The sequence below is a fragment of the Canis lupus genome, chromosome 13 (assembly GCF_003254725.2).
Source record: "Canis lupus dingo isolate Sandy chromosome 13, ASM325472v2, whole genome shotgun sequence".
Classification (NCBI taxonomy): domain Eukaryota; kingdom Metazoa; phylum Chordata; class Mammalia; order Carnivora; family Canidae; genus Canis; species Canis lupus.
In genome coordinates, this window is record NC_064255.1 from 45469589 (window position 1) to 45541677 (window position 72089).

Below are 72089 nucleotides of genomic sequence, written 5' to 3' on the forward strand. Positions count from 1 at the left end.
TGCACCATATTCTTGCCAACACTTAGTATAGTCAATCTTTTTTGTTCTAGTTATCCTAGTAGATGTGTAGTGATAGTATGTCATTGTGATTTTAAATTGCATTTTGCTAACGACAAATGAAGCTGAGATTATACTTTTCTTTTTTTTATCATCCATATATCTTCTTTGATGGTGTCTATTTAAATTTTTTGCTCAGTTTCCATTTGTTTGTATTCTTTTTAAAATTTATTTTATTTTTAAATTTAATTTAATTTAATTTTTTTCATTTGTTTGTATTCTTATTGCTTAGTTTCAAGGATCCTTTTTAAACTGTGGACACAAGTTCCTTATCAGATATATAATCTGAAAATATTTTCTCTCAATCTGTGAATTTTCTTTTCGTCCTTTTATGAATGTCTTTCAAAGGACAGACATCTGCAATTTTGATATTGTTATAAATTATAACAAGTTATAAATTTGTGTTCTTTTTAAGGCTCATGCCTTTGATGTTATCTAAGAAATCTCAGTCTAACCCATGATCACAAATATTTTCTCTTCGATATTCTCCTAGAATTTAGGTTTTACATTTAAGCTCTTTAAGCATCAAAAACCTCAATTAGTATTCACTTGTGGTTGCTGATTGCCAGAAGATAATCCTGACTTAAATTTCTCTACATCATACATGTCTTTCCTGGATTCCTGGTCCACAGAAATAGTGTAAGATGATAATATTCACTTTTGTTTCAAGCCACTAAGTTTTAGGGTAATTTTTAATGAGGGAACAGAAACTAAAATGTTAGTTAAGTTACTTGGTAAGCAGTTTGATCCTTCTGGGGCTTACTTTTAAGCTTTACTATCACTTTACTAAGTGATACCAAAGCAGCAGTTAGTGTAGGGATAATTTTGTCCCATTATTGAGGCAAAGCCCTTCTGCGTACTCTACCTAATGCCCATGAATTATGAGGTTTTGTCCCTCTGGCTGGTAGGAACATGAGCTATGCCTGGTGTGATCTTTGGGGTCTGTTCACTTTAATTCTTTCAAGCGGTTCTTTTCCTGACTTTGAGCAGCTTCCTCACACGTATGTGCTGACTGGTGTTCCCCTGGAGACCCTGGGGGACCCTCTGCAGACCTCCAGACTTCTCACTCCGTGCAGCTCTCTCCTCAGACATTCAACTCTGTCTCAACAGAGAGAGATTACCAAATTGTACCTGGTTTCCCCGTCCCTGCTTTGTGGTCTGGAAACTCCTTCCAGCTAGTAAGCTGGGGAAATTAAAAACCTTGGTTCATTTGTTTCTCATCTCTTAGGGATCATTGTCCTTCATTGCCTGATGTCCAATGTCTTGAAAAATTTTGCTTCATATACTTTGCCTGGTTTTTAAATTGTCCAGACAGGATGGTAAATCTGGTTCTGCTACTCCATTGTTGGCTGGAAGTATCCCCCAGATAGACTTTGAAAGGCTGGTCTTTATGGGGAACCTGTCTCGGATATGACGCTTGGTATTTTACAGGCTAAATCTTAGTTAATCCCCCCAAACAAAACAAAAATGTACAAGAAAAACAAGGAAAGAAGGAGCTATGAAGTAGATACTACTAGAATTCATTTTTTTTTTTATAGATGAAGAGATCAGGATACGGAGACATTAGTTTCTTCAAGATCATAAAGCGAATGAATATACATGCTGGGATTGGGATTTGCATTCAGATCTGTTTGGTTGCCCAAAGTAAGCTTTTAACCAGTCTCTCTGTGGACCTTTTACATCTAACTCTTGCTTCTTGAAGGAAACCGAAAACTGACTTGCTTTTGCCTTTTGCCCACCTTCTGCAGTTACTTATTCTTCTGGACTTTTCATTCTCCCTCTAACGAGTATCACATGGAGAACTCTGCAGTCTCCATAATATTAGACATCGACTTCAGATTTTCCTTCTGTACAGAATAGCTGTTTATTTGGGATCCTAACTTTTTGTTCCCACAAACAAAGAAGCAAATTTAGGCCGAGAATTTACAAAATAATGCATTTCTATCATAAACATATTAGCTTTGACCAAATGATGGCAAATTCTTTGAAATAAGAAGAAGAAAAGAAAAAAAAATTAGCTCTCTTTGAGGACAATGTGAAGATGTCCCTACAGTTTGAATGGAAGGAGAAATGAGGTCCAAATTTCAAATCTGCTTCCAGCCTTTATGTAAAAACTGGCAAGAAGTTTTCTCTACTGGGAGATCTACTGATGCGTGTTTATAGTGGTTCCAGGAATCCTCAACAAAACACCACAGAATGGAAAGACACTCAGGCCAGCACAAGTGACACAAAAATAGAGACAAACTTATTAAATACTTGTTTAAGGGGATTATTAACACACAGTTAGGGGTTGATTCCAGGGGAAACTTTGAGTCTGTTATAATTCTGACATTCTCATCAAGTAACACTCATAAGATTTTGACTGAGTTTTCTCAATAGGGGAGACTCATGAGCCTTAACCTCGTACTACTTCTGTGTAAACCTGAAGCTTTCAGTTTTAAAATTTGAACATTTTCGCAGCAATTTTCTTTCTTTCTTTCTCACGCTTGTTGGATTTTAATTACACAAATAAAATCTGTTTATTGTTGAAAAAATAGGAAATGTAAGTAAGCAGAAAGAAAAAAAACCTATAATCTTACCACTAATCAATAATCTCAGTGAACATACAGATGACTATCCTGATGGCCTTTGCCTTCTCCCTATACAAATAAAGTATATATGTGCATTTATGTGAGCATAATGTGACTTGTGTTCATGTGTGGATGATGTGATCTGTGAGTGGGTGTGGGTGGGTGTGCACACGTGTGATGTATAATTCTAGAATAGTTTATAATGCCATAAGATAGATTCCTACTACATTTGCAATCATGGCACAGTTGGGGAAACCCTAATAACTTTATTGAATCTGGGTTGGAGGGGCCCCTACCAAGACACGGTATGCTCTTATAAATTGTTTTTTCTTCTGGAGCTAAGTCTCCAGCTTTTCACCTTTGTGAAATCCCTAGAGACCAGATCCTGGACCTGTGATTGGAGAGTGATCCTTTGCATAATAGTCCCAAAGGTGACTCAAGCTTAAGACCTGGGTTGGAAACAATCAGAACAATATTTCCCAGACCCACAGCTGTGTGGGTTATAATCCCCAGAGGCCCCCTAACTGTGGCTGTGATTATTGAGAACAGTTTGCTCTCTCTGGAACATGTGAGTGCTAGAAAGGCCAGGTTTTTCATAAATTGAGAGTAAGGATCCTAGGGAGAGGCAGCTAGCAGAAGGGGAGGATATACTATTTTTTACTGAAGTCTAGTCCACATACAACGTTATTATTAATTTCAGGTGTGCGACATAGTGATCCGACATTTCAACACATTATACTATCCTCTCCGCAATAAGTGTAGTTGCTGTATAGAGTTACTACAGTATTATTGACCAGATTCCTTATGCTGTGCTTTTCATCCCCATGATTTACTTATTTTAAAAACTAGAAGTTTGCACCTTTTAATCCTCTTCACCTATATTGCCAATTCCTACGAGCCCATCCCTTTGGCAACCACCAGCGTGTTCCCTGTATTTATGGTTCTGTTTGTTTGTTCATTTGTTTTGTTTTTTATATTCCACATGTACGTGAAATATTATAACATTTGTCTTTCTCTGACTTCTTTCACTTAGCCTGATACCCAGTAGTTCCAACCATGTTGTCAAAAAATGCAAGAACTAATTCTTTTTTAAAGTTGAGGATTATTTTCCATTGTACATATATCTGTATGTCACATCTTCTTTTTTTATTGGGGTTCAATTTGCCAACATATAGCATAACACCCAGTGCTCATCCACCAAGTGCCCCTCAGTGATCATCATCCAGTCACCCCAACCCCCCGCCCACTTCCCCTTCCACTACCCCTTGTTCATTTCCCAGAGTTAGGAGTCTCTCATGTTCTGTCTCCCTTTCTGATATTTTCCACTCATTTTTTCCCCTTTCCCTTTATTCCCTTTCACTAACTTTTATATTCCCCAAATGAATGAGACCATATAATGTTTGTCCTTTTCTGATTGACTTACTTCACTCAGCATAATACCCTCCAGGTCCCTCTACGTCAAAGCAAATGGTGGGTATTTGTAGTTTCTAATGGCTGAGGAATATTCCATTGTATACATAGACCACAGCTTCTTTATCCATTCATCTTTCTTTTTTTTTAATAAATTTTTTTAATTTATTTTTTATTGGTGTTCAATTTACTAACATACAGAATAACCCCCAGTGCCCGTCACCCATTCACTCCCACCCCCCGCCCTCCTCCCCTTCTACCACCCCTAGTTCGTTTCCCAGAGTTAGCAGTCTTTACGTTCTGTCTCCCTTTCTGATATTTCCTGCACATTTCTTCTCCCTTCCCTTATATTCCCTTTCACTATTATTTATATTCCCCAAATAAATGAGACCATATAATGTTTGTCCTTCTCCGACTGACTTACTTCACTCAGCATAATACCCTCCAGTTCCATCCACGTTGAAGCAAATGGTGGGTATTTGTCATTTCTAATAGCTGAGGAATATTCCATTGTATACATAAACCACATCTTCTTTATCCCTTCAGCTTTCGTTGGACTCCATTCATCTTTCGATGGACACCGAGGTTCCTTCCACAGTTTGGCTATTGTGGCCATTGCTGCTAGAAACATCGGGGTGCAGGTGTCCCGGCATTTCACTGCATCTGTATCTTTGGGGTAAATCCTCAGCAGTGCAATTGCTAGGTCATAGGGCAGGTCTATTTTTAACTCTTTGAGGAACCTCCACACAGTTTTCCAGAGTGGCTGCACCAGTTCACACTCCCACCAACAGTGCAAGTGGGTTCTCTTTTCTCCACATCCTCTCCAACATTCGTTGTTTCCTACCTTGTTAATTTTCCCCATTCTCACTGGTGTGAGGTGGGATCTCATTGTGGTTTTGATTTGTATTTCCCTGATGTCCAGTGATGCAGAGCATTTTCTCATGTGCTTGTTGGCCAGGTCTATGTCTTCCTCTGTCACATCTTCTTTATCCATTCATCTATGGACAGACACTTAGGTTGGTCCATAACTTGGCTGTTGTAAATAGCTGGGGGTACATGAACATAGGGGTACATGTATCTTTTCAAACTAATGTTTTCATTTCCTTTGAATTGATCATATGGCATTTCCATTTCTAATTTTTTGAGGAACCTCCATACTGTTTTTCCAAAGTGGTTGCACCAATTTACCTTCCCATCAGCAGTGCACGAGGGTTCCCTTTTCTTCACATCTTTGCCAATACTTAGTATTTGTTGTCTTTTTGGTCCTAGCCATTCTGACAGGTGTGAAGTGGTATCTCATTGTGGTTTTCATTGGCATTTCCCTGATGATGAGTAATGTTGAGCATCTTTTCATATGTCTGTTGGTCATCTGTGTGTCTCCTTTGGAAAAATGACTATTTGGGTCCTCTGCTCATCTTAAAATTAGATTATTTGTTAGGAGGGTCTACTTTAGATAGTTCATGCCATTCAGCTAATTTTCAGGCCACTGAAAAAACTTTTTTCTTCATTTGGTGTGCTTAGTTGCATTCAACAAACTGATGAAAGCAAAAAAAAAAATACTGACAAAAGCATTACTAAAAGACAATGTCTGGCAAGTTGAGAGAATAAGATTCAGAAGATAGGCAGCAAAGAAGACAGGTAGAGAACGTTAGCAAAACCATGCCCTAGGAACAATCTGGTTCCTCTGATTTGCCCTACCTCTGGTGACAAAGGCCAAGCCTTTCCTTAAGAGTTGCAGGACCCGTGGCAAGAATATAGATGGAGGCCCAGTACTATATGTCTAAATATTTAAAAATTATAAATAAGTTATAAATCAAATGAATAATCTGTTAAATGAAATATGTTAAATCCTCCTTCTTTGACAAATATACATTCATAGTCAACTGAAAAGTCAGCCTCATAATTAGAATTCTTGACTCCTTAGAATTCCGTGGGTTGAAATCCAGCCCTTGGCTCCTGTCCCCCACACCCTAGCACATCCTTCTTTTCTCCCCCTACTTCAGCCTGAACATATAAGCACCATCCACATCTCCTGCAAAAGTCCTCTCTTGACCACTCTTTGAGTCTAGAAGTGTGACTGGTCTCCTTTCAGGGGGATGGATACAGGGAAGAGGACCACACAGGTTCTGGAAATATCCTTGGAGTCATTTAGGCAGAGAATTCTAGGGACCTGTGTATTTGGAGTGTAGTCGAAAATCAGGGATGGAGTTTAGGCTCTGAGTGGGTGTATCCTATTGGACTTGTAGATTCCTTGCATGGGAGAAGGACAGCAAGAAGATAGCCAGAATGGGGTCCCTTAAACTGGGGCCTAGGGTAGAGTTTCATCTGCCTGAATCTGAGGGCACTACTCCCCAGTGCCAGGTATGCTATTGCTGCTTTGTGAGCTGGATATGGCTACCAACAGCACAAAGTCACCTCTACCTATGCTGTAGTGTCCCAAAAGGGGTGTATTAATGGCTGAGCCAAGATTATACAACCAGCCAATCCCCCACCCTGGGGATAAGGTGCAGGTGGGGAGCAATGGAAAACAATCTGATAAAAAATGGACAGATGTTCACTACCCCAAGATTGAAGAAGCCATTTTTAAACATGTTCTACTCCAAGTCCTCAATCCAGAATTTGCACAATTATTTGAGAAAAAAATATATAAATGTAAAAAATACCTTCAATGTTGAAGGTAGCCAAAAAAGAAAGGAAGCATAGAATTATCTTCCACCAGAAACCAATGAGGAAGTTTGTTGTTCCTGTTCATTTTATTTCTCTGTCTAGGCCTGTACTACCTTCTCACGGACTGAGGAGTGAGACTGTACGCAACTTACTCACCAGTCAGTGTAGTAGATGCTTGTTGCTTCCCTCCTTCCAACATCCATTTCCTCTTCCTCTATTCCATTACTTCTGTTCTTCTGGAAATAGCTTCTAGTTGGTTTGGGTGTTGTTGACAAACTCCTGGTTCCAATGATTGGCATGTGCTCCCTGAGTCTGAGCAACCAGAAGATCACATACTCCTGGTTCCTAGACATTAGAATACCTTCTGGAATACAGCTACAGTCATTCCTAACCTGTAGATATTTAAGGAGATATTCAAGAAGAAGGAACTTTTGGATGGAAGAAGTGGGCCATGAGAGGTGGATCATTAGAAGACCCTCCCAAGAACCCAGAACCTGCATGGGCAGGTCCCTCAGCTTCATCCCTACAGCAGAGTCAAGCTGCTGGATGTCACCTTCTGTTGGCCAGAGTGCTGCTGCTTCTGTGTGCTCAAATCTATTTGGAGGGTGTTCTCAGGTCAGAGGACATGACCTAGTGGCCCTCCTTCCTCGGTCCTCTGCTCTATGCCAGAGGCTCCCTAGTGGTCCGTATAACCCTGGGATCTAACACACTTGAGTTTGAATCCGATTTCATCATGTGGCTACCTGGCCCAGTTTCCTCATTTGTCAAATAGGATGTGCTTTAGCCCGAAAATGGAAATAGGCTGATCTTTAAGCCCAAGGTTGTTGAAGAGGGTTCTTGATGTTCTCAGGCATTTTTATCTTCAAATGAGGCCCCCAGTTCTTGCAACAAAACAAAGCTTGGTGTGGATTAAGCATGAAATGGAACCATAAGACACTGACGGCACTAGGAAGTCTGCCTCTTTGCTTCGTAGTTGTACCTTGTACACACCTTGCCAAGTTCATCATGCGTGGTGTGTGCTCAGATAATGTTAGTGATTTCTTTTTGTCCACCTGAGTTATTGGGCTCAATTAGACTCACACAACAAATGTGTGTGGTTACGCTTGGTGCTGCAAGGCATAGTGATGAGACATCCTTCCCCTGTGAAGTGAGCTGGAGTGAGTGGGATGTTTCTGAATGAACCAAGGCAGCACTGCTACCACCATCTTCTCATTAGGAAAAATAGATCTGCTTACTCGTGTGGATTTATTTTAACACAAGCCTATAATCCTTTCTTGTTTTTTCTTTGGCTGGCATCCGGGTTGCTCCTGATGACATCCCTGCTGAGATTTTTCCTTTGATTTCTGAGTGAGCCTCACTCTTGGTTTGACCTGTTTTGTTTCTCATCTAAGGCTTGCCTGAGGTTCATGTTCCCTTTGCTCCTCCACCTCCTCTCCTGGAGTCTGGGGCTGCTCTCCAGGGCCTGGGGTAGAGGAGGGGGTTGAGGGTGTTCCCTCAGCAGGCAGTGAGGTTGCAGAAGGACATCATGTCTCAAAACCCTCTGACTCTTTGACTGGAACATCTCCCCCCCTTTGGTTTCTTTCTAGATGATAAAGTCAGGCTTTCCCCCAAGGATGCAGATTTTATGAGCCAAATAAAGGAAAAGCAAATTCATTTTAAAGGAGACTTGGTTCATATGGATATCCTTCATTCTGGAAGAGAAAATCCCGAATTTATCACCTCAACATGTATTCCTCAACATGTAATCCTTCATGTACTTAGATAATGACAAAGCCAAGAGATATAAGCATCATTGAAAAATATAAAAACGAATCTGTCAACAAGAGACCAAAATTTAAAGGACTGACCAACATATACCACTGATAAAGTTTTAGGTCTTATTATTCCCCCCCTTTATTAAGTGAAACTTAGATTGCAAAGTGATATGTTCCATGTGATCCTATATTATTAAAAATATGTTCATAAAAAAGAATCTTTCTGAAACCATACAGAGTTTATAGATGGCTTTTGCACATTTATTTCTTCAATAAATCTGTAATTTAGGGAGAACAGATAGTATTATTATTTATATTTTGTACACAGGGGAAGAGGAACGCAAAGCTTATCTGTGAGTACGTATCTAACAAATGGCAGAGCTAGAACACAAGCTCGAGTCTTCTGACTACAGATCTTTCTTGATAGTGTCCCGTTGACGCACAGCTAAAAATCACAAGGTTTCATTTGAACCTCATGTGCCACTGTTTGCATAAATGTGACAACACGTATTATGAAATAACGCATGTGCCATAAGTGCGTAACACCAATATCGGTCCTTTCCCACTCACACTTGTTCAACTGCTCTCATACCACCTGCACATTTCACCGTGCCCATCGCCAGTGCCATCTTACATCATTTTGTGCAATAGTTTGATTCATGTGTTTCTCTCTCACTGGACTATAAACCCCCCACCCTTCCCGAGGGGAGAGAGCATACCTGATTTTGCACACACTGAATTCCGAATAGAGTTCTCGACTCATAATAAGTGCTCAGGAAATATTTGTTGAAAGAATAAATGAATGGCAGGTTAAGACAGGGCAGCTAGTGCTTTGATTTGGGGTTCTGTTCTCAACCAGAAATCAGTGGGGCCTATGAGAGACTAAGGTCAAGGGAAAGTATTCATGAAAGTGTTTGCAGGTTGTCCTTGGATTCTGGTGGGAACCAGAGAAGAAAGCAGCGTCCTTTCCAGCTCGTGTGAAGGGAAATGTGTGTGGCTTTCCTCCTGGGGAGGCCCCTCCATGGCTCTTTCCTTTCCTTTCCTTCACCTTGGCTGTTGAGCAACGGCCATGGGTAGTAGGAGAGCCCTGGCAGTGTTGGCTCTTTTGGGCCTGGTGGGGTTGCTTGCTGACAGAGGGTGCGGTCCCCATCCTGGATCCCTGAACCAAGTCCTGAGGCCAAGTCGAGGCCAAAGTCAATGCAGCTGCTACCTTGGGCATGGAAAGGGTTTTTAATGGCAATACCTGAGCCTTTGAGGGCATCGCCATCTATTTCTTTTGGCATCACCAGAAGAAAACTCTTCCACTCTAGATATTGCCACGTCCAATGGTCCTTCTCAAAGGTGAAAAGGAGGAAACACTCTGTGCTTTTGGGAGGCTTACAACCAAGGAGTGAGGAAGTACATCATGCTCTGTCTCAGGTCCGCGTTAACTATTCTTGCCACTGAAAACAGTCCAAATGGCTTTTCATAAACTGCAAATGAAAGAATATTATCCAAAAAGTGGCCAGAACACTCATTTATCTAAGTCCAACCCTGGATCTAATATCATGACAAAATGGAAACTCAGGATCAGCCTACCTCAAAGCTTGGTGTTTCCTGAGCAACGCTTACTCAGAGTGAACTGCGTGAGATGCCCTGCCCTGAGCACAGAGTTTATTTGAAGGACTCTCAGAAGCTTGACTGATGTCATTCCTGCTCTCTGGCTCCCATCACAGGGAGGGCACAGGAGAATCACCTTTTGAGCCTGCCAGGCTGAAGGCCGGGCTCCTTTGCGGTACTGCCCCGGAGGGTCAAGTCTACTTTTAAGACTTTTCTCTTTATTATTGGTTGTAAGTAAATTTCCTTCTTGTGTAGGAGGCTCTTTGAGCTTCACATTGGTGGGTTTATAGTTTTCATCTTGGATAGTGCCTTCCATAACATTTTATGGGAGGTTTAAAGAAAACCCCATAAAATATTAATGGTTATTAATATTTTCTTCTGCAATGTCTAACTGGCTGTTAATCCCATCCAGTCTGTATTCCATCCCAGGCATTTTAGTTTGCACCTGTAGAATTTTGAGTCTCTAAAATTATCTTTTGTGTCTCCACTTAGCGTATCCTGTCTTTCCTCTAGCTTTTGAACATATGGAGTAGGGTCACAATAATTGCTTTCATGTCTTTGTCTGCTAATGCCTTCACCTGTGTCAGTTTTGGTTTTGACTTTTTTTTTCTTCACCCTGGGTCATATTTGCCTGCTTCTTGGTCTGCCTCGTAATTTTAAGAGATGCTGAACATTTTGTATTTTAACTCACCGGGTGCTGCGTGTCTTTACACTCTTATGAACGTTCTTGAACTTTGTTTTGAGATGTAGTTAACGGCAAACGGTTTGAACCTTGCGGGCTTGCTTTTGGGATTTGTTAGGAGGGTGCAGGGCATCGTTTGTTCTAGGGCTCACCTGCTTGATGAATTACTTGGATTCTCAATTTAGTTGACAAGAATGGGCACAACTGCTTCTGTGGGCTCGGAATGCTGTGACCTCAGATTCTTTTGGTGCCTCATTCCTCAGGCTCGGGTCGCTTCCTCAAAGACATCCACTGAGCAGTACTCTTGCCTCCTTGAGGGGATCTTCTACATCTCCTCCAACGTCTTTGTGTACCTCTCTCGTCTAGGTCCTCTGCCTTGTGGACACCAGCTTCCTGGGTCTTTCCTGTCTCCCATCTCTGTCTCCTTAACCCTGGGCTCCACTTGGTTTTCCCCTGGCCCTGCTGCAGTCTGGAAACTCTACCAAGGTTGTTGTAGTTGCCCTCTATCTGAGGCAACTTTCAGGCTCACCTTGCTTATGTCTCGTCCCCCAAGGATCACTGTCCTTTGTCATGTGATGCACAAATGTACAATTGAAAACTATTATGTCCTATATCTGTCCAGGTCTTTAATTGTTTCATGTAGGAGAATATAAACCTGATCTTTGTTACTCCATCCTCGCTGCAAGTGGGGGTCTGGCATCATTCGTTTTAAAGAACTCTTTACGTATTAGAAGTAGTTAACTTTTTTTTCCCATCCCCTATGTTGGATTTTTTTTTCCCTTCTCAGTTTTGTTTTGTTTTATTTGATGGTCTTGTGTATAGGAATCCTGTGTTAAATTTTATATAGTCAAATTTAGCAGTATTTCATTGTTTCTGACATTGATGTCGTACTTTAAAGTCTTTCTCCAACCCAGGATTGTAATTTCAGCTGCCCCTTTTTGTCATATACTAAATTCTTTCCTACTCTTGTGCTTTATATTTTGATCTATGTCTCTGTTCTTTTATTCTACAGGAAGCATGGATATACCTTAATAATTGTAGCTGTTTAGTATATAAGAAGGCAAATGATGCGTTAGACATTGCTAGTGGCTCTTCAAAACCCATTCTCACCTTCTTTTATGCATTTAAAGCTCAGTGTTAAGATGAGCGCTGCTGCCAAGTATAGTGACTACATTTCCAAATCTCCCTGGAAGTGTGGCTATGTGATCGGTGTCTGGCCAACGGATTCTAAGTGGAAGTGGTGTCTCCAACCTCTGGGAGGAGTTCTTTAAGGAAAGGAGCTTGTTCTTGTCCTTTTCCTTTCTTTTCCCCATGTAGACACCATTGTTGGAGCTTGAGCACACAGCGTGGATCAGAGGTGGAAGCCAGGTCTGGAAATGGCAGAGCAAGATGATGAGAGGAGCCAGGTTCTCAGAGAGAAGAGGAACGATTCCAGCCCTTTGCCATCACCTCTGGACTACACTTACTTGAGGGAGAAATAGGCTTTTATATTTTTTTAAATTTTGTTTTTGCCACTATTATTTTGGATTTTTCTATTACTCAGAACTCAACTTAATCCTGACTGACATAAACTACAGAATTATTTTGACAAAAATAAATCCTGTTGAGATTCCAATTGGAAATGACACTGAAGTCATATATTAATTTATGGGGAATTGACTTCTTAGCAATATTGTCTTCCCAACCAGGAACACGCTCGGCGCTTTCACTTATTCGTGCCTTCTTTGATGTTACAATAAGCATTTGAAAAATCCTCAAAGACTGTTTTTATCTTTGTTTTACATATTGTGTGTTTCAAGTATGTGTTACCCTTTGAATTATAAGACAAAAACAACACCAAGGCAATTAAAGTATTACGGAACAATGCAGAAATGTAAACCCAGGGTGAGCCTAAATAAAAGAAAAAAATCTGCTTGTTAAGTTGGACTTTTTTGTTTATTTGAAAATTTCATGAAAACTTCCCCATGGCACATGATTTCCAGAAAGCAAGTTGGTGGCTGTTGAACACTCCAGTGTTGCTCAAAGCAGCCTTTTTTTTTCTTTTTTCAAAGCAGCCTTTTTAAGTATAATTGCTTACCAGAATGGCCTAGAGATTCATTTGTACTACTCCATGCTTCTATTTGGGTTTCATTTCTTCATAGGATCCCATCCTTGCTACCTAAGAATGGTGTGTAATTTTTTTTGGCAGTATGGGCAGAATATGGAATGCATAAGGTTTCACTCGATCTCAGGCTTTGCAGCTAAGAAGACAAGACGTCTTGGTATCAGATGAGCTGGATTTAAGACTTAGAGTAAGCTCCTCATAGACATAAGACTGCAGATGGGTTACTTACCGTTTTAGAATCCCTGTTTCCTTATGTATAACTTGGGCAGGACAAAAATACTAGCTTCGGGTTTTTTTTAAAATTTTTTATTATTATTTATGTATGATAGTCACAGAGAGAGAGAGAGGCAGAGACACAGGCAGAGGGAGAAGCAGGCTCCATGCACCGGGAGCCCGATGTGGGATTCGATCCCGGGTCTCCAGGATCGCGCCCTGGGCCAAAGGCAGGCGCTAAACCGCTGCACCACCCAGGGATCCCCTAGCTTTGGGTTCTTTTAGGTGTAAAAATGCTTTATAAATGAGAAAAGTCTTACAATGTTAACAATGGGTTGGCTTTCTCTAATCATAAAATAGCATATTTCTTATTATCATCAGCCATATAAAACATTTTTTTAGAGTACAAAGATCCTTGTTTAAGATAAAAAATATGCTTGGTGATATTTTTTTATTATCTCTTGATTGATGGAATAAATGGGATAGATAGTATGGATACTTCAATGACTGACTGAATGAATATTGTGAATGAATATTTTGTGAATGAATACTTTTCAATCATGGGAACGGTGGAAACAGTGGAACTTTTGTGGCTAATTGTATTACCCATTCAGTCTATGGAAACTGGTGTTGAGATGCTTTTTTGCTACAAGTAACAGAAAACTTGAAACACACTGGCCTAAATACGAAGAAATACAATATCACACTTATAGCCTGTACAGAAGTAAGAGAGGATTCAGGCTTGGTTGATTCTCATGCTCAATGAGATCAGGATTTAGGCTCTTCTTTTTTCTTCAATTTTAATTGCAGTTGGTTAATATACAGTGTTATATTAGTTTTAGGCTTACAATCGAGTGGTTCTATACCTTACACAGGGCTCATCATGATAAGTGTATTCTTAATCTCCTTCACCTGTTTTGTTTATCCCCCCCACTTCTCTGGTAACCATCTGTTTGTTCTCTATAGCTAAGAGTCTGTTTCTGGGTTTGTTTCTTTTTTCTCTGTTCATTTGTTTTGTTTCTTAAATTCTGCATATGGATGAAATCATATGGTATTTATCTTCCTCTGACTGACTTATTTCACTTAGCATAATACTCTCTCGATCCCTCCATATTGTTGCAAATGGCAAAATTTCATTCTTTTTATGGCTGAATAATATTCCATGGTATATCTACACCACATCTTCTCTACCCTTTCATCTACTGATGGACACTTGCGCTGCTTCCATAATTTAGCTATTGTAAATAATGCTTAAAAAACACAGGAATGTATATATCTTTTTGAATTAGTGTTTTCATCTTCTTTGGGTAAATACCTGGTAATGGAATTAGTGGATCATATGGTAATTCTATTTTTAATTTTTTGAGGAGCTTTCATCCTGTTTTCTACAGTTGCTGCGCCAGTTGCATTCCTACTGACAGAGCAAGAGGGTTCCTTTTTCTCCACAGCTTCTCTAAAACCCATTGTTTGATTTTAGCCCTTCTGACAGGTATGAGGTGATATCTCATTGCTGGTTTGATTTGCCTTTCCCTGATGATGAGTGATATTGAGCATCTTTTCATGTGTCTGTTGGCCATCTGGATGTCTTCTTTAGAACCCAGGTTCCTTACATCTGTCCTCAATGTTGGCTTCCCTTCAGTTATGCAGCAGGATGGCTGAGGGGCACCAGCACTCACTCCAGACATGACAATGTCTGAGGAAAAAGAACAGAATGTATTTTGAACAGTCTGTTTTAGGAGAAGGAAACTTTTCCCAGAATCTTCCTTCTGTCCTAATGACCTCTGACCATACCTACTGGCCAGACTTAAGCTGCATGTCCATTTCTGAAACGCTGTAAATATAAATGAGATTATTTTATATCAATCTGGCTCATCCTTGGAGCTGGAGATGCCTCATTCTCCTGAAGCAAGTTTCTGGGGGAGAAGTAGATACTTGGACAAAACTGAAGTTTGTTTAGTATAACAAAGGCCATTGGTACCTGCCCTTGTCTTCTTGTTATGCACAGTTTCTGTTGCAAGTGTCTGTTTTTCTCTCTTTTTCTTTCTGAGATTTCTCTGGGATTTCCTTTCTCTCAGGGATTTCACAGAAACTTGCTTGGCTTGTGTGTGGGACATCCTGGAAAGTGCTGAGAAGTTTATGATCCTGGAAGTGGCTGTCAATCAATGATGGAGGAGAACTGAATTTGCCCCTTGGTGGGAAAACTTGGAGGTTTTTTACCCCATCTCCTTTAGGCTCCCAATAACACTGAGCTCCAGTTGCCTACAGTGATAATCTGCTCGCATACCTACTCTGTACTGACTTCCTTCCTTTCCTATGTCACTTCCTCAGGTAGTGTCAGTGATGCCTGGTATCATCCTTTGGACAAACAACTTACCCTCAGATCCTTGCCTCAGGGTCTCCTTCTAGGGGAGCTCAGCCTCAGCTGGTAAGAAGGAAGGAGAAAAGAGTTCTGTGTAGGAAACCAACAATATCTACTTCAGGCATGCAGAGATTCTAGAACCATTTGTAAAACTCCCTAAGGTTTATATTCATTGATCTCCAATCATGGTCTCCCTATATGACCTCACAACTAAGATTGTGTCCCAGTATTGCCAAGAATACATTCAAACCTGCAAACTTTCTCACAAAATCCAAAATTGTAGACCATCTGGAAACTTGATGGCTATAATTAGTAGATACAAATTCTTCTTTATGAACTTCTGAGGCTTAATTTAGCCAGTATGCTTCATATTGAAAAAAATTATTTTTTAACATAAATAACACATTTTTTATTTCAAAATACTGTATTTATCAAAACAAAAATTTAGTGGGAAGAATGAAATTGTTTTACATTTTATAAATCTCTTTTTTATTGCTTTAATATATTTTAAATTTCTTCCCTCTTCCACCCCCTACATCTGGCAACCATCAACCTATTCATTGTATCTATGAACTTGCTTCTTTTCTTTTCTTTCTTTCTTTCTTTCTTTCTTTCTTTCTTTCTTTCTTTCTTTCTTTCTTTCTTTCTTTCTTTCTTTCTTTCTTTCTTTCTTCTTTCTTTCTTTCTTTCTTTCTTTCTTTCTTTTTAGATTCTACATATAAAAGAGATCATACAGTATTTGTCTTTTCTCTTATTTCACTTAGCATAATGCTATTGAGGTCCATCTATGTTCTTGCAAATGGCAAGATTTCCTTCATGCACTGATAGACTTAGATTGTTTCTATATCTTGGCTATTGTAAGTAATGCTGCAGTGAACATATATGAAAATTTTTGAATATAGACTTTCTTTCAGATATATCTTTCTCCATCTGGGAAAAAGATGTTTTATTTCTTGAGACTTCGGGATATTTGAGATTGGATCATTTTACTAAATCTGCTTCATAGGGATTTGGGGGATTGTTATTATGTGTGGAATAATATTTTTAAAAGAATTTTATTTTCTCAAATAAATTCTTTGGCTCCTTGGTTTATAATATTCTTGGAATTATTATTTTAAACTGTGAGTTTCAAAAAGGATATGGTCAATGGATGAATAGGAAAAATTGAAAGCTTGATTTTCCTCAACTAAAATTGGAAAGCAGAACTTTATCATTCATATTTTCACAGATGCCATGTGGCTGGAACCTTGGACATCTGGGATGTGGGCGGCTCAGGCTTTCTTCCGCGTCTTACTGGAAATCGAGTAGTTTTCTTGACAGCAGTAATAAATCAAACATCCACAGGAAGCAAAGAGATAACCGAAATGAAACATAAGCTGTGAAATGTTCTCCCTGAGATTATGATGGTTCTTTCCTTGCTGGTTTTTCTCTTTGGAGCTGCTAGAAAAATGAATCTTCAGGAGGCTGCAGGAATTGCAGATGTCAAAAATTATTTGCTTTTGTGGATATTTGCATAGGTTAACTTAGCACATTCCACAAACTCTAGGTAGCCTAACTTATCTTAGGCTATTAAAAAAATCAAGGGTATTTTTTGACTTTCTGAATTTAAAATTTCAAGCTAATTTAATGTAGAAGTCCTTCAACAGCTATAATGAACCTTTTAAAGGGATTTGTTGCATGGGAATATGCAATTACATAGGAAATAAATGCATATTCTGAAAATTTCATTCTGATAAACTGAATAGAGCAGTGAAGCCAGATATAGCTATTGAACCATAACTCTTTCCACAGAAGGCCTCTGAGAAGATTCTAGTGTCACTGCCATCACATTGATAACCAATTTCTGTTCAGTTGAAGGTGTCTAATGTATTTTAATCTGATTCTGCTGCTAACGGTAAGACATTGGTCTTGGCTATAGTTGGACTCAATAATTTGAAAAAAATATTTTTGATCAATTAAATCATATTTTAAAAATAAAGTTAAACAAATAATATGACTTCTTCCCAAATTTTAGAAGCAGCAACTACTTCATGAAAAGGAAAAATTGTCAGTACTCACATAGGATTATTTAGTGTTCATTTTAATTCCTCTAGGAAGATTTATAAAAAATATTTGTTCTTTGTAAATCTAGGAAGATTTGTAAAAATGGTTGAGCCCAGAAATAAATGTTGCATATTTGGTCAAATGACTTTCAGCAAAGGTGCGAAGCCCATTCGGTGGGAGAAAAGGCTTTTTTCTTTCTTTCTTTCTTTCTTTCTTTCTTTCTTTCTTTCTTTCCTTTTCTTTTCTACTTTCTTTCTTTTTAAAGATTTTATTTATTTACTCATGAGAGACACAGAGAGGCAGAGTCATAGGCAGAGGGAGAAGCAGGCTCCCTGCAGGGAACTTGATGTGGGACTCGATCCCAGGACCCCGGGATCACGATCCGAGCCAAAGGCAGATACTCAACCACTGAGCCACCCAGGTGACCTGAAAAGACAGTTTTTTGACAAATGGTACGTGGAAAAGCTGGGTACCCATATGCAAAAGAATAAAGATAGAATCTCACTACAAGAAAAATTAACACAAAATGGATCAACGACTTAAACATAAGAGCTAAAACTATCAACTCTTAGGAGGAAACAACTCTTAGGGAAAAATCTTCATGACATTGGATTTGGCAATAATTTCTTGGGTATGACACCAAAGCACAGACGACAAAAGAAAAAAATAAATTGGACATCATCAAAATTAAAACCTTTCTACATCAAATGACACCATCAAGAATGAAAAAACTGTCTACAGAATGGGAGAAAATGTTTGCAAATCATACATACGATGAGGGGCTAATAGCCAGGACTGTATAGAAACTACAGTTCAACAACAAAAACAAATAATCCACCCAATTTAAAAAGGAGCAAATAGGCTTGAGTAGATATTTTCCCAAAGAAGATATACAAATGGTCAGTAAGTATATAAAAACATACTGCAACATCGCTATAATTTGGGAAATTCAAGTCGAAAACCACAATGAGATAGCACTTCTTACACACAAAGATGCTACTATTAAAAAATAAAATGTAAGTGTTGGAGAGGATATGGAGAAATTAGAACACTTGCACATTGCCTTTGGAAATGTGAAATAGTACAGCTGCTGTGGAAAACACTATGATGGTTCCTCGAAAAGTTAAACAGAATTACCATGATGCAGCAGTTCCATTTCTGGAAAGAACTGAAAAGCAGGGATTTGAACAGATGCTTGCGTACCGCACGTTCATAGCAGCATGATTCGTAATAGCCAAAGAGTGGAAACAACCCAAATGTCCGTTGATGGATGAATGGGTAAACAAAATGTGGTGCAAACATACAATGGAACATTATTCAGCCTCATAAAAAAAATGAAATTCTGATACATGTTACTGCGAAGTAGCTACAGTAGTCAAATTCACAGAGACAGGAAATGGGATAGTGGTTACCAAGGGCTGGGGAAAAGGGGTTGGAATGGGGAGTTTTAGTTAGGAATAATGAAATGTTCTGGAAAAGGAGAGTAGTCATGGTTGTACAATAATGTGAATGTTCCTAATGCCACAGAACGGTAAAATTCAGTTAAATGGTAAATCTTATGTTGCATGCATTTTACTGCCCAAAATCCTCTCCTAATAATAATAATAATAATAATAATAATAATAATCAATAAGGATATGACCAGGTAATGGAAATCTGGAACTTGGAAGCTTCTGTGAGGGCTTTCTGCTATGAAAAAGTGGAGCCTTAGAGCAGGTGATCCTTTGTTTAGAAGAGCGCACATAAGTGAGGGTATTAGAATTGCAAAATCAGACTCAGAGAATGATTGTGCATTTGTATGTGTGCACAGGCATGCACCACAGTAGACAAAGTAATGGCTTTCTGTCAAAAAATAAACACTGTTTAGGAGGGTTAGGCTGGGAGCTAGAGTTGAAGGTAGGTCTCAGACTGGTAAAGGAAGCCAAGAAATTGGTGACAAGCTACAGTCTAAGGGAAAGAACACAACCGGGGGTACCTGGGTGGCTCAGTGGTTGAGCGTCTGCCTTTGGCTCAGATCATGATCCCGGGATCCTGGGATCGAGTCCTGCATCAGCTCCCTGCAGGGAGCCTGCTTCTCCCTCTGCCTGTATCTCTGCCTCTCTCTTTGTGTCTCTCATGAATAAATAAATAAAATCTTAAAAACAAAACCAGAGGCTAGTGGAAGAAGGTGACAGCTGTAGGACTGCATGTGATGGCCAGAAAGAGGGCTGCAGCCAGGACCCGTCCAGAGAATGAGAATCTCCCCTCTGCTCTCCAATAATCCCGGGGGGAGACTGGAGGGAGACTTCCCGCAGCATGGGTGCTGGGGGTTCCAGCCATCTCATTTGCATGTTAAAGTATAATAGCACCAGAAACCACGAGAATGGGGGTGGGGTGGGGCACCAGGGTTACAAATGGAATCGAGTTTATTGTATCATTTCAAACATATATTCGTGTCTTTGCTGGAGTAACTCTATTTGGTTTTGGTCCCTTGGCATCTTCTTCCCCAGCCGATCAAGTTTTGTGGAAGAGATATTTAAACCAATCACTTGCTACAGTCACAGGCTAAGGTTGCTGCCATATGCTGTGTGTCTTAGGAAGCACGAATGATCAAAGTCACACACAACAATTTGGTATTTAGCATATTCCACAGAACTGGCTTGTTATACCTTTTTTTTTTTTTTTCCCATTAGCAGTGGCGAGGAAAACAAACTGACGTCAGCTGTGGCCATGGCCCAAGTAGACATTCGCTTTCTGTTAGGGCTTCCTGCATCCCATGATGGGCTCCCAGAGCGAGGGCTGCTTTCTGTAGGGCTTCCAAGCGATAAGGCCTGGAGAATCCCCAGCTCGGAGCTCAGCCATCCCATCAGAGATCTTGCCCTTCCTCTTGTCCTGGAACATCTGGAAGCCTAGATCAGAGGTCAATGAGCCGGTCCCATCCTGAGACACCAATGTGAGGCACGGCATGTCGCAATACCAAGCAGGCCTGGGCCTACAGCGTCTACATGTTGGAAGAAGCGATTGGTGTGTTCATCTCTGGACGTGGCCCTTCTGTGCTCCCGAGAGGAGACCACAGTCCTCAGTGAATGAAAGTGGAGGAGGGATAGATATAGCCAACGGCCCAGGGAGATCTCTTGGGGTCTTCTCACAAGACCAGCTTCCAAATGGCCAAAGTTGTCTCCTGGCAGTCCTTATGCAGGAAAGGGGAGTAGAATTTATGCGGGTAGGGAGAAAGAGAACATAAAATGATTGCAACTTTGCTAAGGATCCGAGAGATCAATAGGCCTCGGACACAGAAAAAAGGCTCAGAAAGCCCTAGATTACCTAGGTTACTCATGCACGCCACGTGTGTGTGTGTGTGTGTGTGTGTGGTTCTACGGATTCTAGAACCACTGATAGAAGCGTCACAAACTAAAAATAAACTATCACAACATGTGCTGCTGGATAACTACCCAGGGCTAAAAAGAAGTAACATAAAATCTATATTCCCCCCGACAGGGAAGTGTCTTTGAATTTCTGTTTGTCTTTAAAAATCGGAGCTGGGGGGACACCTGGGTGGCTCAGCGGTTTGGCGCCTGCCTTTGGCCCAGGGCGTGATCCTGGAGACCCGGGATCGGGTCCCACGTCAGGCTCCCTGCGTGGAGCCTGCTTCTCCCTCTGCCTGTGTCTCTGCCTCTCTCTCTTTCTGTGTCTCTCATGAATAAATAAATAAAATATTTAAAAATAAATAGATAAAAATTGAAGTTGGGAATAGCAGACAATGCATTATGGGTGCGGCTGACATCAGAAAGATTTCATAGATCACCAACAATCAGCTGACACTGAAAGTAAAGGCCTTGGCCCTACGTGTCCACCAATACATTCCCGATTTATCTACTGATGTACTTTGGTATTTATGTGTCTATGTTTTTATATACTTTAATATATAATGTATAACATATCATACAATTGAAATAGTACAGTTATATGTATTAAGTTGAAGTAAAGCGCCTAAGAATTAGAAAAAAAAAAAAAAGATAAACCATGACAGTCGATAGCTTATGCCCACGCCCCCTTTCCTTCCCAGTTATAGACTGGCTGCTTGAAAACTGGATTGTCTAATGGGGACGTGTTAGGGAGGGAAGAGAGGTGAGAATGGGGAGGTGAGGGTAGAGGTGGGGCAAGTAGGCTCCTTTGATGGGGCCAGAAGCCAGAGCCAGGAAGACGGGACACCCAGCTGTCATACAAGCAGTGAAGTGTTGTCAGACATGCTCAGAGTGGATCCTATCTCAGCGAGGCCTCGGGGTTCTTCCCCTGCAGGGCTGCTTTCATAAGGGAGGGAGCCACAGCTGAAGGTCAAGTGTAGACCCTGTGATGATCAGTGCCGGCTGGGAGAGTGAGGGAGGTGGGACAGCATAGACCACCGGCTATCTCCTTCCCCCACCCCCGTCAAACCTTAACCACGGGGCCACCAACCTTTACATCCAAACTATGTGAAAAGAGAGAGTAAATGTAAAAATGCCTCCCAAGGAATGGATGACTGCCTATTTCCTCGGTGGCAGGTGACCTCTCCTACCTGAGAAAGGCTCACCGGCAGAGAAGACCATGATGAGCTGGTCAGATCTGACTGTGTTATTTTGTCCGTAGCAGCTGTGGGTAATACAGGGGCTCCCCTTATTTATTGGCACCGGGGCCCTGATTTTTTTCTCCTTAGGACCTAAGGAGACTGGTGGATTTCTAGTCCTCTCTAGGTGGAGGCTCAGCTGATGGCCAGCCCTGAACGTCAGCTACCCTGTGTACGGAGAGAAAGTGGACCATCCCTGGTCGGACTGAGGCTCAGGAACTGGAGCTCACTGTGCGCTCCGACCTATTCCAGGCAGTCCTCTGTCTGACTCCAACAAATTCATCATTTCGGTGACACTTGTAAGAAAATACGAGATCCGGCATGTACAAACTGGTAAGACATTCGATTCTGAAGCAGAATTAAGGGAAAGCTCTTGCTTCCCAAGGCCAAACATCATATGAGCCAAATAAAACTTTTAAATCTAGCCTTTAGGTGAAAGGCCATAATTTTTCTTTTCCCTAAATCTTTTTTTTTTTTCCCCTGGACAGGCCTCATCTGCAAGTCACCAGAGTCAAAAGACAAACATCAAGAAGTGTTTATTAAACCATCTGTAATTCTTGAAAACTGAAAATGCCTCTGAGCAAAGCCAGAGAAGATCCCAGTGAAGGTAACTTCTTTGGATTGGTTTACAAGTCTTCACTAGACAAATGAATGGTTGATAGCAGATGGCTTGGTCTAAGAGAACGCATCCTAATTACCACTATGGAGGGTTACGCACAACTTGTCGGAAACCTAAAGTCTTAAGGATTTGCTTGCTTGCTTTTTTTTTTTTTTTTTAAGATTTTATTTTTTTAAGTCATCTCTACACCCAACATAGGGCTCAAACTTACAGCCCTGGGATCAAGAGTCTCCTGCCCTGCCGACTGAGCCAGCCAGGGTTTGCTTTTTGACCTGAGGATAGAAAATGCACTCTTCCTGAGATGTCCTTGCATGTCTATCTGTGTGACGTTTCGCTTGTGGAGTCTGGCTCAAGGAAGGGAGCTGCAGTCCTTTCCAGAATCCCACCCCATGGACAGCCAGTTTGCTTATGGCTGCGAGTGTCCTTGGATTCGCAGAGTCATTTCATATGTAGGAAACAGCAAAGGACCTCCGGTTAGAAGATGTGGCTCAGGATCCTGGCTCTGCCACTGGCAGCTGGGTGACCCTGGATGAGCCACCGAACCTTCTCTGGCCCCTTTGCCTCGTCTGTGAGAAGGGCATCTGCACTTGATAGTCTCCAGGGGCCCCCGCTGGCCCTAACAGTGGGACCATTTGTTTTAGTCCAGGCTTTGGCAGATCTACAGACAGCTGGCTTTAGAGACCCAGTTTATCATTAGCATCTGCTTAATTTACCACTTCCTTAAGTCGCAGTATTTTGCAGATGCTTGCTGCTCTGAGGAATCTACAGTGCCTGCCAGCTGAATGGGTGGGCAGAGGCTTTTTGCCCCTTTCCTTATGGGGCAGAAAATCTGGCCAAAATATTGAAAGTGAGAACTAGTGGTCTGAGACCAGTGTATTAATTTTAGAAAGTTTCCTCTGCTCCCGGCCACAGGCGAGCCTACTCCACTGCCTTCCCTTTGGCCCACATTCTAGACACATTGACCCAGAACGAAGCAATAAAAAGAGCACGATGCTTTTTCTGGCTTCGTGCTGGCTGAGGGAAGCAAAAAGCAGCTCCTTTCCACAACATATTTCCTTGCACCTTCTGACAGTGTCTCTCTCAGCTACTGAAATGGAAGCCTGTGACCCCAAAGGCCATCTCAGCAATTGGAGTTGGAAAGGGAATCCAAAGAGAAGTCCATGTGGAGGCTGTCAGTGAGGAAACCAGGAGCATCTGTGACAAGCAATTGTTTGAGGGGTCTGAGGTCACGGATTGGGGGCTCTCTAGCTGCCAGCTTGACCTTTCTTCAAGGACAGGCCGGGAAGAGAGCTTGCTCGCTGGATGATGGCTGCCTTCCCAGGAGAACACTGCCACTAGGCCAGAGAGGGGAGTTACTGCTTTTTCTTTTCCTGACTACCTACTGGGTTTGCCTGTGGTCCACTCAGGTCGGTGGAGTCTTCTTCTCCTTCCTGTTTTGCCTGGACCGCCTGTATCTTTCTTCCTGTATCCTTCACTTGGGTTGGCTTGTACAACACTTGGACGGACTGGACAATAGAATCTCTCCATTCTCCTTCCCTCTCAGGGGACAAATCTCACTGAGATGTCTTTGTGAGGTCAGAGATGCCTGTCCCAGGCTCTGGGCTCTGGTTTCTGGCCCGGGTTTGCTCTTTGTTTCTCAGCAGAAGCTTCTCCGTCCAGCGAGTGAAAGGAGTGGCTCTGGGAGGGGATAATTTTGTGAAATGATTGAGACTAGTCCAGTGTCTGCAGATACAAGCTTTTTTGGGTTTGGGGTTTTCTTACCATGAGTTTTTAGTGTGCCTTGTAGCTTGTGGCTCTTCTACATTAATTTGTTTTTCGTCTAACAAGAATTCTAATATTTCTGACTCAGTCCTGAGTAGAGACACCTTCAGATTCTTGAAATTTGAAACAGAAAAATCTAATTAGACTAACGCTCAATAAGTTTTTTTTTTTTTTTTTTGTCCCAAGCTAGACTAATCTTAATACTTCTCCAATACTTATTATGGAATCCTTCGAGCTTTTCCTGGGATATACACAGATCTTTGGGAAAATCTGTCCACCTATGATCTCAAGCTTAGGTCAGATCCAAGCACCATTTATTATATTAATATTATTTGGTAGTTTTAGTTCAGATTTTCATGAATAAGGTTTTGAGCTCTCAGAAACCTTTGATAGATCAGCGCTTTTCGGGGGCAACATAGAATACAGATACATCTTGCTTGAAAAAAGTCCGCCTGGCAAAACCACCACAAACAAAATCAGAAGACCAAAGAAGGACTATTTACAACACACATCACAGAGGGCTAATTTCCTTCATACAAAGAGTATTCCTACAAATTGGTACAAGGAAAACCAACCGCCAGTAGAAAATTGGGCAAGAATGCTAGCAGATAATCCGCAGAAAAGAAAATTTAGTATAACTCTTAATTTATGAAAAGATGCAACCTTTACTCATGACAAGAGGAGTGCCACTTATCCACGACAATGAGCTGTCGCTTTCACCAGTCAGATTGGGAGAGATATAAATGTTGAGAGCACACCGCTGTTGGTGCAGAGAAGCAGAGAATTGGACAGCGGGAGTGTAAATTGATATAATCTCCAACAAAATTAGATTAGCAGTATCTATAAATAGCATACACATCCTTTGACTCAACAATCTCCTTTTCCGGGAATTTGTTCTAAGACGCACTTGCACATACGTGAAATAATGTGTGCACAAGTATGTTCATGCAACACTGTTTTAATAGTAAGAGACTGGCAGCGATGTAACTGTTCAGGTAAAAAATAACAGTAATTTCTGTACACATCTACAATTATGGGGCAGCCATTAAAAAGAATGAGGGGGGCGTGTTTGTACTGAAATAGGAAGAGGGACACCTGGGGGGCTCAGCGGTTGAGCGTCTGCCTTTGGCTCAGGGTGTGATCCCAGAGTCCTAGGATCGAGTCCCGCATGGGGCTCCCCGCAGGGAGCCTGCTTCTCCTTCTGCCTGTGTCTCTGCCTCTCTCTGTGTGTCCCTCATGAGTGAATGAATGAATGAATGAATGAATAAATAAATAAATAAATAAATGAAATAGAGAAGTTCTGGGATACATAGTGAAGTAGAAAAAGCAAAGTAGAGAAGAATATGCAGGATTTAACTACATTAAAATTTAAAAAGATATAAAATATGTATTATAGAATGAGATAAAAACATGTATATCTACTTGACCTATATTCCGGCGATGGCCATGCATGTATACGAGTGTGGGCCCGTGTGTGTTTGTGCACATCTAGACTAGCTCTGAATGGACATAAAAGAAATGGGTGGGGGAAGAAGAGAAAATGGGGGAAGGAGGATGGCTTTCTTATTTATTTATTTATTTATTGATTTATCTATTTATTGATTTATTGATTTATTTATTTATTGTCTATCTTAACTTTTGTACCATAAGCAACGTTCCCATTTCAAACTGTTGATGAAATTAATTTTTGAAAGGATAGACTATGACTTTCTCTTTCAATATTCTGAAATTCTTACATTTCTCTTGTGGCTTCTAGAAGCAGGCGCCCCTGTCTCTCAAGCACGATTACTCAACAAGCTGAAGAAGCCTTCCTCTAATTTGTGGGTCCCTGGGCCTTCATTTTCTCTTCCTCAAATAAAGGGCCTTTCAAAGTTCATTTACGCAGGACACTAGAGTGAATCTGGAAAAATCCCTGAGCTGCTTCTCTGCTTCTCTGTGTAATCTTTTGTGCCAGGTTCTCTTCTAGATAGCTGGGTGTCTTCTTCCTTCAGGCAAAAATCCAGACCTCCTTGCTTTCTCTCCTCTCTTCAACTGAAGAATTGTCCTGTGCCAGGTACTGTACAAATCTCTTTGCTCCTATAATTTTTCATGATGACAACAACAACCCCATTCTACCCCCATTATATAGGTGAAGAAATGGAGTCCAAGGAGTTCGAAGTTGCTTGCTCAACATCACACAGCTAGCAAGTGGCTTTTCACTCCCCGCAGAGTTAAAACAAACAAATGAACAAATCTCACTCATTTGGGGAATATAAATAATAGTGAAAGGGAATAGAAAGGAAGGGAGAAGAAATGGGTAGGAAATATCAGAAAGGGAGACAGAACATGAAGACTCCTAACTCTGGGAAACGAACTAGGGGTGGTAGAAGGGGAGGAGGGCGGGGGGGTGCGGGTGGGGGGTGAATGGGTGACGGGCACTGAGTGGGGGCACTTGACGGGATGAGCACTGGGTGTTATTCTGTATTTTGGCAAATTGAACACCAATAAAAAATAAATTTATTATTAAAAAAAAACAAAATAAAACCAAATACACCTTGATAGCACAAGAATAATTAACTTTCTCCACTTGGAGCGAGACCTGGAATGTTTACTACAAGTTGTCAGTTTGGAGATATTGAGAAATCGCTTAGAAATGCTGGGCTCTTAGTGTTCTTATTTCTCCAAGCAGAGAAACACATAAAATGCTTTGCCGAGCACAATCAGCTGGAAAATTAATGTGACCTAAAAACACAGAGCTGCATGTCCCGGGGAAGATCTGGAACCGTCCTCCAGAGTACCGAGTCCGTCAGGGTTCACTCAGAGAAGCAGGCATATACGTGTGAATATGAATATGTATAATTATATATATATATATCTCATATTGTGTATGAGATCTATCTTCAGATCTGTCTGATGCTTGAGCTGCTTTGGGTCTGGCTGTGACCTTGAAGTCCACAGGGCAGGTGGTAGGAACAGGGTAAATAGAAGTCGAGTGGGAAAGAGCAGAAGCAGGCTGCAACTGGTGAAGACCAACTGGAACCCAAGTCATTTCTCATTGGTGCCACCTTCATGATGGAAGAGAAACTAGTGCCCTTCATCAAAAGGCTGAGCACTCACCTGGCCCAGGAGCAGACAAGGCTGAAGGAGGACCCAGGGGAAGGGGGTGCAGCCGCAGAGCCAGGTGATACCTGGCCAGTGAGGGTGTCAGCACAGGGCAGTGTGCTTGATACAACAGCGCCTGTGCTCGACTTCCCAGCGCAGGAACCAATGACCTCCCGCCCTAATCAGACACATACAGGGAAGGCAATTCTGTGCAACGTAATTCGGCCCAGCTGACACATCACGAGGTCACCACGAGTACGTTGCAGGAGGGCGGGCCCCAATCTTTGGGCTGAGGTCTCCAGACATGCAGCTTGAGAGACAGCCTCCATTCTTGGCCTCCTTTAGCCACTGGTTTCTTCTTATATTCTCTCCTTGCTTCTAGGGTAGACCAGAAAGAAAGGGAAAGCTCAGTAGCATTCACTCTCTACCTTCCTCTGCCCAGTCATCATTTTTTGAAAATAGGACACAAAAAGAAAGTGATATATTTTAATAAAATGAAAAAAAAAAAAGCCAAATTTCTGGGCTTTTTTTGTTTGTTTGTGTGTGGGGGGCGGGGGGTGGGTGGGATGGGAATATGGAGGAAGTTGTTTTTCTCCTGTGATAGTCTCTAAAACTCTGAGTAGCTCTGCACCATGGCCTTTGTCACAAGGAGACTGGTGGTGCCCTCTGGTGACACAGTGGCCCTCCTGGTAATGATCAAGCCCACACCTGCAGTCTGGAGAAGGGTCCATTAATTCTTGACTTCAGGGGGATCCTTGGGTGGCGCAGCGGTTTGGCGCCTGCCTTTGGCCCAGGGCGCGATCCTGGAGACCCGGGATCGAATCCCATGTCGGGTTCCCGGCGCATGGAGCCTGCTTCTCCCTCTGCCTGTGTCTCTGCCTCTCTCTCTCTCTCTCTCTCTGTGACTATCATAAATAAATAAATAAAAATTAAAAAAAAATTCTTGACTTCAGGTTCAGGAGTTATTGGCTTGTTCACAGCAGGATGGGAGCTAGGCCTGGTTTTGCTGGCCTATCAGCCTTCCCCATGCTTTGTTGGATCCTAGATTTTTCTTTTATGCTACATGACATCCCTTCTGGAATCTCTCCCATGCCTTCCTTTCCCTTCCTCCACTATAGCTTCTCTGTCTTTTTTATCTCATTGTTCCTTCCTTCACTACCTATAGCTCCTGCCCAAAGTTATCATTTGTTCCCTTCCTCTTGCTGGGAAAAGGGCTTCAGGTCTTCATGTCAGGAACAGAGACAGAGGCAGAGACTCTCAGAGTGGGCTGAGCTCTGGATAGAGCATCTTTTTCTAAAATATTTTTTTCCTTATATACATTTTCTTTTTTTCTTTTAAATTCAGTTTGCCAACATATAGCATAATACCCAGTGCTCATCCCATCAAATGCCCTGCTTAGTGCCTGTCACCCAGTCACCACACCCCGCCCCCCACCTCTCCTCCAGCAACCTTTGTTTGTTTCCCAGAGTCAGGAGTCTCTCATGGTTTGTCTCCCTCTCTAATTTTCCCTGCTCAATTCCCCTCCTTTCTATTATAATCCCTTTCACTGTTTCTTATATTCCCCATATGAGTGAGACCATATGATGTTTGTCCTTCTCCGATTGACTTCCTTCACTCAGCATAATACCCTCCAGTTCCATCCGTGTCAAAGCAAATGGTGGGTACTTGTCCTTTCTGATGGCTGAGGAATATTCCATTGTCTGTATAGACCACATCTTCTCTATCCATTCATCTGTCGAAGGACATCGTGGCTCCTTCCACAGTTTGGCTGTTGCGGACATTGCTCTATGAACATCGAGGTGCAGGTGTCCCGGCGTTTCATTGCATCTGTACCTTTGGGGTAAATCCCCAGCAGTGCAATTGCTGGGTCGTAGGGCAGGTCTATTTTTAACTCTTTGAGGAGCCTTCACACAGTTTTCCAGAGTGGCTGCACCAGTTCACATTCCCACCAACAGTGCAAGAGGGTTCCCCTTTCTCCACATCCTCTCCAACATTTGTGGTTTCCTGTCTTGTTAATATTCCCCATTCTCACTGGTGTGAGGTGGTATCTCATTGTGGTTTTTGATCTATATTTCCCTGATGCGGAGTAATGTTGAACATTTTCTCATGTGCTTGTTGGCCATGGTAGGTCTTCTTTGGAGAAATGTCTGTTCATGCCTTCTGCCCATTTCATGACTGGATTGTTTGCTTCTTGGGTGTTGCATTTGATAAGTTCTTTTTATTTTTTTTATTTTTTTTCATTTGATAAGTTCTTTATAGAATCTCAGATACTAGCCCTTTATCTGATATGTCATTTGCGAGTATCTTCTCCCATCCTGTAGGTCATCTTTTAGTTTTGTTGACTGTTTCCTTCGCTGGGCAGAAGCTTTTTATCTTGATGAAGTCCCAATAGTTCATTTTTGCTTTTGCTTCCCTTAATAGATGTGTCTTGTAAGAAGTTGCCATGGCCAAGTTCAAAAAGGGTGTTGCCATGCACCCGATCTCGTCTGGATAGAGAATCTTGAATTTAGATCCTTTGGATTAGAAGATTAAGCTCCTGCTTAACTAGCTCATGTACCTCTTTTTGCATCTTGGACTTCATTTTAACCACCCCTTTCTATTCCTTTAGCTCCCTTCAGATTCTGAGCTGAAGTGTGGGGAGCCTTATTAACAGCTCACGGTCTGTTACTAGGCTCCGCCCCAACCCTTCTGTCTAAATCTATGGGATCCTAAGTTTCTGTGATTGTTAATTTTATGTATCAACTTGATTATGCCAAGGGATGCCAGGTAGCTAGTTAAACACTATTTCTGGGTGTGTCCGTGAAGTTGTTTCCAGAACAGATTAGCATTTAAATTGATAGGCTGAGTACAGCCGCTGACCTTGTATGATATGGGTGGTTTTCATCCAACCCACTGAGTAGAATAAAAGGTGAAGGAAGGTTGAATTTTCTCTCTGCTTGACTTTTCAAGTTGAAACATTTCTCCTGCCCTTAGAACTCCTTGTTCTCAAGCCTTCAGACTTGGACTGGAATCTACACCATGGTGACTTCTCAGCCTCCATAATAGTGTGAACCAATACCTTATAATAAATCTCTTTACTTATATATCTCTATATCATATTTGTTTTGATTCTCTGGAGAACCCTGGCTAATATAGTGTCTGTCCTACCACCTAATGGTGGATCTGGGCTCTCAGCCCAGTCTTTCTGGGTCTGGCTGTTCACTTGTATGGTCTGGCTGTTTCATTTTCCCTGAACTTCAGTCATCCTCAGCATTGTACTCTAGGTTCATAGGTCAGTCCTGTCCCACCCTGTGCTCCGGCCAATGAACTATAGCCCCAAGTGGGGCCCAAAACTCAACTTTTCCTTTCTAAGAAGAGAGTTTAGACATTAGGCTAGGCCTGGATCTTCTGAAGGACTACAGTAGATTCAGCTTTGGGGCAACAGGAGAGGTGGGTTAGGGGCAGAAGGAAGGTTTTTTTTTTTTTTTTTTAATACTAAGAAGACTCAAAAAAAAAAAATACTAAGAAGACTCTAACATAGGTGTCCTTGATGGAATCTTCCAATTTCAAGAGTCAATAATTATGTAGTAAAGCTAGGAAGAATGGCTGGGTGGTCCGAGTAGGCAGATAGCTGAGATTTTGAGAATAGGCACTAGCCTGATGTCAGAAAAATAAAGGAGATTTTTTTTTCTAGAAAAGTAAGTTATATTTTGTTCTCTTCCCTGGGTTAAGGTGATAGGAAAGAACTTAGGTATATGTAACTCAAACCCAGGAGATGCATTTTAAGAAATAGGGGTGAAGTATTATATCTCTAGCTCACTTTAAAATATTTTACAAAATAATATGTTTATATATCCAGATAAAACAAATATGACAAAACTGTTAATTATTGATTCTAGGAAGCAGGTATAGAGGTGTTTATTTTACTATTCTCTCAACTTTTCACTATGTTTGAAGTACTGAAGTGTTTGGGGGAAAAGTCAGCCTTTTAATAATTCTACCATCAGTCCTTACCAACATGAAACTGGTTTAATCCTCTTTTCTTGTGACACCCTTCCATATGTTGGAGGACATCTTGCACAAAGGGGGCCCTCACCAACTGGAGAAAATACTGATGAGTGGAAACTTCATTGCCTCCGAGCATTCTTTTTTCCTGGCTAACCATCCTGATAATTTCTATGATGAGGGTTTGTCTCACCTGACCATCCTGAAACCTCAGGTCTCTCCCAAGACATCTCTATTGAAATGTGGGGCAATGAAACCTTGGCTGGAATATTGTAAAGAAAGAGCCACAAAGTCTGGGTGACACTTTATAGCAGAAGTTAGTAGAATCTGTGGGCTCTGCAGAAACATGGCAATGAGTAGCTGTAATGGTTGATTGCATGGATTCTGGAATCAGACTGCCTGGGAAGTGTGATTTCCAGATCATTCACTTTTCAGCTTATATGTGCTCATTTCCCTCATCTGAGAACCAGGGGATAGAAGTAGAATCTACCTCCATTGGTGATTGTATAAAATTAACAAATTGATCCACATACTCAGAATACTGCCTGAGACTAGCAGCTCTCAATAAATGTTGTTGTTGTTGTTGTTTTTACTACTATTATTATTATTATTATTATTATTATTTTCTTCTCAACTTATTTGGAGATTTTTATGTTCTTTTTGCCATTAAATTGATTCAACAAATCATTTTTGAACATCTGTATATATATATATGTATACAGATATATATACATAAATATATATATATGTATTTGGAGGTCCCAGAGAAGTGAGATTCTATTACACCCTGAAGGAGGTTACAGGCAATAAACAGGACCCAAAGCCAGTGGCTTCCAGACCAGATGGGAGGGAGGCATCAGATCTCCATTTAGGACAACTTCAACCCTTTGTCTTGATCACAATTTACTGAGAATTGAAGAACTTCTAGATTTAGAAGACTCTGAACTTCCGTTCGAAAACAATAAAGAGCTCCCTTAAACTAAAGATGATGGTTCAGAACGATAATATTTTTGAATTTTTTTTAAGAAAAGGAAAATTAACTCCAGCCTAATCTACCTATAAAACCACAAAAGAATAAGAGTATGATTTGTGTCAGTTTTTTTTTTCAAGTTTTCATATCTTACTGATTGTCAAGGTAAATAAAATTATGACCATTCAGGAGAAGCAGATAAAAGCAAAATTAAGTGAACCGAGGCATATCAAGTTAAGTCTGGTGCAGATAAGGGAATATTAAAGAGAAACAGTGTTTAGTTTTGCAAAATACTGTCTTTTGACCAGTCTTTATGGTTTGCATATGAAATAGTTTAAATCAGAGATCACACCACCCACAAAACATGCCTGAACTGGTTTCATCTATTTCTAATGATCCCTATTTCTGTTTTGTTTTGTTTTTTTCTCCTTCTAGGGGAGCTAAGTGAGTGAGATCAAATCTTTAGAATAAGAAAAGGATTGGAGAGTCTCTCGAGACACATAAGGATCATCACTGTGACTACTGGCATGATGGATTCCCATCTTGGGCAATGAGAAAGCAAAAGGTTTTTGGAGTGGGTGCAAAGATCAGGAGAGGGGCTGCAAGACCACATACCAGGATGTTTTCTACCTTTGGCTTTTTGTTAAGTGTCCAAACTAATTTTTCTGTACTAGTTGATGGTTGTTTCCATTCCTTCACCAGTTGGTGAGTGCCTCCTTTCCGCACTATGCCTTCCAGAATGTAAAGGAGTGCCACAAGAAGTCCTGTTGAGTTCTCCAGGGTTTTGCCCAAAATAAAAAATAGTTGGATTGAATCTAGAAGCAGTTACAGAAACATGCTGGGAGGACGGGCATACATTAACTAGTTATGGTTTTATTTTTTAAGGAAAAGAGATGGCGTACGTTTTTCCACCTTCTTTCTCCCAAAATGCTAACAACTTCTTACTGTGGAATTTCCTGAAAAGGCCTTAGTTCTAAACAAAAGGTCAGGTGAGGTCCTTTATTTTGAAGTTCCAGAGAGTTTCTGCTCACAGGTCAATTCTGGAGCCATTTAACTAGTTTAGGAAGAGCTGTTGACTGCTGACTATTTTTACAGTTTTCTTTCATCGCCTGATTCCTGTGACCCTTGAAGGTATCAGCTTTAGGAATAACATGTAAGAACACTTTAGAGCTTGGGAGGTCATCACCTGTAGATCTTGTGTTTTACATGTTTGAATGTTCAGGAACAGGGAATCCCTTTATGTTGCCATAAATCTCACCCTTATCAAATTAGAAGGAGCATATCCTTCACATAGAAATGCAATATTTTGAGGTCTCCTACAGTAGGCTGAAAGCTTTATCTTATCCCTAACTTCCTGTTTGAGTGCTGTGAATATTTGCAGCATTTGGGTGACAGAATCATGAAGCAACAAAAGTTTAAAAGGCAGGATATGGTGGGGAATCTATTCTGCACCCAAGGAGCTTAAAGTTTTATAAAAAGGGATGTGGACAAACAAAAATCTCTGTTGTGAGCCATTGCAATGGTGGACATTATCCAGGTTTCATTTAGCAGTCAGAGCGTTGATACACATCTATTTAGCAACATCTAACAAATCACATTCCTTGAAGGAATGGACTAGAATGTAACTCAGTTCTTATTGTTCTTGTCCCATTTTATTCATTCAGCTGATAATTACTGGCAACTCCCTGAGTCCCAAGCCCTTTCAAGGCAATTTCATTCTTTTATGGGTTGGCATTCTTTTATGTTTCCCTTCTTTGCCTTTCTGACCTCTGCTTGCTCTGCAAATTCAGTTTAAGCAACATGTCCTCAAGAGACCCTCCCCTGACTCTTTCTATGTGAGTTGCACCGGGCTCCCTAGGCTTCCCTTGAGCTCCATGCATCCCTCTTTCGTCGCCTCCTATCATAGCTGCTGATCTTTTTGTAGCTAGCTGCACTCCCCACCTCCAAAAGACTGCAAGACCTTTGAGGAAGGGTCTGTGCTGTGTTCAGGTTTGTGCCCCCAGCACTTGGCAGAGTGTCTGGTACATGGTAGAAAGAAACCCCATGACTGGTTGGTGAAGGAATGAAGGCAGGCGGCCTGCCTTCCCTACCCTTGGGTGAGTCTGAAGAAAGATGAACTAGATTTGAGATTTTATTGCATAATTAAATTACACTGTCAAAATAATTTTTAAAGCTGAAAGGAAATTCAGAGATCAGCTACAGGAAATTGAGGCCTAGCGAGGTGAAGAGAGCTGGCCAAGGTCATGCAGCTGTTTAGGTCTCCTGCTGGCCAGTCCTAGCCCAAATATGGGGAAGCTTAGTTATTATTTCCTCTTAAAAGTTATCCTGGAATCCAGGCAAAAGGATTTTGCAATCTAAAAATGCTAATGGGGGGGTGGCAAATTACAACTACTTAGATAAATGAATGTAACAGCAATTATAGACACCTCCCACCCCCTCACTTATCTGCAGGGAATACATTCGAAGGCCTCCAGTGGATGGAGGAAACCATGGATAATACCAAACACCATGTATATTATGGGGTTTTTTTCATACCATATGTATTTTTTACAATATCTTAGTATACTGTACTCACTCTTCTTCCTGTGATGATGTGAGATGATATAATGCTTTATAATACCTACCTGATGAGATGAAGTGAGTGGTATAGGCATTGTGGTGTACTGTTAGGCTACTATTGACCTTCTGACAATGTGTCACAAGGAGGATCATCTCTTGGACACTCTTGTCAGTGGTGACCATCAACTGAAACCGTGGAAAGCAAAACTGCAGGTAAGGGGATGCTAATATATTTAAGACCTCTGGGAATACTGAGAAAACAGGTAGCTAAGGCAGGCTCCACTGACCGGGCCATTGGTCTTTCTTTTTTTTTTTTTTTATTGATGAGAGATAGAGAGAGAGAGGAGGGGAGAGAGAAAGAGACAGAGACACAGGCAGAGAGAGAGAAGCAAGCCCCATGCAGGGAGCCCCAGGTGGGACTCGATCCCTGGACCCCAGGATCACACCCTGAGCTGAAGGCAGGTGCTCAACCGCTGAGCCACCCAGGGGTCCTGGAGCCATTGGTCTTAAAGCCAGTGTTAGTCGCTTAAACTCTAACGAGGGTGGACGTATGAACAGGCCAAATTTAGCAACCATTTCTGCAAAACACAAATTTGGATTGAAAGACAAATGCCAAGTTCAAAAAAAGTAAATGTGCTCCTATTCCTAAGTTTAAGGCAAACAGAGGATTTGAAATGTTTCTCACTTTCGATGTTAAGCAATGATGGATGTAAAGAGAAAGATTAGTTTTACTTCCAACTTAGTGATTTCAGAAAGTAATTTAACCTATTTCAAGAATAAGCCCCCTCAAGAATAAAAGTCAGATTTTTGGATGTGTGTTGAAGTTTGAGTTGCCTAATGAATGGTTAAACGTTAGGAAGGCTTTGTGAATATTTAGCAGAAAGATGGCAAACTGGTGCTGGAATTGGCCTGCAGATGTGTTTTGTTTGGATGGTTGAATGTTTTAACATTTCAAAAACTGTCAACATTTAAAAATAAGATTTCATGTGAAAAAATTCTGGATTTCTGACTTATTTGAGAAAGTGGGAAAACCCAGTAACATTAGATAGACTTCTGTATGTGTTTCCTGTGGCTGCCATAACAAATCACCACAAACTTGATGGCTTAATACAACAGAAATTTATTCTTGCACAGTCCTGGAGGCCAGAAATCCAAAATCAAGGTGTTGGCAGGGCCATCCTCTGTCTGAAGGCTGAAGAGGACAATCCATCGTTGCTTCTTCCAGCTTCTGGTGCATCCAGGCCGTTCTTGACTTGTGGCTGCATAACTACATTCTGTTTCTATCCTCACACTCTCTCCTCTTTGTGTCCAGTTTTCCTCTGCCTTGCTGTAATGAGCACACCTGTCATTGGGTTTAGGCCCACCGGTCATCCAGGATGATCTTATTTCAAGATCTTTAATTTCATTGCAAGAGCAAAGACTCTTTTTCTAAATGAGGTCACATACATAGGATCTGGGGACGAGGATGTGGTCCTATTATTTTTGGGGCCAACATTCAACCCAATACAACTTTCCACATGGGCATTCCCTGAAGCAGTGAGCAGCGACGGGGCATGGGTGTTCAGTTGGCCACAGTCCCTACTATTCCCCATTGCCTGGGAATTTTGAATTTATAAATCTTAGTTTAGGATTTGGTGAGAGACTTAATAATCCCTATGTGAGTTCACATGTGATACAACTTTGACACGATGACCACAGTTCCTCAACAGTGGCTGTGCACTAGAGTCACTTCTGGAGGCTTAAAGTGGGGGTGTCTAATTTTGCTTCTGGAGGATCAGATTCAATAGGTTTTCAAGGTAGCACTGGAATTGGCCCATTTTAAGCACTCCTCAGGCAAAGCTGGGCTTGAAGCCATGGTGGAGCTTCATACCTGGGTTATGTTCCTGGGACACATGAAGCCATGGAATTTGCCAAACTCCAAGGATGAGAAACTGGAGACATTTGACAAAGGTGTTCCTTGTCAAAGGTCCAGTGCTCTTGACCTAGCTTGGCTTCCTCTGCCATTTTAGCTATTGTCCTTGTTCCTTTTCTTTCATGGTACAGAAGACACAATTCTATAATTAACAATCAGTTCTGAACAAAGTAAAAACATAATACAAATTGCATAGGATCAATACAAATCATATAATTGCATACTGCTCAGCTGCACTGTTTATTTTCTTTTTATTTTTTTAAATTTTTAAATTTTTTGTTTATTTTCTTTTTAAATATATCCTGTATCATTGCAGAAAGATTTTAAGTTGCTTTGCTTTCATTTTTTTTCAGGGCGATAAGTGGTAACATTGGGCAGGATGAGGTTGGAGTTGTTTAGGGCATTAAAGAAAGAACAGTCTGTGAATGGACAAGCATAAGAAAGCAGCACTTGTGAAGGTAAATACAACTAGGTCAGAATTATTGAGCATAAACTGGGAGGTGTTGGTGGTGAGAGATGAGCAGACACCAAGCCCATGTCATGAGGGGCCTCGAATGCCGATCTGAGGAGTAGGCTTTATTCTTGAGGCAGTAGGCATTACTGAATGCTTCAAGTCCATTTGGGTCCTGGAGCAAGGAAGTCACGTGATCCTGCTGGGCAGCCATTCTTGGGAAGGGCGTTGGCTGTGTTGAGGGAGGTGCTGATTCTGAGAACAGGGAGACCAGTTAGGGGGCCATCATAAGAAAACAGGAGAAAGATGTTAAAGATCTGAATGAGAGGTGGAGCAGGGCTGTGGAGGAAGAGTAGGGAACCCAATCTATAAGGACAGTGATTGACTGGATATGGATATGGGCTATCCAGTGATAACCCCGGATGTGGAAGATAGGAAATTTGTTGGAAAAAAAATACAGACCATGGGAAGAAAACTCAGTCTGAAAGAGAGATAATGCCTTTAGTTTTAGATGCATTGAATGAAAGACGTTGGTCTTTTTATTCATAGAGTTATGGTTGATCTTGACGTAAGAGTTAAGCAAATAAAAACTAAAATATCCATCTTATTACAGATGAATTGGAGGACATGAAATGACATGACATGACTTCAGAACTGTGGTCACAATGACCTGTGAGCAGCCAGTTGTAGCCCTTCTCAAGGGAGGGAGGGTTTTGTTTTTTTTTTTAAGATTTTATTTATTGATTTATTCATGAAAGACAGAGAGAGAGAGAGAGGAGAGAGAGGCAGAGACACAGGCAGAGGGAAGAGCAGGCTCCATGCAGGGAGCCCGATGCGGGACTCAATCCTGGATCTCCAGGACCATGCCCTGGGCCAAAGGCAGGCACTAAACCAACTGAGCCTCCCAGGGATCCCAGAAGGGAGGTTTTCCCATAAAATTTAGAGTATCAAGCTTCCTTGAGTCCCTCCTGTAGTAGAAAGTTTTCCAGAAAGAAGGAAGGTACAAACATCTTGCTTCCAAACTCTGTGACAGGCAGAGAAATGACCCCCACGGGTATCCACAACCTAAGCTCCAGAACCTGCGAATATGAGAGCTTTACAGAAGGGATCTTGCAAATGTGATTAAGGTTAAGGACGTGTTGAGATTATCCTAGGTTATCTGGGTGGGCCCCTTCTAATCACACGAGTCCTTAAAAGCAGAGAATCTTTCCTGGAGCTGTGGTCAGAGAGAGATGTGAGGACGTAAGGAGAGTCCGAGAGGAGCAGCGTTGCCAGCCTTGAAGCTGGAAGAAGAGGGTCATGAGGAGGGAAAGCGGGTGGCCTCTGGAAACTTAAAAGGCAAGGAAAGGGATGTTCCCCTGAAGCCCCCAGAAGGAAACGTGGCCCCACTGCCCCTTTGACCTTAGCTCAGGGAAACTCACGTCGGACCTCTGACCTCCAGAAGGAGCAAATAAGACATTTATATTGTTTAAGCCACTGCGTTTGTGGCAGTTTGCTACTTCAGCAATAGAAATAGAAAATCGATACACTCATCAAGTCGATTACTTTGTCCTTAGCCTGCTGAAGGGTTGTGTCCTGGACAGGGCCTTAGGCTCACCATGCCTATTCCTGCCCTTTCTCTAGAAAGATACATAGTTTGCTTCCTGATTCAGACTCAGGTCTCTGTCCAAATGTCACCTTATCAGCAAATCCCCAGGATACCCCTTAACTTTGAAACAAAACAAAACAGAGACAGCAAACCAATTCCCATCAGTCTCTTTAGCACTTGTCACCTGACTGACGTATTACAGATTTCGTTGTGTGAGTTGTCTGTCTTCCTTCTAGAACTGAAGTTTTATGGGGACAGGGTCTTTTCTATTTTGTTCCTAGCTGGATCTCCAATGCTTGACATGCAATAGGTCATCAATAAATATTGAATGAATGAATGAATGAATGGGTGAATAAGTGAAAACTTTTCATGTCCCCCGGGGCCTGTTGTATTCATGTACTTCTCTTTGAGGAGATTTCCTGAAATTCTTCCCGTCAGTTCTCTTCTACCTTGAGGGGTGAGGGTGCCCTGCCTAAGCCACCAACCACGCAGAGGGTGTCCAGTTAAAATCTTGTGTCCAACTGTTTTCCCGCTGTCCCTCTTTCCAGTGAGAATATGCCTGTGGTCTCTGTACTTCTCACTCCTATTTCCTGGGTACTGTCTCTGTCTCCTTTCCTTCCCTGATGGTGCTTTTGTTTTTCATTTTTAAAAGACTGTCCCTTTAAAAAAATTTTTTATTTATTCATTTATGAGAGACAGAGAGAGAGAGAGGCAGAGACACAGGCAGAGGGAGAAGCAGGCTCCATGCAGGGAGCCCGATGTAGGACTCGATCCTGGGACTGTGGGATCTCGCCCTGAGCCGAAGGCAGATGCTCAACTACTGAGCCACCCAGGCATCCCATTAAAAGACTGTCTAATTTGAGTTTCCCCAAAAGTAGACCCAGAAGCAAGGACTAGAGTACAGGCAGGTTATTCGGGAAAGTCATCCCAAGAAGTATAAGTGAGGAAGCAGGGAAACTGAGGCGGGAAAGGGAGCAAAGGTAATAATAGTACGAGGTGCAGTGATGAGTGAGTTACCAATGGGGGTAAGGACTCCCCTTTCTTCTTTCTGTTGTTTCTTTTCATGGAATCCCAATGTACCCTTAAATTTTACAGACAGTTTTCTCTCAGAGAAGCTTCTGTGTGTGTGTGTGTGAGTGGAAAATAAATACACCCTAGTATTAAAAATGGCTATATCTGCATGATCAGATTATAGGTGACTCCTTTCTTATTTTGATTTTGGATACATTTATAATCTTTAACCATAAAATATATTACTTTTATAATCGGAAGTAAACAATTACATTAAAAATTTGGGAAAATCCACCGTTTCAGATAAAAATTTGAACCATTTTGTCCTAAGTTTGCCCAATGTTTTCAGTTGCCTGAAAAGTGGGGATTTATTGACATAAAACAAAGCTTTTCAAGTAAACATGAGAAATGGATGGAGGATTACTGAACCCGCTGCCATGCCAGAAGACAGCCAGTAGGTCACGTTATTAATCACAGTCTGATACCACGTTGTTTTTCTAGAGTAGATTTCAGAGTGAAGGGAGATATACTGTTGTTGCATTATTAGAGTATTTATTGTGAATAAATCTGGGAGGTCCTATGAGTTTAAAATGGAATTACTCAAAAATTTCTGCAGGAGAAGATGGCTGTTCCAAGTGAACTGAAACAAAGGCTTAATGTTTTGTGTCTCTTTATTTTTGATGGAATCTAAACATGCTTTTAGTCCTTGAGTGAAAAAATACATTTATTCTATATATATACACCCATACTATATTATGCATATTAGATGTATTTTATCTCTTGATGTAAATACCTATATTTTATTTTAAATTCAAAATTTGAGGGCCCCTGAGTGGCTCAGTTGGTTAAGTGTCTGACTCTTGATTTCAGCTCAGGTCATGATCTCAGGGTTGTGAGATCCAGTCCTGCATTGGGCTCTGTGCTGGGCATGGAGCCCTAAGATTCTGTCTCCCTCTCCCTCTGCCTTTCCCTCACTTCATTTTTTTTTTCTTCAAAATTTGATTGTCCTGCACTTCTGAACATTTTATAGCATACCTTACAAATTTAGAGAGCCAGTCAACTCAAATTCAAAAAAATTAGAATTAATACTTGACACTCTGTTATACTTTTGGATTTAATACCACAGAAGTTAAGAATAAACGATTGCCTGATTTAACAAATTGACAAAATAATTTGTAAGTAAATGACATATTTTGTGGATGTAAACAGATCATGCTATTTAACTTGAAAATGTTTAGAGTCAGTGTTTAAGGTAAATTAAAAAACAACTCTGGCTTGTGTGCATTATTAATTTGGCGAAAAAGGAAGTGCAAAAGTTTTCATAGAGACAGAGAGCTAGAGTGGACTTGAGAGGAAAACACCACCTCTGTTTTATAGCTGACGTAGGTGTCTAGAGGTTGAGGGATCTGTCCAGGCTCACAGTTAATGGATAACAGGTCTATAATTAGCTCTGTTACTAGAGTGGAATGCTAGCATCATTTCATTTCAGGCAAAGTGAAAAGAAAAAGAAACACTTATTGAGCATCTACTATGGTCTCTTACATAAGATTGCCAAGATAATCCTCACAGAAATCTTCTGAAGTAGAAACCAAGACTTAGGAAGGCAGTGTCTTGCCCAAGGTCACGTGGCTGACTAGTATTAGAGCCATATTACAAAATCAGGACTATCTCAATCAAGGATACTTGAGAGATTATTAAGTGGAAGAGAGAAGTATTTTCAGAAGGGCAAAATAAAGACCTCCATAAATCTACTTCTCAATAAAAAGCAACAAAATCAATAGCAAAAAATTTCAAAATTAACTTTTTCAAAACACTGGAAATTAATCAAAAATTAATTAAACACATCTAAGGAGTGTTTACTTAAAGAAGAAAGGCTGAATCTTGATAAGGATAGCAAGTTTTGTGGAGTTTTAACTATCCCTAGTCTTACCTTCCTCTCCACAGCTCCATGGTAGCCTTGAAGACCAGCAGCACAGCAGCTGTGAAAACAAGCAGCTTAGTACCTTTTGAAGAGGGCAGATGAGTGCAGATGAGTGTGTAGGGCCCCCGCCCCCCCTCCCAGAGCCTCACATCCAGAGATTTCTCGTGATTTGAGTCTGAAGACCTCATTTAAAGAGTTTGTCTTAACTTGACTAAGACCTTGCTCAATGGGAAATTCCTTTCCCCAGGATGTTTACTGAAAATAATCAGTGGTAATTGTTTAGCATCAGAACCACTGCAGGCAGTGATGTTAGGTGGGACTTTCCAAAATAAAAATCTAAAGAATGAGAGGTCAATAGAGGATTTTGGAAAGCTCCAACATATGACTGGGAGTCTAAAAGGCCACTTATATGTGCATGCCTGGAAAACGGAAGGCTTTAATCTCTAGCCTTTGGCTAATTTTGTGACTCTGCATAAACAAGTAGTAAAGGCTATTAAACTGTTAACAGTGTTGAAACCATGCCACAACATACATACAGAAGCCCTCAGAAAAGTGTCAGAAAACTCGTCGGTTTAAGGCATTTAAGGAAACCTCTGTCCAATCATTAGCTGACCACTGGGCTGAACAAGAAGGTGCATCAGTGGCTACAAATAAAAAGAATATAGATTTTAGAGAATTAATTAGGAAAGTGACCAAGCAAACAAGTGGCAACAATAAGAATAAACAGCAACAACAGACCCAGTGGAGGAGAGGAGTCTTATTTGGGGAATTTTCATATCCTAGTATTTAAAAACTATAAAACATGCAAAGAAACAGGAAAGTATGGTTCATACACAGGAGAAAAGGAAGTCAATAGAATCTGTCCTTGAGGAAGTCCAACTGTTGGACTTCCTAGACAAAGACTTTTTAAGTCAACTATTATAAATATGTGCAAAGAACTAAAGGGACTAAGTCTAAGGAATGAAAGGAAAATCTGAAGTAATGAATACACTAGAGAGAATTACAGTAAGAGATAAAAATTATTAAGAAGAACCAAATATAAATTCTAAGTTGAAAAGTTCAATAATTGAAAAAAAATTACTGGAGAAGCTTAGCAGTAGATTTAAGCTGGCAGAAAGCAAATACACAAACTTGAAAATAAGTCATTGAAATAATCCAGTTTAAGAAGCAAGGAAAAAAAAGAATAAAAACCACCAACAACAAAAATAGAGCTTCAGTGAACTGTGGGTCACAATCAAGTACACTGACATATGTGTAATGGGAATTTCAGAAGATTTTTTTCCTTTCTTTCAGAAGTAGAAAAATGGAAAGGGGCTGAAAGAATATTTGGAGGAAGCACGGACAAAGGAGCCCCACATTTGACAGAAACATTAATCTACACATCCAAGGAGCTCAATGAACTGCATGTATGAAGTGTCAGAGAACCACACCTGGAAATATCATAGTCAACTGGTAAAGCCAAACTGGTAAAGCAGCAAAGAGAAAAATGGCTCATCACACACACGGGATCCGTAGTAAGTTAACAGCTGAAATGTTGTCAAAAGCCATGGAGGCCAGAAGGCAGTAGATGACATCCTCAAAGTGCTGAAGGAATGAAGAATGTAACCAAGAATTCTACATCCAACAAAAGTACCCTATGAAAACAAAGATGAGATACAGCTACTTTGGAAGAGAGTTTGGTGATTTCAAAGCTAAGCAAAGTCCTAACACACATCGATGTATGCAAATTTTAAAAATGATTTAGGAGGTCAGGGGATCCAATAAAGGAATGTAGACTGTGATAAGAGAATATAACTATATTATAAATGTCTTAAACAACCTCTGGGGAGAGTTTAGAGGAAAAAGATGCTAAGTAACTTTGGAAATGGGTAGACTTGTAAGACTAAAGGCAAAAGAAACTGTACGTGATCACAGGACTCTGATTAATAAAGTCCTTTCCCATGGGGGTACAGGTTAACAATTCTAATGCCCCTGTACCTATATATATATTCTGGATTTGAACGCTTAAATAATTGGAGGGTGAATAGTGCAAGTCACATTTTTCACTGTTCAGAGAATTTACAGCTAAGCAAGTGGAGGTGGCTAGAATGGACCATGTGGGAATGGGTTAGATATATATTTGTATGAACTCAGGTTGACTCAATATAGATACATGTACATACACAGGTTAGAATACACCACATATTTTCTCACTTCCTCAGCTGAGAGGACCTAGAAGCAACAACACCCCAGTAGCAATGAGTATCCCTAGCATCCAGATCTTGGTTTCTAATATCATTCTCCACTAGAAGGAGCCAGGGCTCCTTGGAGACATAGCAAATTCCAGGACTTAGCAGAAAAGAGACAAGAAGAATATCTTATAATGCCAGAAAAAGGAAGTGTTGAAAACAAAAACCCAAACTCCACCACCTACATTGATCAGGGCATGCCAATGAGATAGAAGAGCCAATTGAAAGATTTCGAATAGCCAAAGCAGAATAATTTAAACAATAATATAAATAAAGTAATATTGGGTTATAATTCGAAGTATAAAATAAATATTCAAGTCCATACTGGTATAAGTGAATAATTGAATAAATAAATAAGTGGGAAGAAAATGATAAACTTCCTTTGTAAAGGAATTCCAAATAATTTTTGTGGATATTTTGCTCTCAAGGAGAGAGAGGGTAAATCCCTGTTCCTTAAGTGTGGATTGCACATAGAACTTCCTTCCAAAGAGTGTAGTATGAAAAGGGTGGTTCTAAGCCAAAGTAGGCTATTTTTAAAGCTAAAATATTAATTTTAACCTTCAGGACAACTAATAAGGAAAAATCTAAAAAACTAAAATATATATATAGGAAAATAAACAATAAGGGAATTAAAACAGTATAATAGAAAATGTTTAATTACAAAGAAGGCAGCTTTACAGAGATAAAGGAACAGCAACAAAAAGATAACATATAGATAACATATAGCAAAATCATGCTACAACTTGGATGAACCCCGAAAATGTGATGCTAAATTAAAGAAGCCTGACACAAAAGATGACATATTATATGACTTAATTTATATCAAATGTCCAAGTCCAGCAAATCCGTAAGGATGGAAAGTAGATTAGTGGTTGCTAGGGTTTGGGAAAGGGGGAAGGGGCAGTGACTGCTAATGGGTCTGGGTTTCTTTTGGGGATGATGAAAATGTTCCTATAATTAGATAATGGTGATGGTCATAGACTTCTGTGAATATACTAAAAACCACTGACTTGTATACTTTATTTTTTTTTAATTTTTTAAAATTTATTTATGATAGTCACAGAGAGAGAGAGAGAGAGGCAGAGATATAGGCAGAGGGAGAAGCAGGCTCCATGCACCGGGAGCCTGATGTGGGATTCGATCCTGGGTCTCCAGGATCGCGCCCTGGGCCAAAGGCAGGCGCCAAAGCGCTGTGCCACCCAGGGATCCCTGACTTGTATACTTTAAAAGGACGAATTTTATCTTACATGCCAAAACCATGTAATTTGCCATCTAATTGTTGAGCTGTCAAGTCGAACGTGTAAGATCATTGGAGCATATGAGATAAATGCTACCGAGGAATCGAAGCTTTCCAAAGCATATTTTTAAAATGTGTCAATTTCCTCCACTCTGTCTTGCTTTATATCTGATCTCTTCACTTTCTAAACACATTTGCTTGTATTTTTGAAATTTATGAGGATTCTCTTCTGCTTCCTATCTACATAATATTTAGTTGTGCCTTTTCAGGCAAATTCTTCAGGCAAAGTGATCTTTCCCCCTTCCTCATGCTCACAATTCTATGGCCCCTTAGTAGTTGGCACCATCCCGATTCAGCATTTCTCAGCAGTTTCTGAGTTCATAAATTGACATTTGGGTCTAGAGTAAGCTTGAAGAGACGCCAAAGGTGCTTGGTCCAATTAAAATCATGGCATTAACAAGATGGGATTTTCCTAAGGACTTCAGACTTGACTACAGAGCATCCAGACTTATAAGGGAGATTTTTTTTTTGCTCTAGGAAATGACTGTGTGGTGATAAACCAACATGAGACTTGCATGATTAAGAAAATTTAAAGACAAGTTTAGGTTTAAATGACCTATACATTTTTCTCTCCCCACTCCTGATCCTGGAAAATTATATGGAAATTAAATGCAGTCTAGTACACATTAAACACTTTATAAGGAAAACAGATTTTTCAGACAGAAAGTAAGACCATCTACAGTTTTATAAAAACATTATCAATCGAATTCTACTCAATTGCTACAGTCCTAAGAAAGTTTCAAAATGTGCCACTAGATTGAAATAGAATTGTACTTGTAAAACATGGAATACCAACTTTGCGGACTAAATTCTTATACATATCCACTGAGGTTTTCTGGAGGGAAAAGGAATGTAATCTCCCATGATCACACACACTGAGGGGTGAACAAACAATGGAAGGGGGTCAGATTCTAAAATGCTAAGAACCCCAGATAGTGATCACCACGTGGGATGCACACCTGTTGGAAAATAGAATGATGCTGGGGTCAAGCCCATCCATCCTGGGCACAGCTGGACTTTCCAACATGACATAGCTTGAGGTTGAACTCATGCGTGGCCAAACGACCATGGAAACTCATGGTGTGGGCGTGTCTTCTTAGGAGCTCATCAAGTTTTGGAGAAAAAGTTTTTTCTCTTTGCTTTGAGTTACCAGTCGTATTGCTGAGTATCACGTGTTTTGTTTAACTTGGGGGATAATGGTTTATGGACTTGTAATAATATCTCAAGAAAGTCTTCGATGTCAAACAGACTTCGTGGAACCTTGAAACATGACCCGAGGAAGAATAGTCAATAGTATGAGCAGGTTTATGTGTTAAAAATATTTATACGTTAACATATTTCACACGCTGTGTTAATGATGATGGTGATATATCTACAGAGAGTGTCTTAGAATTTACAAAGAGTTTTTAAAGACACAATTTTACTTTTTCACACGATTGATAAGCCTATGAGGTATTCCGGGTGGGTATTTTTTATCTTTGTTTTACACATGGGATAACTGAAGCTCAGAAGAGTTAAATTCTATTTGTCATTAATGGATTGAAGCCTGGATCCAGGGCTCTTGACCCCACTTTCAGAACATTTTGCACAACTGTGTTCTCAATCTGGGCTGCACGTCAGAATCACCTGGATTAAAAAATCCCAATGCGCTGCCTGAAACCCAGGCCGGTGAAGTCAGAACTAGTTGGCATGAGATCCTGGCAACTGTTTGACACAGCTCCTCAGATCACACCAATGAGAACCATGTTTCCTCCTTAAGGCATAAGTGGCATTTAGAAGCTTTAATCTAAATATCATACTACAAAGATTTTAAGATAGTCATTGTTTTATTCAACAATTATTTATGGGGAATCTTCTAAGTGCCTGGAAGCACACTTCTAGAAGATCCCATAGTGAACATGACAAAGTTCCCGGCAGGTTGGTTACCCCACTGGCATGATTATCACCTTGGTGAGACGAGTGACCTTCTCTCTTGGTGCTGAGTCTTTCCCACTCTTATACCACTTCTTAATTTGACCCCTGATGCTCATCACTTTCTTTCTATGTGAGAGCAGTGGGGTATGTGAAAAGGTAACGGTGTAAAGGTGCATGTGAAAAATGCTCTCAGAGCTCAGTGTAAAGAAAAATATCTTCTGCTACCTGACAGGCTTCCTTCCATTATGAAAAGGGGAGCCACACAATCCATCATGCTCTACTTTTTGACTTGACTGCGAGGAGGCTAGGAACTGGGTAAGTTAATGAAGATCTAGGGGGAATTAAGGGGAACCAACAAGCTATGGTGGAATGTTCTGGGGCTAGCTGCGGCTGGGGCTAGGGGCTAGCCTTATCTAGGGGCTAGCAAGCCCTTCCAGACTGAGCCTGGAGAAGAAATGAGAGGCAGAAGTTGTTGGAACACAGAAGGAGCTTGTAACTGTAGGAGAGGGCTGCTGGCCAGAGCGGTGGTCTCTTGGTGGAGGACTGCAGCCACCACCAATCCAAGGCCCTGCAGGGAAGGAGCCTGGAGCAACTGTACCAACACCTTTCTCTTTCTGCCCTTCAGTCCTTTGCCAGGGATGGTCATTGGCCAAAACAGCCCGAAACCAGAGGGCAAAGGAGTCCAACGGATAAAGTCTATGGAGGCCGGTGTCCCAGGACATAGAGCGGGGTGAGAGGGGCGCTCTGGAAGGGTGAGCAGTGATGATCTGTGGCCTGTCTTCACTAGAAATGAGCCTCACATTAGTGGCTTTTATGACAACAGTGCCTTTTATTGTTTGAAACTTATTATCTTATGTTATTTTTTTTCTAATTTAAAACTAGGTTAGGTATAAAAAAATAATGGATAGAAGTTTAGAAATGGGAGTAAAACCCTAAAATAACACCATTTGTTGTGATTGAAGACACACAAAGGGAATATAAAACCATCACCATCTTTTTACATGTCCATATTCCAACTTTGGGAATTCTTGAGGGAAATAAACCGACACCATCATCTTTATGATTGAATCATCTTTCTTTGTATGTCTCACGGTTGAAGCTCCATCCATATATCTTACAATAAAGCAGAGGGTTGATTATTTTCCAACAGATTTGTATATTTCTCTTTAGGGATTTGACTGGAATAAACTCTCTTGTCATGTTTTTTTTTTAACTCATTACAAAAGTCTAGGATTCCAAGTGCCATTTCTTATCTCTTCTTCCTTTTCTGTTCTCACATGTTTTTTTGTTTTTGTTTTTATTTTTGTTTAACGTTTTGAAAACAACTGAAAGTGTAAGAAGAAAATGATTCTACAACTCGTCCACCTAGAGGTAAGCTCTATAAAGACTTGGGCTTATTTTCTTTATTTATGGGTTTCTTTTACCACCACCACCATCACCATGACAGCCCTTTTTAAGGACTTGGCACTACTCTGATCACTTTACCAAGTGAAGTAGGAACTTTTATGATCTTTATTTCACAGATAAGGAAACTGAGACATTCAAAGTTTATAAAATTTACCCAGTCACATGACAAGTACGTGGTGAGACTGGGATTTGAACCAGAACCGTGTGGCTTAGGGACTCACACTCTAGTCACAAAATGCAGTGATAGGACACCAGCAATAAACAGGAGCAGTAGAAGGAAAAACCAGGGTAAGACCATAAAATGGGATCAGGAATTTACTAAAAACTCTAAGCCACAAAAACCTTTATCCTTGCCTCTGGTACCTCACAAACTTTTCTCTAAGTTTGTAAGCTACCAAATCCAAAAAGGGGGCCTGAGCAATTACAATATTCTTAGTGTTCAAAAGATTAAAAACAGATAAAATCATCAACAGAAATACTGCTATCATTGACGTTATGACCAGGTAAAAGTAATTTTATGAATACTCGGCCATTGTATAATGTGACTAATGATGCCAGTTTGTTCATTTTTCATTTTCTTCTTATTAAGCACCTTCTCAAGGTCAGATATTGCTCTGGGTGCTACCAATACAGTGGTCAATAAGTTTTTGTGTTAAAGATCTTATATTGTAGTGGAAGAGACAGTAAGCAAGTAAATATAGGAAAAATATATCATTTTAAGTAGAGAGAGAGGATGGAGGGCAGCAGAGTGAAGAAGGGAAAGCCCACTTCAGCAACATCCCAATTGGGGCAAATGATGAAGCTTGTGGTCTACGTCTTGTAGCACCCCTCAATAAAGACCATCATGTGGGGGGATCAGCACAATCTCTGATCAATCTATAGAGGCAGGTCATAGATTTTAAGGGAAAATATATGAACTTCTTATCTGTAACTATCTTGTAAATATAGTTTTAAAATGTTCATCCAGGGGTTGGTACGTATTGGGTAGTAGTGAGGTCTACCACTAATGAGCACCTGGAGTTAAATATGGACCAGCGGTTCTCAAACGTGAACTTACATCAGAATCTCAAGAAGGCTTATTAAACCTAGATTAGCAGGCCCCCCAAAAGTCATAAGTTGAGAGGGTCTGGGATGATGTACACCCAAGTTCCCAGGCATGAACCACTGATACAGACCCATGGGTCTTAAGAGACAGTTCAGATGACAACCATGGTGGTGACTGTGGGAGTAGGGGTAAAATATGAGGGTAGGGTTGAAATCCTCTTCAAAGAACTGTGTGGCCTAACTATGGGGGGCCTAGGTGGTTCAGTTGGTTAAGTGCCTGCCTTTGGCTCAGGTCATGATCTCAGGGTCCTGGGATTGAGCCCCTCATTAGAGCTCCCTGCTCAGCTCCCTCTCCCTCGGCCCCTTCCCTCCCTCCCTAGTGTTCTCTGTCTCTCTTAAAAAACAAAACAAAAAAAAGAACCGAGTGTTCTAACCTAACTTGCCTTTGTAGAAAGCCATTCGACCACTCACATAGAAGTGAGCTGAAGAAGTGCTTGTTCCCACACAGGGCCAGGATCTTTCCTGCGGAAATTGTTTTCAAAGGACAAGTCACAGACAAATGGGCACTTGAAACTCCTAGTTCTCTTCCATTAGCCTGGCCCAAACTGTTTTAGCAGGGAAAACATTCAAGAAGATGCAAACAGAACACCTGTGTCCTACATATATTTTTATCCTGATAAAAATACATCACAGTCATAAAATTATATTTTCTGCATTAAAAAACCCATAAAATATACATGAAACTATTCCAAATTAATAAAATGCTTTTGTAAACATCATTGTAATAGATATACAACATATCATCATGGGATTATATGTAATTTACTGGACCATTTACCTTTTGGAGATTTCTGCTGGTATTTGCTCCTCAAAATAGTGGTATAATGACTACCTGTGCACAGAGATCTTTGTCCACATTTCTAATTATCTTCGATTACTCTAAGTGGAGTTGCTGAGTCAAAATGAACATTTCTAATTTGCTTGAAGCATATTTCCATTTGTCGTTTCTCATTAAGAGGTATTTAAATGTGAATAATGTTGTAAGGACAGCGTGACTGGCTTTCTTCTTTGCTATTTGAATAAGACTAAGTCTTCTTGTTCTAAAAACAACAAAAACAAAAGCATGTGATTCATCTAGAAGGAAAAGAAATGTCACATCAAAGTCTTGAAAGAAAATTCATGAAACTTTCTTTGAAGAGGCAGCAAACGGAAAACTGCTACACAATACACAGCTTAATTTCCTAAACACCGTCTTGAAACATCTCTCTTGCCTCAGAGTTGCATCTTTATAGCAGCTGCTTCCCCCTCAAAATCCCTGGTCTCTCTCTCTCTCTCTCTCTCTCTCTCTCTCCAACCCTAGTTGATCTCTCTCACCCTATGTTTCCGCCTTCCAGACCCAGATTCAGTCCTCTTTCATGTAAATAAATGTAAACTCCGATTTTTCTAGGGTCAATTTCTAACCATAACCCTGATGAGTGAAATGAAGGCTCAGAAACTGATGGAAAAAAAGAATTCTCTTTATAAAGAAGTCTTTGCCATAGGAACACAGCAGAAACGCACTGCAGGTTGGCTCTGACCAAGAACCCCCACTTAACTTCGACACTGGGCTCCACCTTGGAAGGCTGAACAGCCAAATCCTTCTTCAGTATCATTTCTGGCCTTTCTGAACTTGGGTAGCCTCAATAATTGTGTGATCGGGTTAAGTTCCAATCACATCTATCATATCTAATCATTGTAACAAAAGTCAACAATGGGAACAAAGCATGTCAGTCAAATTTATTAACATTTGAATACTCACTTTTCAATGTAGGGAAGTATTGTTGATGTAACAGAGTGAAAAATCTCTTTATGTGTTTTATATGTTGAAATTCTATTATTTCTTTGAAGCATGTATATCCTTACTAATTTCAAGAGTGTAATATTGCAGTAATTACTAATTATTGTAAAAGCTGTTAACTTTATGCATGAGAACAATAAGAATTTCCAAACAGTTAAATAGGTAAATTGATTCGCTGACAGTGTGAACATAGAGGGAATGTATTAGCTAGACAACTTTAGGAGGAACTTTACATCTTTTTCTAGCCAACAAGTGCCTAAAAAATTAAAACATTTTTACAAGGTCAAATGATAGAACTCATTTTTACTCATGATTAAAATTTTGTGGAATCGTTTGGTATGCTAGCATGCCCAACAATAAACAAGACATTAAATAAATTATTTAATTTTGAGTCATTTAACCTGACTGTCTTTCAAGAAAAATATCTTTTTAAGAGTTTCTGTGGATGAATTAACTGCAGAATGCCAACTTCTCCATCTCAAAATTTCATAAAGGGGAGAACTTTTGCAATCAAATAGAGCAGCATCTATGGTAAATTATAGTGGATCTGACTATAAGAAATATAAATTATAATGAAAACAAGAAAGTGCTAGAGAAAAATGAGGTATCTAGAACACTTCTCACTCTTCTGCTCTCCATCTAGAATGAATGATGATTTAGCACAGAAAATGTGAAGACAAGCAATCCCAGGAACAGTCAAGCAACTGATGAAGCTAAAAGATTATTGCTCCAAATCTTAATGGTAAATTTGTGAAATTTAGTTAAGAAAGGTTAAATAATTATAATAATAATAATGTAGGCTTCTTGTGGTTATCCCAGAAGCATGTTCTCTGATTAGGCTTGTTGGCTTTGGATAAATATCGGTTTTGCTTTTTTCCATCCAGACATTTGCAATTCAGTCAACACGTGCATTTGGCATATCTCTAATTTATTTTAATATTTCTAATCCTGTCAAAGCTCATTAGCAAAAACTTCTGTTGACTGCAGCAGCAGGAGATTGGGCCGAAATTGCCTTGTTGAAACATTGCTGTCTGGATGTGAGCTTTGCAGCTTTCCCCAGTGAAGCATTCAACTGGCAAAAGCAGAGATTTTCCTATTATCGGGAAAGCTTTCTCTTCTTGAACATGCTGCTCTTCCAAATGTTCAAATACTTATTGTTTCTAATTTAGACATGGCATTTGCTTACTAGACACCAAGATGATTCATGTCCCTATTTTCTGCTGAAAAATGCCTGTTGATGTTCAGAATGGCAAGGAATTTTAGAGGACATCTTAATGGAGAACCTTCACTTTGCAGATGAGGAAACAAACCTGAGGAAGTGAAGGAATTTGCCCATAGAAGGAACTGGGTATTGGATTCAGTCTCCCAATATGCCATCCTGCATTCGGTCCAGAGAAGCAACCTCTTTCTCCTTCCTAGTGCCATACTCATGACCAGAGTTAGTATCATTTTTCCTTCCCAAATCTATTCATATTTCAACTTTCAAGCACCAATGGGACAGAGCCTCTTTGATCTCTTTCTAAGTATTTCAACCTGCTGCCTTGTGGGTTTAATGAGCATCACAGATGATCCATTGATGTTTCCGGCTCAGTGAACCATTCATTATTACAGTGATTATTACGAAATGCATTCTGGCAAGTGCTCTCCTTCCTCTTAATTTTGAAACCCATGTGTATTCGGCAGGAAATCTAGTCCATGTGTTTTTGACTCATTTGCACCTAGGTCATTAGAATGTGGTTGGTCAGAGCTAACTGGACTCTAAGTAGTGTTCTGAGCTTTTCCATAACACATTGATGATCTTAGCTTCTGCAAGATGTCACCAACCAGATTCTGTGCAGTAGTGTTCCAACTCCAGCTACTCTAGGTTGACTCTATGATATACTCCCATGAACCTTTTCTTAATTAACTCCATATTTGTGGTGTTTTCCTTGGATGACTATGTGAGGCAAGTTTGAGGACATTATTCTCTTTCTAGAAAGGATCTGGAAATATATAATAATATGTATAATCTGGTAATAATACCTTATGTTTATTGAAGATTTACTGTGTGCCAGGCATTGTTCTATGCACTTTATTTGTATTCAATTCTCACAATAACACAATGAGATAAGTAGGATTATTATTTTTATTTTAAAGAATAGAAAACAGAATCCCAAGATCACAACTAATAGACATTGAAGTCACAGGTTGAACCCAGTCAGTCCAGCTCCAGAGCCAGTGCTTCTGATCATTAAGTAGTCCTCGTATGAGATTGTGACTTGGGTCTATGATAAACTGCATTTCCTTTTTTTTTTTTTTTTAAACTGCATTTCCTTATCCTGGCTGTGAGATACTTCAGTGACTAGGCCTGGCAACATTAGCTTCCTTGGACAACTAGCTCAGTGACTCATATATGTTAAGATTTGTGATCATTAGATATATGGCTATTGTAAAAATGTCCATACAGACTCCTCTGGCCAAGAAGAGAGCAGTTGAAGTTGGACCCATATGCTCAGGGTGGAGATCTTTCTGTGTAATCTGATCCCAAAGGATATCTCAAGCCTATACACAATTCAAAGTAAGAAATGTTGCTCTCTTCCAAGAGACCTGTCTATATGCTATTTACATGGCCAAATGGTCCAAGCAGTTCCAATGCCAGGCACCTGGGAAACTCACGCTTTTGACACATTGAATTAAATGTTGAAAACCAGAGACCTACTTGGAAGATGTCAGGATAAACCAGATTGTGCCTTTATAGGAAGTTGGTGGGAAGGGCTAGCTTACCTTCAAGTTAGGACAAAGGTCTGTCTTCACAGCACCTGCCTGTAGTCATTTGCACCTTAAAGTACTTTGGGAGAATCTGGGTCAGGGAGACACTTATATTTGTTGTGCATCAGCTCACCTGTATCTCTGGCCTTTTTCTGAATATCAGTCAAATCAAAACACTTTTGGGGAAGAGGGACCCAGAGAACCAGGAGACAGCCACTGTCTTCGAAACTATATAAAACCAGTGGATTCTTCTTCGTTTAAGATTGATTGATTGATTTAAGAGAGAGAGAGAGAGCATGAGTGGGGGTAGGGGCAGAGGGAAAGAGAGACACAGACTTCCTACTAAGCTGGGAGCCCGAGATAGGGCTGAGCCACCCAGGCGTCCCAAGATCATCTACCATCTATGTGTTACTCCCAGTCTCGGCCCGTGTCTCTTTACTGTAGTTAAGAACAGTACATTTGGGACCCCTGGATTGCTCAGTTGGTTGAGTGTCTGCCTTTGGCCTTGAGCCCTGGGTCCTAGGATCAAGCTCTACATTGGGCTCCCTGCTCAGTGGGGAGCCTACTTCTCCCTCCCCCTCTGCCTGCTGCTCTGCCTACTTTTGCTCTCTCTCTCTCTCTTTCTCTTTGTCAAATAAATAAAATCTTAAAAACAAACAAACAAACAAACAAAAGAATGGCACATCCATTTTTGCCTGCTAGACATCCCTATTTTGGAGATTCCATAGGATTGCAAGCTAAATGTGTAAAATCCGAACTCATTTTCCATTCTTCCCAGTTCCTACAATGGGCTCTTTACCTTGTATTCCTATCTCAGGAAAAGACGCCATTTCTTTTCCTTCCTCACCTTCTTTATATCCAGTCTATCAAGTTTTGTCAGTTCTCCTCCTTTAAAATGTGTTCAGTCAGCACCCCTGGTTTAACTGCTCCTCTTCCATGACTCCTCCCCTGCAATCCCTTCCAACAGGTACAAAAGTCTCACCTGCACTGATGCCACATCTCTCTGCCTCCAATCCATTCTCTACACTGCATGCATGTATGATCATCTTTTCAATGGCTTCTTATTGCCCTTAGGACAAAATCCTAACCCCTTACTGATCTGCCTTTTTCCCAAGACTGTGAGCTCTTTGGGAGAAGGGACTGTAGTCACAATTCATAATTAAATATTCACCAAGTGATATTTATTGAATGAATGAGTGAATGTGTCTATACTGGTTCTAAAATGGCAAAATCTGTATCTTTTTTTCTTCCAAAGCTGATGAGAGAAGGGTGGAATGGGAGAGCAATCAGGGATGATGATGTCTGCCCCCCTAGACCCAAATTTCAAATGAGAAGAAATTACCACTCAGCTAGCTATGTTCCAGTTATGTACCACCAGATATTTTAAAGAGGTAAGGTCATTGTATCCCAATGGGTACCCTGTGAGTGTTACAACTTCATTTTACAGATGATAAAACTGAGATTCAGTAAAGACTATGATCAAGCTCATAAGGTGAATAACTAACCAAGCCTAGTAATTGGCAAGCCCGTAATTCAAACCTTAGTCAAGCTAACTTCAAAGCTAGGACTCCTTATGTCCATCAACCACCTGAAACTTGATTCCAAAGCTAAGGCCAATAACTTTGTACATAAACCACATCTGATCCAGGCCTCCTGTGTACTGTCCCTCAAATGTCTTTTGCTAACACACCCATCCAGTCCTCCATTCTACCCACCCACAGCTCCCCAACCGTAGTCCATGGGCTTCTGCGGAGCTCAGAGTTTGCCAATCTAACTTAGAGATGAGGAGTATCTCATAGGGAATTTTACTTATAATTTGTATCTGTAACTGCTTAGTTAAAAGGCATATTTTTCCCTCTTCCTCCAGCTGTGATACTAAAAAGAGAAGTAAAAATAACCAACATGCAAAGAGAAAGTGGATTTCCTGGAAGCAGAGTTGGAAGCTGTCAAAACTTTGGACCTGATTGCTCAGGCAAGTGAGGCAACTCGAACATTGTAAGACTTAACACAATTCCTTAAAGAACAAAAGTATCTGAGTGAGGGAAACTATAGCAGGAAGGCAGAAGTTCAGGGAAAACCGGTATAAGATGCGAGCTATTATCCAACTCAGTTCATTTTAGAATCTGATCGCATTCATAAGCTTAGTACGCACCCAGCACTGAATCCAGAAGTAAATAGGACATGATTCTTGCTGGAGACCTTACAGTCTAGTCAGGGAGACAGATGTGAAAACAAATCTGTTATGATAATTATGCTAAGTACCTACTTAAGACAGGAGAAAGGGCAGGGAGTTTGTTTTGGGGATCTTAGGGAATTTAGATTTTAGGGTTGTCAGAGGAGGTGACAGCTAAGTGGAGTTTTGGAGGACAGCTTGGAGTTCATTAGACTGAAAGGTGGAGAAAAATGCTTTGGACAGAGGGGAAAGCATGTGCAAAGTCACGAAGCATAAACGAACACACACACAAACAAAGCCCACCTTGTTTGTTTGGGGTGGGGGGAGCTGGCCAGAGTTGCTTAAAGACCAACTGAACATGCATATGGAGTGTGTGCACATCTGTGAAGAATCAGTGTCTTCTTCCATCCTATAATGACAGAGAGTTGTGTAGGGTTGATTACCAGCAATGCTCTCCCCTTTGCATCTTTTAATATGATTCTTAAAGAATGAGTCAAGTCTACTCTGCACAGATGAATATATTTTGAGGAAAGAATAACACAGGAGGGAAAGGGTCTTAAAATGTCACAGAACTGTCCATTTTTATTTGATATATGCAATGACATAACTCTATTGCTCTCATAAATTTAGAGAGAAGTCTGACTTCAGGGCTTGTTTACGAGGGCTCTTTGACTTTGTGAACAAAGCATTCTCATTTGCTCTGGGGGCCCTTTGATAACTGCATGATTAGGTTCTTATGGAATGGATTTGGTGGTCTAAGTCCTTGGTGGGTTGGGATATGCAACAGAACTTGAATGCCTGCATGTGTGATTTGCCTGGGATGTCCGTCAGGGCTGTCCCTGGTGGCCCCTGGAGAAAGTTGGCATCATCCTGCTGCATATTTCACTTCTAACAAGCTAGTTCTCCTGCATTAAGTTTTCCATGAGCCTCAACATAACATGGAGATGCTGGTGGATTCGGCTCAATTTTGCCAGCTTTCCTGAGGTTATAAGGATGCCAAATTCAACATTAGATGCCGCTTGTAGGAGGTAAGCTCTTTGTGTGATGATAAACTTCCTGGGCTGGAGTCCAGAAGACTGAGGTCTCTTCTCAATTTTGCAACTATGAGCTAGTGAGTTGGACACATGGAAGCTTGCTCATTAATGTCTTGTCAGAGCACATCTGCATTTGTGGCAAGACCTGAGAGCTGCTCCCTAATCTTCCCTCCTTCCTTAGGAACACCCCCTTGAAGACTGTATTCCCAGTTCCCTTCATCCAGAGTGGCCAGTGAGACGTAAGCAAAACTGATAGGATGGGGCTTCAAGAGTTGGCTCTGTTGAGAAAACTACCCTGTTCTCTCTTCCCCAAATCTTCCTGTTTTCTGCCTGTGATCATAACCTGATGGCTGGCACTATAGCAGCCATTTTGGGTGGTGAAGCAACCTTGATGGTGGAAACCATGCCCTAAGGATGGAGGAGAAGAAAGATAGAAAGCCTGCAACCCTGATGACACTGAAAGCCTGCATTCTAGCCATGAGCTGCCTACTTCTGCACTTCATATTATATGAGAAAAATAAACCCCTAAATCTTGTTTAAGCCCATGTTATTTGGGTTTTCTATTATATGCAGCTGAAAACAATTCCTAATGGGAAAGTTTATTTTCTTCTACCATATATCAGCTTCCCCCAAGCAGCAGGAAAAGCAGCTGTCAGCAATCCCAGAGAAAATAGACAATTATGGTTCAGAGCTGGGGTTCAGGAGTCAGACTGCTTCAGACAGCATCCTGGCTCTACCATTCATGCAGTCGTGACTTTGAGCAAATTTCTTAACAGTCTGGTGCCTCAGTTTCCTCTTTTTATAATAGGGATAGTAATAGAACTTGCCTTACAGGGTGGTTGTAAAGATCAAACTAAAAGATAAGCTATGTAAAGTGCTTTTGAGTACGCCCGGCAACTAATAATCACTCAGTACATATTAGTCATTATTATTGTTGTTGTTGTTGTTATTCTATCCCAGAGAAAAGCCAGGGTTGTTCCAGCTTGGTTGGTCCATGTGGCCAGGAATTTGGGACACTAGGATTGGGTTGGCCTGGATCACACACCTGCCTTTGTGGTGGTGTTGGTGGGAGAGATTGTCAAAAGATCACTGGTGGGCGAGGGAGTGGATTGGGTGTGGTACCAGAAAGGGGCAAGGAGGAAGGTGCTGGAAAAAAAGAGGCCAAAGATCTCACATGTCTCTAATTTGCCTCTTGAAAATACTGAGAGAATATGTCTGCCAAGCTCCTTGAAACTTTTTGTACCAATGATATAAGGAACTGCTATCACCAGCATTGCCATCTGTCTTTGGGGCCTTTTCTCTTTCCTATCAGACTTACCCTCAATTTAGATCTCACTTTTCTTTTAGTGCTGAGGCAGCTTCTGGAAGGCCCTGCAGACCTAAAACCCCAGTGGGCCTCCCCTCCTCCTACTACACTGGTGATAGAAACAATATGTGCTACAGAGAGAAGGCAGGAGTGGCCACTACCAGCCAGTCACTTTCAGGGGAAAAAAAGCATCCACGTCTAACCTGCCAACAAAGGGTCTACAGAAGAAACACAAAACAACCCTGAAACTAACAGCTGCCTGCTATGTGGTGTTGGGCTGTGAAATTTCCCAGCTCTGTGTGTGTGCGTGCACATGTGTGTATTAATCGTGTCTTTATTTTCTCTATTCTGATGATTTGACATGTGGGGGCCTTGCTGACCCTAGAGGGACTGTCCATCCCAACCCAGAAGTTATCTTTCTAATAAAACACATATTAGTTTCTCATTTTGTGAGGTTAACTACCTGTCCCAGGAATATATTTTGTGTTCAAAGGAGATAATATTAAAAATATGGTCTAAGCCCATTTTGTTGCTATATCTTAATAACTAAAAGGTTTCTCGGAGCACAGCTTTTTCTGATGATTTTGGCATCTTAGAGATCTACGAGAAGAGGACTGTGATTGGTGGCTGGTTAATGCCACCTACGGGGCCAGGAGGTGGGAAGGGTGATGGGACTCCTCCTGGGAACCAATGAAGCTAACCCTCCACCAAGTCGAAAGGTGCTGGCACTGGTTTTGTTTCAAATACATGAGTGAAAGAGGAATATTTGAAATGAGATGATGCTTCCCCTTTAAAGAAGAAAAGTAATGATCCAATCATTTTTTTTTTCAAACTCTTTTCTTGCTCCTTACAAACCACCCAGGCTTTTGCAGCCACAGATGCTTTCAAAGTTATCTCCCCATCGCTGTTCCCAGGAGAATAGAGCTGCTGACCCTAGCATGATCCTCCTAGGATGGAACTGCTGTCCAGGTTCCCGGGAGGCCTGAACCCACGATCACACCCAATGCAATTAATTCTGTGGTGAAGTTTTGCAAACCACTGGCTTGTCCATCACATGATTATTGAGGGCAAAGCTCAAAGTACAACATAGCTGATGTGCTGAAAGAACAAGGAAGCTATCATTTCTGTAGCCAGAGCTTTGAGTTCTAGATCTAATGAGCTACGAAAGTTCCTGACTCAGGTCGGGAGCTCGGAGCCCGTGGCCGCCCTCCAGAAAGCACTGATCTTGAGCTGCTGCTTCTGTCCAGCGCGCAGATTGGTGAGGAGAAAGAAACCCGAGTTTACTCGGGGGCCCACATTTTGCTTCGTGCTTTGCATGTATTATCTTACCTAAATCCTTCACCTCGACTAATAGGATAGGGTTCATTGTCATTATCCAGATGTGAAATTGCAGAGGCTGGGAATTCTGCTCAAGATTGCACAGCTGGCAAGTGACACGGCCAGATACAAAGCCAGGCCTGACTCCAATGCGCGTGCCGACTGCGCTGTGCCATGAGTCTCAAAGCAGGACCGACACCACCTGGAACATGTTCGAGATGCAAATTCCGAGGCTGCACCCTAGACCCACTGAATCAGAAACATCTGGATGGTAACAAGCCCTCCCGGTGATGCTGATGCACGCTAGAGTGTGAGAAGCACTGTGCTGGGCCGCGCACTGTCTGCTTGACTCTTCCCAAGCACAGGGTTTGAGGCTAGGCAGACAGGAAATGCCACTTTCCACTTAGGTGACCATGGTCAGGGTGATGTCTTTGAGTATCTCTTAGTAAGTCAGGCATAATGATTATATCTCAGGGTTGCTGCTGGGATTGATGGAGTTAGTGTACATAGACCCCTTAGAACTGCTAGATAAACACTCAACAAACAGTTAAAAAGAAGGCACTCAAACAGTTGGTGTGACTATTATTACCTTTTCCTGCCTGTCTGGTTGCCACGTGAATGTCGAATCCAGCCACCAGAAGGACGAAGAATATTATCTGGTTCTGTGAACTTAGGCAACTCATGCAAATTCTGGGCCTCAGTTTCATTCTCTGCCAAATGTAGATACTAGTTCTTGCCTCATTGCCTTGTTATGAGGGTTAAATGGGTCACTGTAAGTAAAGCATCTTAGGTCTCTACCTGGGACACGGTAAGTGCGCAGTTAACTTTGGCAATGATGAGGATTTGTCCACTTTTTGTGAAGCTCTGGCCTGATTGTCAGGGAAGTGGTGGAAAGAGAGAGATGCTTGGATAGACAGCATCTTCAGCAGGAGGACCGCCTTGTCCCACCCACGCTGAGTGAATGGTTCCATCCCCTTTGCAAAGACCTGATAAGCATGTTGCTTATCATATTGCCTTCTCCGCTCATGTCAGCTGTTAATGTCCCGGGTGCAAATTAGTGGACAATAAATGTTTGTTTCATAAAGGGCTGCTTGAATCCCAATTGTGATTTATACATGCCATCTGTGGTAGGCTGACTAATGGCTTCCCAAAGAGGTCTACCTCTCGATCCCTGGGACCGGTCGATATGTTAGGTTACATGCCGAGCAGGGGAGTTAAGATTGCAGATGGAATTAAGGGGACTAATCATCTGACTTTAAAGTAGAAATTTTAGCCTGGGTTATCTGGGAGGCCAAATACATCATAAAGGTCCTTAAATGTGGAAGAGGGAACCAGAAGGCGGAATCAGAGAGATACTGTATGAGAATGACTCACTTCACTGTTGCTGGTTTTGAAGATAGAGGAAGGGAGTTCTAAACCAAAGAATGTAGGAAGTTTCTAGAACCTGGGAAAGGAACATGGCCCTGCTAACACTTTGATTCTCCCCCAGAGGCACCAAAGGAACATGGTCCCGCTAACACCTTGATTCTCCCCCAGAGGCACCAAAGGAACATGGCCCTGCTAACGCCTTGATTTTAGCCCAGTGAGACCCACTTTGAAATTCTGACCTCCAGAACTGTGAGATAACAAATCCATGTTGCTTTAAGCCACCGGTAATTCGCTACAGCAACAAGAGAAAATGAATACGCTACCCTCAGCTCCATGATTACAACCAGGTTAGGGCTCGCTGTTCTTCATTATTTCGCCTAACCACCTCCACTGTTCTTTCCATTGATAATGACACCTCTACCCAGGGTGCCTGCACACTGTAATGAATTTTCCACTGTACAATTACCATCTGAGAATGAACCTACAGACACAGGTTTAAAAGTCTTCAACTCCAGGTCTAGGACATGGTCAGCCTCTTAGGACATGGCCCTGAGGGCTCCGCAGTGGCACCGGGGGCCCCTCCTGTGTATCCTCTGAGCTCAGCCCCTGGTTGCTCACGAGGGAAGGTGTGAAGCAGCAGCCCATGCCAGTTATTCCAGCAATCTGCTCCCCTAGCAGGCCATCTGTCTGTGTTCTGGTGCACAGGAACCACTCGAAGGGGATCTGGTCTCTCCTTTAAGTCAGCTCTAGGGAGAGCCAAATGTGGCTCTGTCAGCAAGTGGGAGATCAAAGAACTACCACTCCCATCCCCAGCCCAGCCGCTTCAGAGACAGGCCACACTGAGTACCTCTCTCCCCCTGTGAGGGTTCTACTGATCATCTCCTCTCGCGCGCCCTTACACCATGGCCTCTCAGGATGTGAGAGACAATGTGAGAATGCTCAACCTTGAGCAACCTTGAGCAACCTTGAGCAACCTTGAGCAACCTTGACCATTTCCAGAGTTTCTGTATCAAAATGAATTTTTAACAGTTGGAGTATATTTGAAATGTTTACATTTCATATAGCAACAGTATTAACCCTTGAAGAAACAATGCAACGTAATGACGTTATTCCCAAGATACTCAGGATTTACAAAAATACTAATTCATGGTATAAAGAAGGCAACATAAACTGCTAATGGAGCATACATTAAGCTAATACAATGCATAACTTCTTTGGATTTTGCCTATTCTTTTTCATGACCCTACAGATCCTATGATTTGGAGATAAATTAAGAGAGTATGAGGCCTGCTCTGGACGCGAGGCCTCGGCAGAGTAGAACACCAACCCCATACCCTTTCCACATCTACCTCACCATCCTCATCTCCTCACTGCTGGAACTGGTGCGAACTGGTGCCAAACATTCCTGTCTCCACTGGGAATGATGGCAAGTAATTTAGCAATGACCTATTATGATGAGATATCAGAGGCGGTGAGAAGCACACCACTCCCAGGAAAGAGGGGATCTAGGCCTGAGATAGACACATGATGTGCATATACATGCAGACTCCAAATGTCTGTTCTTTCCAGCTGGTCATTCATTTCAGGAAACAGTTTGTACTAGGAACCCAGGCTTAAAAAAACATAACTCTCAGGCAGCATTTATGAAGTTTTTCAGGGTAGTTTTAGTTTTAGTTCCTGCAGAGAGGCTAATTGCTGGAGAACTCTCCAGCACCAGAGAGGAAGGAAGCTTATCCCATCTCTTCATGTTCCATTGTTAGAAAAATCTGATTTTAGGGAGGTGGATGGTGTCCCTTTGCTCTAATGATCCAAGAGAGGCCAAGGATCCATAACAGAGCTGTAGTCTACTTTTCAGGCTAACACACATGTATATAAGTCATCAGAGTTTTCCTAAATTGACTAACATGAAAGTCAGAAGTTTCCCCACTGCCATCCCCCAGTTGCCTGTTACTGAATCTTTTTATTAACATGAGCAAACAGGTAATAAGACCAGAAAATGATCTATCTCAGCATTGGCCATATTCCCTGGTCATTCTCTGGAAATGTTTGTGATTTTCTTTTCCAATTGCATAAATCGCAGGAAACCACTTTTACATTGCTGAGTTATTGCTGCGCATGAGAAGCAAATAGCTACTTTTTTTATCGTTAACAGGGCAAGTTATACATAAATAAAACCCAAATCCAAGTCTGATGAACATTTGACAATGGTCTGAAGTGAATTTTTCTTCCTTTATCTATCATTGGTGGTAAGGCTCAGGTCATGCTTATGGTCTCAACCTCCTGAAGTCGTTCATGATAGCCAGGGACGGAGAAGAGACATATGGGCAGGGAGCACTTTAGAATCACCAGCAGAGCTTTAAAAAATACTGATTTTCAAATTCCACCTCCAGAGATTCTTATATAATTCATCTAGGAAGTGGCCTGGGCACTAAGAATTTACAAAACCTCTATATGTGGTTCTAATGTTAACTCAAGATTAAGAACTATTGATTTAAGCAAAATCAATGCTAATTTAGTCAAACAATTGTTTTGACTCATTTCCCTGTTGATAAAATTGAACGAGTAAAACGATTGTGTTAGGGATTTTGAATAGACCTGGCATGCAAGTGACATTGTCTATTAATAGATTCATTTATTAAGGCGGGATCTTACCAATTCCAAGTGAGGTAGAAAGGCAGAAAAGGAGCGATTGGCTTGAAATAATACAGTTTCAATCACATTCTTTCATGTTCTATCTTTTGGTCTGCCTCTCTGCTTCAAACTTACTAAAGTAAAATAGGGAGAGTTTCACTGTGGGCTGATGAAGCTTCTGGACCATGAGGTCTGGCTGTGCAGCACAAATTCAATAATAATCCTAACACGACCACTGGCTGACTCTAGCCCACTGTGAAGGGTGTGAAGTCAATTCCTTGGAGCGCTTCCAGAAAATATTTTTGGCACCATTCCTGGATCATCAACAGGATTCTGTCCTTGACATCTGGAACACCCATTTGAGATGCAAGCAAATAGTTTTGAAATGAAGTTAGGTCTCTTGACCAATTAAAGATGTGTGTTTGACAGAAACCCTGTGCAACTCATTAGCTCTCCAGCTAGTTTCCAGCAGGTATGAATTCCTAGTGATTCTGGGTTACTGATTGTCGGGTGATCAGCCTGGAAACTGGAAGGTAATGTGGCGTGAGTTCCAGCTGCAGATGTTTTAATTAGAATAAGTGTATAGATGACTAGCCACCTGCAAGCAATTACTAGCTATGCCTTTAGATGAAATAGGACCTGGGCCTGGTAGTCTACCTTTGTCCCTACCATGACTGTGGCATGTAGTTCCCTTTTTAGAGCTCTACTAAAGTGCTACAGTACCTTAGAGTTTCATCACTAACTGAGAGGCTCCTGGACATTGCAAATGCAGTTTATGTGCTTTCCACTAGAGCAGGTTCTCTCAAACTCAGTACTATTGACATTTGGGTCTGGATAATTCTTTTTTGTTGAAGGGTTGTCTTGTGTATTGTTAGAATATTTAGCAACACCCTGGCCTCCACCCATTAGAAGCCAGGAGCATTCCTCTGGTTGCAACAACCAAGGATATCTCCAGACATCGTCAATTGTCCCCTGCTGCGGCAGGGAGGTTGGGTTGTGGAAAGTGTGTAGGGATCCGAGAACAAAATGACCTGATTGAGAACCAGTAATATATTCCCCAGATTTCATAATATAAGAAAAAGGTTTTCCAAGAAAAGGCCAGAATGATAATTATAAGCTACTTCCTAAATGTCATTCAGTACAAATAAAGCTTCCTTCTCTTTGTCATACACAACAGCTTTCATTTATTTTTAGTCATCTTAGCACGCTCTGCACAATGCTCTACTCACATAGTAGGTCCTCAGTAATGTTCATTGAAAGACGAAAAAGATCTACTTTCCTCCCACTTCTGTGCTGGGAATTTAACATGTGGCATAGCCCCAACTAATCAGACCATTTCCCTGGACACAGTAGTAAGTTCCAGGTGTACGCAGAATCAAAGCCAGTTTTATCAAAGGGAATCACAGCACTCACTAGAAATGTTGGGAAACACACACTCAGCTCAGATTTTTTTTTTTCCTGCTGGTTTTGAACCTGGAAAACTGTAATCTTCCAGAAATTCTGACAGCCATCTTGATATTAAAAGATAGTAAGAGAGAGCCTGTTTTAGAGTCACTCAAGAGAAATGGAGCAGAGCTGAGAGATGAAAAGAAGATAATCGGATCCTGAGGCTCTCATGTGTGACCTTAGATTCAGTGTCATTTCTAGTCACATCCACATCCATGTGACTCTTTGGTTGCTTGGGCCAATATGTTCCTACTGGTTTATTTATTTCCGTTTTTATGACTTTTTTCCTTAGGCAAGTTGGGCTTTCTATCACTTGAGATCAAAAGGGTCCTCACTTAGACACTGCTGTACACAAGACCTGGCCATCATGTGTGTATCAGTGACCTGAGAAGATGTGGTGCAAATGCTAGTTTAGGACTACATATTCTTGGCATTGAGGGGACCTCAGATGTGACAGTCTGGCCATCACCTGATGCAGAGGTACCTCTACCACATTCTTGTCAGGAGAACACTGGGCCACTGCTTGAATGTGTTGGGATGTTCAGAACTTGCCCATTTCTCGCAAATCTGCTCTGGCTGTTAAAGAACTCCCACTACAATGAAGTCAAATCTGCTTCCAAGTAACTTCCATCTCAGAACGAAGCTCTGTCACTAACTAGAACGAAAATGTTTTTCTTATGTTGAAGATAAATACCCTGCCTCGTCTTTTTCAAATTTTCTCCATTTCAACCATTCTTAAATGCTTCCAGCTCCTTCTGAAAAGTCATGGTCCAAATCTCTGTCATTGTAAAGAGGAGAGATTTTGGAATGAAAAAGACCTGAGGCTATAACCCATGTTTATAGCTTTTTAGCTGTGACTTTAGAAAAGTTACTTATAGTTCTCTAGTATTTGCGTTTTCTTCTGTCACATGGTGACCACATTAGCTCTCTTATAGGATTGTGGTGAACATTCCATGGGATGATGCTTATAAAGTGTTTTTAGCTCTTTATTCAGTACCTGACACATCTATGTGCTGTTTTCCATAAATTACCATTATGGTTTTCAGCATGTTGCTATCCTTGGAACACAGCTTTAGGGTATTCATTTAAAATATGGTCTCCAAAAGTCAACATAGTATTCCAGATGGGATCTGATCATCCTAATATTTTGACATCTCTGCTTGGTTTATTTAAGGCTCCTTCTCATTTGCTTTAGTCATCCAAATTGGCATGGTGGCCCTAACAATCATGTTGTTGGGGTCATTAAAAGTGCAAATTACATGCAATCCTTTTTCTTGCCATATTGTGGCTAGAAATCCACATCATGGGAAATGTGATCTTTGCCCAGAGACCATCAGCACAGAGTCCAGCCTCATACCTCCTGGATGCCCAAAATCAAGGTTGCATCTAACTGCAGGTCAAGAGGACTGTTTTCTTTTCTATAGCATAGCTTTCTGGCCTGAGGGAAGAGGATGCTGATGTTTCCATTGGCAGATTGTAACTCCCAAAGAATGAAGCAGACCCGATCGTATGATAGGAGGACATCCAGGAAAATAAGCACAAGACGGTCCTTGGGCCCCCTGGAGACAAAGCTAGAGTGAACTTTTAATGTCCAGCCAATGTTTGTAGTACATGGAAAAAGTTGTTTAAAGTTCTCATTGATTGGTTGCACTTTGTTCTATGAGAAAAATCTATCCTGATTACTCATATATAGCACATAAACCCATCCCACCATCAACAAAAACAAAAAAATATAGTCCCTACCATATATTAGAGACTATTATAATAGTAATAGTAAAAGAAGAAATAATAAGAAGTGCCACTTGTTGGACAATACAACTGCAGGCTAGTATCATTCTCCCCATTTACAGATTAGGCAACAAGGCCTTGATAAGGTAAATCTCTTGCTCAAGGTCCTTTAACTTAAGAAGCAAGGTCAGGATTCAGATTCGGGTCATCTGAATCTAGAGCTCTACAGTTAACATCTACACACTGTCATCACTTTGCTATGGTAGTGATGTGACCTGATGGAGGTGTTGGCTAGCACTTTGTTGGTATTGTTTTTGCAATATGTAAGTGTATCAAATCAACATGCTGTATACCTTAAACTTACACAGTGCTGTATGTCAGTTATATCTCAATCAAACTGGGGGAAAAAAGATGTCTGACAGGCCAAGATCTTCAATATCAATTCCTCCTTTCTAGATTCAGCCTGAGAGGAAGCTCTCTCCTTTGTGTCCTTGACTCTGGGAATTTCTCTAAATTCTATCTCCTAACCTGGCCTTCCTACCTTGGCCTTGCCCATTCCCCGTGGAGAGCCCTGTCTTTGGATTCAGTCTTGCTCTCCTCCTACACCCATTGGTTTTGTTGTTTATAGCTTCCTGGTTATGTGTTCCTCCCCAGGTAGGATATGGATACCAGTTCCTTTTTGCCCCATCAGCTCTTCTTTCCTCATGTATACCTTAAGCACCCCCAACAAACATGAAGATGCCTGCCAAGGCCAGGCCCGCCTCTTGCAACTCCAACTAGGAAAAGTCCTGATGTGGGGGTGGAGACACTTGGGGGCAGTAAAGTCACCAGACACCCTGGGTCACTGACCTCTGAGGCCTTGAGTCATTATGAAGCATCTGACCACCAGGTTTCCTTGTTTTTATATCTCGAGAAGGGGAACCTGTAGAGGTAGAGAGAGACAGAGACGTGAGTCTAAGAGTTACTAGAAAGCAAAGAGAAGAGAAAGCAAAGAGAAGGAAGATGGGAAGGAGAACAAAAAGGACAGATGAGAAGAGAGGAGTTGGGACTGATTCCAGTGACCTCAGTGGCACGTTAAAGCAATTTGATGGCATTTGTGAATAATTAACAATTTGTTATGGTAGGAACAAGAGAACAGGTCTGCAGGTGCTGCTTGCGTCTTTGCTGCAGAGGGAATATTGAGATATCAGTTACCATGCACAGGAGAAAAACAGCATGTGAAGAGAAATTCCCAGTTCGTAACAAAGCATGGGTTTTTCCAGTTCTCCAGCTTAAATTTCTCTCCAGGGGAACTCCAATCTCCCTCCCTCCCCCAACTGTAATAATAATAAAGTGTTTGGAAGATGTATTTGAATTTCCTGTTAATTAAAACATTTGTTAGTTCAAAGTACTTAGAGTTGAGGCTAAAGGGAGCTCTATTTTCTTGCTGAGCTTTTTTGGTGGTGATGGTGTGACACCATATTCTATCAATGGCAGTTGATCAAATTGAGGATTTCTTGAGTACTGCGATGTTCCTAATGTGGTTGAGGCAGGAAGGGGGGATACAGAAGGAGGAGGTATGATTTATGCCTTGAGTATCCACAAGGAAATAGGGAAAAGACCAGACTCTTCCTCCTTAAACAATAGGGAAAAAATCCAGCAAAATGTAGTATTAAATGAGATAGTACTACTCCTCTCATAGTTCCAAGTGCAATCTTTATTCATTTCTCAGGGAAGGCTTCTTCAACCTCTTATAGTATCTAATAGTTTCCTTTATAGCACTGATTGATGGTAGTTTGTAATTTTATATGTCTATATTGTTTTAGAGATACATTGTAATTTTATATGCATTTATTTATGTGGTTTTTGAAAAAGTCATCTCTCTCTGGCCCACCAGACTATATACTCCATCATGGCAAGATTAGGTTCTGCTCATCATTGTATTTCCCAGCTTCTGACACAAATGCCAGGTACTCAATAAATGTTTTAGAATGAAAGACAAATTAACGTGTGAAGAGTTTGGAGACAGGACCAAGCATGTGTACTGGGCTGTCTATGAATAAAACTGGATTTGACCAGGTTTCCTTTATGAGAAATTATAGAAGAAAATTCCTTTCAAGTCTTAATACCAAGAAAGACTGGGTTTCCACTGAAAACATGGTCTGTTTTTATGTTTATTGATTCTGTGAATCTGGGGCACCTGGGTGGCTCAATGGTTGAGCGTCTACCTTTGTTTGGGTCAGGTGGTGATCCCCAGGTCGTGGGATCAAGTCCTGCATTGGGCTCTCCACAGGGAGCCTGCGTCTCCCTCTGCCTGTGTCTCTGCTTCTCTCTGTGTGTCTCTCATGAATAAATAAATAAAATCTATTAAAAAAAAGATTCTGTGAATCTTATATATCAGGATATTTTTCCTTTGATTTGGCTGCAAAGGGCCAAGCTGGGAGCCAATTTTGTTACCTATTGCATTATACATTATAGTTTGCATTATACATTACACATTATAGTTTAATACACTATACATTATAGTTTAATGTACTAACCTTGCCCCTGACTTTAAATATTCTCCCACTCTTTTCTCTTTCTAATTTTCTACATTTCTTTATATTTCAATATTAGGTTATACCCCTTTTAAAGTGAGATTTGGTATCGATTAATGCTTAAAGAAATAATGATTTTTGATGCCCAAAGTAATGTATGGCAAGCTTTACAGAGTATGGATGCTTTAAAATGGGTTTAGTCAGGCAGCCCGGGGGGCTCAGCAGTTTAGCGCCACCTTGGGCCCGGGGCCTGATCCTGGAGACCTGGGATCAAATCCCACGTTGGGCTCCCTGCATGGAGACTGCTTCTCCCTCTGCTTCTGTCTGTGCCTCTCTCTCTCTGTGTCTCTCATGAATAAATAAATAAAAATCTTAAAAAAAAATAAAATGGGTTTTATCATTCTTCACTAACCCCTTGTTGGAGACCTACTCTGGGAATTATTAAATATAGATACCTGGGATGGGGTGGACCATATCTGACTGGTAGAGTTAAGATTCCAGCCAGAAGCAGAACTTTATAGATGACAAACTTTCTGTCACCATGCTCTGAATCCTGAGACGTTATCATCAAGATTATTTAAAATTTGCAAAAATTTTGGCCAAGAGAATTTGACTTCTCTTCTGCTCTCTTCATGCTTTGATCTCATGCCGCTAGCTCATATACTGCCAATGACTCTGTTGCGTGTCATGTGTGATCCAACTAGAGGAGCTCTATTGATATGACATCTTAGTTATAAGGAAATGAAATTGTTGCAACGTTCCCTCAAGGGAAAACTTTAAAGGAATTAATGTCCAACTATTCCCTGTCATCTCCTTTTGGGCCAAAAAATGAAAACAATGATTTAAAACCTTGCATTCACCCCCAACCAAATAACCACAATCTGCTCCCACTATACGGTTCTATAATTGAGTTAGTTTAAAGAAATACAGTAAGATGTGTTCTATATTATTGTTTTTGTATTTTACTGTATTAAACTGTTCCAGATGGTGACGGAACAACATTTTTGAAGGCTTTCATTTATTTTCTTCAGTTTAATAGCTGTGTTGCAAAACTTTTGGGACATCTGACATTGTTGTCGATTTTTAGCACTTCACCCAGTAATTTTTTACTGAAACTACCCTTAGTAATTCTATTTTGGTTAAAAAATTAAGAAAGTAAAAAAATCAAGCAAATATTAATGTGTTCCTAAGGAAGATGTTAATGATCATTTAAGGAATTACTTTGAAAATTAATTGGGTGGGAATTATGACAAGGGTTGGAGGATTACTAAAGATCTACCACCACAGCCAGTTTGTTTGAAAAGAAATAAAAATGTTGATAGGCCTTCTGACTGAAATATATACCAGTGTTGTAATTATGGAAGCATTACTTATTATCCCCTCAATTTTTATTTAAAATATATATTCAAGTGTAGTGGGGCCATAGTGTATCCAAAGTACAGATCAGTTTTGGATCTTTGGGACATTAGGCAGGCCATCGGGGTCCTGCTTTCTTGAGGACCCCTTGGGCATCCTGGAAAAACACTGAGGAGATGGCAAGGGAAATTTGGAATTAATACTGTCAAGCAAAGAAAAAAATCCCTGCTCCGATCGTTAAGGAGGGTCTCGGAGGTATAAGGAACTCGTAAGAGTATAAGTCACACTTAGACTCGTTCCGACGTTGGTTCTTGGTCCATGGGGGAACGGACTTAGGGAGCCATATAATAGCCTCTGGCCAAGTTCCCTAAGAACATATCTCAGAGTGGGAGGCTGTAAAACCTGAGATGATTAACATTTGGAGAGCCGGTTATAGATATGTTCACTGGTTTGGGCCTTTGCAAGCAGATCTGCCTAAAATTGTAGCCTGATCCCTTACAACAAGATCCCTTACCCCCACGCCAGCCTGACTTCCTACGATTTCCTTGTTTAGATCTCCCAAAGGAGCTATCTTCTCACCACTCACAGAATGTTTCTCGCTCTATTTTGCCTACAGAATGACACAAACTCAGAAACAGGAATAGCTGGAGTCAGGGTTTGGGAGAAGGTGGTGGCCAAGGCTGATGATCAGCGTGGGCTGAGAAGCGGTTTTGGGGTCACAGTCCTGGCCTCAAGTGCCTGACAGTGAGTGTACAGCCCCTGGAGCCAGACCGCGTGGCTTTGAGCACTGGCTCTGACACTGATAACCCCAGATGAGCTGCTTACCTCTCACTTTCCTCATC

At 41.0% G+C, this 72089-nt stretch overlaps 2 long non-coding RNA genes across 2 annotated transcripts; one reads left to right on the forward strand and one right to left on the reverse strand.

Moving 5' to 3' along the window:
* The first annotated feature begins 10026 nt into the window (after window positions 1-10026).
* LOC118352214 (uncharacterized) lies at window positions 10027-12659 on the forward strand. The gene is made up of 2 exons (XR_004808998.2): window positions 10027-10287; window positions 12057-12659. It is a non-coding gene; the product is annotated as an uncharacterized LOC118352214 (long non-coding RNA).
* A 23455-nt stretch (window positions 12660-36114) lies between these two features.
* LOC118352226 (uncharacterized) lies at window positions 36115-42055 on the reverse strand. The gene is made up of 2 exons (XR_004809020.1): window positions 41907-42055; window positions 36115-37632 (listed from the first exon to the last, which is right to left on the reverse strand). It is a non-coding gene; the product is annotated as an uncharacterized LOC118352226 (long non-coding RNA).
* Between the last annotated feature and the right edge of the window lie 30034 nt (window positions 42056-72089).